Below are 72,089 nucleotides of genomic sequence, written 5' to 3'. Positions count from 1 at the left end.
CTTGCAGGTATACCCGATGATGTTTGTCGGTGTCAAAACCGGCGGATCTCGGGTAGGGGATCCCGAACTGTGCGTCTAGGCGGATGGTAACAGTTGACAAGGGACACGATGTTTTTACCCAGGTTCGGGCCCTCTCGATGGAGGTAAAACCCTACTCCTGCTTGATTGATATTGATGATATGGGTAGTACAATAGTAGATCTACCACAAGATCAAGGAGGCTAAACCCTAGAAGCTAGCCTATGGTATGATTGTTCTTCGTCCTACGGACTAAAACCCTCCGGTTTATATAGACACCGGAGAGGGCTAGGGTTACACAGAGTCGGTTACAATGGTAGGAGATCTACATATCCGTATTGCCAAGCTTGCCTTCCACGCCAAGGAAAGTCCCATCCGGACATGGGACGAAGTCTTCAATCTTGTATCTTCATAGTCTTGGAGTCTGGCCAATGATGATAGTCCGGCTATCCGGACACCCCCTAGTCCAGGACTCCCTCAGTAGCCCCTGAACCAGGCTTCAATGACGACGAGTCCAGCGCGCATATTGTCTTTGGCATTGCAAGGCGGGTTCCTCCTCCGAATAATTCGTAGAAGATTGTGAACACCAGGATAGTGTCCGGCTCTGCAAAATAAATTCCACATACCACCGTAGAGAGAATAATATTTACACAAGTTCAATCTGCTGACGTATTTCGTGGCGTGACGTCACACCACGGCCAAGCCTTTACTCGAATCGTTTTTGTCATACCACCTCAGCGCGTTTAGCGAAGTGGTTTCCTTGGCACGTCTTGTCGAAGCAAAGATCGTGTCCCCTTATTCCGGGATTCTCATCAATACGGATGTGGGTAACCCAACCGCGCCATTGATTGTAGCGCTTGGGAGATAAGCGAGTTTTACCAGGCTGGTGGGGACGCATAGTTTCGTCCGCCCATATATAAGGGGATAAGGATCCACCTTTTTACCTACGCCTTCTTCCTCCTTTGCTTATCCATCTCCGCGCACTCGAGCTCCAGCGCCCAAGTCCGCAAATCTCACCTCAACCTCCTCTAGCCATGTCCGGAGCGGGAGGCAAGTGGATGGCCTCCTCTGTTACGGAGGGGCACATCAAGAAGCTGCGCAATGCCGGATATTTGTCCAGCGATATCGCGCACCGGCTCCCCGATGAGGGGCAGCTCATCCCCACCCCCGGGCCCCATGAGAGGTTGGTATTCCTTCCCCATTTTCTCCACGGACTGGGCTTCCCACTCCACCCCTTTGTCCGGGGGCTCATGTTCTACCACGGCCTGGATTTCCATGATCTGGCCCCGAATTTCATCCTCAACATCTCGGAGTTTATTGTCGTGTGCGAGGCCTTCCTCTGCATCCAGCCCCACTTCGGCTTATGGCTAAAGACCTTTAATGTCAAGCCGAAGGTTGTGAAGGGCAGCCAAGTGGAGTGCGGAGGCGCCATGGTGGGTAAGATGCCCAACGTCACTTGGCTCGAGGGCGCCTTCGTGGAAACCATCAAAGGGTGGCAATCGGGGTGGTTCTATATCACTGAGCCGCATGACCCTGAATGGGCAGTGACCCCCGAATTCAAATCCGGCATCCCCATGCGGCTCACTTCCTGGAAAGAGAAGGGTGTGCTGTGGAGTGATTCGGAAGAGCTGACCGGACTCCAATCCTGTCTCCAAACCCTGGTGAACAAGAAGCTCAAGCTTGTCAATGTAATCCAGGTCATGCTCATCCGCCGGATTCTCCCCTGCCAACAGCGGGACTTCAACTTGTGGGAGTTCGATCCGGCACAACACCAGACCTTGAGCGGGCTCTTCGACACTACATACGAAGAGGCCTGGAGGGTGCTGTTCAAGGGCGCCGAGGCTCCCGCATTCGCTACCGAAGATCGCGGATTCAGATCGCAGTGTCCGGCTGGCGAGGTAAGCTATGTTGTCCTTTATGGGACACTTGCTTTTCATAGTTTGACTCTATGCGGGATCGAAACTCCCAATACCTTTAACAGGCCAGGCAGAAGACGTCCGGACAGGTTAACTGTCCGGCTCCCCTTCCAGAAGATCCAGCGAATGCCCGTTTGATAGGGCTGCTGGTCCCGGCGCCTTACGTGGTGCCGGAGAAGAAGGCCAAGAAGAAGGCCACGGGAACCCGGAGGAGTTCCCGGCGTCAGGTGTTATCGGATTCATCGTCCGATGACTCCGAGGCGGACTCCTCCCATGAGGACGAGGAGAAAGAGGCCTCTCCCCCAGCGGGAGGAGAGAAGAAGAGGAAGGCCTCCCCAACGGGGGAGGCCGAAGGGTCCAAGAAGGGAAGGACCCTTCCCCCGGACTGTTCCACCAACGCCGATGACGGCGACGAGGAGTGGCCCTCAAGGGCCAAGCCCCTGGCGAGATCGTAAGTATCCGGACTCCTGAATAACTCATAATTTTTATTTTTGTCGCATGGTGTCTTTCTAACGCCGCATACAACCGTGTAGTCCGCCCAAGGACGATCTTCCCGCTTCGTCGAGCGGGTCCTTGGGTACGTCGTATGTGAATAGCACTTCACTTCCGACCGCCTCCTCCCCCTGTGACGCCGACGACGCCAAGGTGGGATCCCAGAAAGGGACCCACCAGGAGGAGGAGGCCTCGGAGGTGCCGTAGGGCAACCTCCCGGACTTTGGACCGGACTCCACACCGGAACCTTCAGTGGTTCCAGAGTCCGGCGGGCGGCCCCTTCGTAAGAAGGGCAAGACTGTGACGCCGGCAGCCTCTGTCCAACCGGAGGCGCCGGATAACTTGTTGGAGGCGCTCAACGGCGCTTCCATCGATGAGGAACACCGCACCGTCATGAGTGCGGTGATTCAGAAGGTTCAGCTCGCCAAAAGCGGGCTGACCGAAGCCTGCAGCAGCCTTCTAGCAGGCTTTGAGGGAAGAATTTTAAGATATGTAATATAGTACCACATAGACAGTAGCCCCTGATGCTCGGTTCGGTGTTCGGAAAGAAAAGCCGGACTGAGGATCTAAAAAGATATACACAGGAGTCTTAACAAAAATATGTCAATATGGGAATGCAGGCTGTGCTACTGACCTCTGCTGCATTGACTGCGGAGGTCAATGCCTTGAAGCAGAGCCTCGAGCGGTCCGAGAGCGAGCTCGGCCGTGCCAAGAAGCAGCTCGAGGACAAGGAAGGTGAGTAACACCTTATTAAAGTTGTACCTTACAGAAAAGGATTTGGTTGCAAGAGGAATGACAAGGATAACATGGGTACTCCAGGGACGACGAGCGAGGTGGCGACCCTGAAGGAGGCGGTGTCCACGGCCGAATGCAATGCGGCCACGGAACGCGCCGAGCGAGAGAAGCAGGAGGCGCGGGTGGCGGAGGTACGGTAAGAGCGCCAGGCTCTCGTGAAATAACACGAGAGTTTGGAGCGTGACTCGAAGACTCGAGAGTCCGAGCTTCCGTCGGCTCTTGAGAGTGCCAAAGCCGCTAAGGCCGAAGCCCACAAGGCCCTCCAGGAAATCGAGGCATTAAAGAAGATAGCGGCGGGTAAGGCATTCTTCATGCAAAGCAAGCATGTAAAAGTGAATTACCTGTTACTTACCCAAATTCGGAGCTCTCCAGGAGCGTTCACAGATCTGCCCCATAGCGTGTCCGATGCTGCCGCTTTCTACAGAGCCGAGGAGGGGAGCTCAATGGAGAAGGTGTTCTGGTCTCAGTATGCTGAGGCCGGACATCCGGTGCCCCTTAGCGACCAGCTGAAGCAGCTGGTCGAGCTCCACAAGGTGGCCGAACAGGCCATGAAGGGCCTTATAGTTCGGCTATGGCCCAAAGAGGCCATGCCTGGGAGCTACTTTGACCTGGTGCGGCGGCTGGTGGATGCTTGTCCATGGGTTGAAGTTATCAAGCACTCTGCCTGCATTGAAGGTGCCCGTCGGGCCCTTGCCCGTGCTAAAGTGCACTGGGGCAGGATGGACGCTGAGAAGCTTGTGACGGACGCGCCACCACCGGGCAAGGAGTATCGCACGCCCGAGATGTATTATAAGGGTGTCCTGAAGGGTGCCCGCATTATTGCGGGTGAGTGCTCCAAAGATGTAACTTTTGAGTAGACTCGCATTTTGTTATCCTGTGCGCTGAAAACTTCGTTCATATGCGCTAAGCAACACTTTTCAATTTAAAATATTACCTTCTGTGCGGCCGTTTATCAAATCTGAGAGATGGCAAGTCGTTGGCTTCGGCCCCCATGCCACGAGTGCTGGGGTGTTCAGGATAAACTTGAGCGCTCTTGTTCCCATTTTTGGTTCCATCTAGGGAGGCGCTCAACACAACGAACGAGGCAACCGGACTTATAATGCTTGAACACTCTCACTTAGCCATAGAATTCTATAATTTTAAATTTCGGCGAAGCCCCTAGTATTCGGAAGGCCGAATTCGGGGCGCTATCCACACCTGGGCCGGACAAAGCCGGTTCCTCGCTCTAAGCGGCATAAGTCTTTAGGGACTCGAAAAAACCTCTCGAACAGCGACCGGCTCTCGCCCCATCTTGACGGTCAGTTTTAGCTTTCTCCACTGAGGTGCTCGCCCAGCTCAACTGGGGCACAATCGCAGTGGTTCTCCCAGTGCTACCTTAGCCGATATAACGGAACATAAGGTACCAAAACATGGGAGCCGGGCAAACCCAACTATTGACCCAAGACATGATTCGGAGCCGATGCATATAATGCTATAAGTTCGGGGTGCCGCACTTATGAAAGTGTTCGAACTTATCACACCATAGTATGGGGGACTTTAAGCCCCTGGTGTATTTAGCCGTACCAAAGTGTACGGATGCAACATGTCATAAGTGAACATATGTGTAAGAAAGGAATGCAATTATAGGCAAAAAGCGATGCATTGTTTATTCAAAAAAAAAATACTGCCATGAATGCAGAGCGATACAAATAGTGCGATAAGCAAGGGGTGGGACTATTTAACATGTCCCCCTCCAGGGGTAGGCTGCGAAATGGTGTATAAAATAGGTATAATGCTCGTAATGGAGACCACCTGGATGTTCGTCGTGGCCTTTCTTCTTCCCTGGCTGCTGTATCGTGAGTCCGGCGGGTCTACTACCGGACAAGGCCTCTGGTAAACGGAGTCCTGAGGAAAACGAAAAAAAAGGAAAGATGATGACCTATTTGGGAGCCCCTGGTGTGGTTGAGCCGCACTCTGGGCCTGCCGTGGTCGTGCCCCTCCCCCTTTGCCCATGGTATTCCCAGAGCGTAGTGATGTACGCAGAGTACTGGTTTTGGAATTTTGCAAGGGCTGGGGTTGGGGCCGCATTGCTACGCATGCTCGGAACGTGCCAGGTGGTCTTGTTGTAGGTTACTCCGGGCGCGCTTGACGGTGTCCGGTCGCTTAGCAGCCGGACTCGAGAATTGCCTTAAGAGGCTACTCTGAACCTCCGCCGCGAGGGCTGCTGTGTGCTCCTCTGTTCGGAGAGAGCGTTCGGTGTTTCCGTTGACCGTGATGACTCCTCGAGGGCCTGGCATCTTGAGCTTGAGGTATGCATAGTGCGGCACCGCATTGAATTTTGCAAACGCGGATCGTCCGAGTAGTGCATGATAGCCGCCGCGGAACGGAACTATGTCGAAGATTAACTCCTCGCTTCAGAAGTTACCCGGGGATATGAAGACCACTTCCAGTGTAACTGAGCCTGTACAATTGGCCTCTACACCTGGTATGATGCCTTTGAAGGTCGTCTTTGTGGGTTTAATCCTTGAGGGGTCTATGCCCATTTTGCACACTGTATCCTGATAAAGCAGGTTCAGGCTGCTGCCGCCGTCCATCAGGGCTCTAGTTAGGTGAAACCGGTCGACGATTAGGTCTAGAACTAATGCGGCGAATCCGCCATGGCAGATGCTGGTGGGGTGGTCCCTTCGATCAAACGTGATCGGGCAGGAGGACCATGGATTGAACTTTGGGGCGACTGGCTCCATCGCGTATACGTCCCTGAGTGCACGCTTCCGCTCCCTTTTGGGTATGTGGGTTGCGTATATCATATTCATCGTCCGCACTTGTGGGGGGAACCCTTCTGTCCTCTATTCTTTGGCGGTCGGGTCTCCTCCTCGTCATCGCTATGCAGCCCCTTGTTATTGTTTTCGGCAATTAACTTGCCTGCCTGCTTGAATACCCAACAATCCCTGTTGGTGTGATTAGCTGGCTTTTCGGGGGTGCTGTGTATCTGGCACGAGCGGTCGAGTATTCGGTCCAAATTGGACGGACCCGGAGTAGTTCTTTTGAATGGCTTTTTCCGCTGACCGGGTTTGGAGCCTCTGAATCCGGCGTTGACTGCTGTATCCTCAGTATTATCACTGTTAATGCGGCGTTTGTGCTTGTTGCGACGCGACTTGCCATTGTAGTCCTTGGTATCCGGACTGCCAGGATTTTTGTTGAGGTTGTTACTGTGGGCTAGCTAGCTGTCCTCTCCCGCGTAGAAGCGGGTCACGAGTGATGTGAGGGCTGCCATGGATTTCGGCTTTTCCTGTCCTAGGTGCCGGGCGAGCCACTCGTCGCGGATGTTATGTTTGAAGGCTGCAAGGGCCTCTGCATCCGGATAGTCGACGATTTGATTTTTTTTGGTTAAGAACCATGTCCAGAATTGTCTGGCCGATTCGTCTGGCTGCTTAATTATGTGGCTTAGGTCATCAGCGTCTGGTGGTCGCACATATGTGCCCTGGAAGTTATCAAGGAATGCGGCTTCCAGGTCCTCCCAACACCCAATTGATTTTGCTGGCAAGCTGTTAAGCCAATGCCGAGCTGGTCCTTTAAGCTTGAGTGGGAGGTATTTGATGGCGTGAAGATCATCACCGCGGGCCATGCGGATATGAAGGAGATAGTCCTCGATCCAAACTGCGGGGTCTGTTGTGCCATCGTAGGATTCAATGTTCACGGGTTTGAACCCTTCGAGGATTTGATGATCCATTACTTCATCTGTGAAGCATAGTGGGTGTGCGGCGCCTCTATATTGGGCTATATCACGACGTAGCTCAAGCGAGCTTTGTCTACTGTGTTCGGCCCGGCCGGGATTGCTGTATCCGGCATGACGGTTGTCGTCGCGTATCGTGGGGCGCCCACGCAATCCGTAGATCGATCTTGATTGTCTTGCCTTATCCTCCAATATGTCTCGCAAGTCCGGCGCATTCTCCCGTGGCTATGTACTTTTCGAGCGATGCCGGGGTAGGACTTTAGTGGAGGGCCTAGAGGCCTATCTGTCGCGGCCACGAGGTGGCCGGTCGGCCGTATTGTGCGCTGGTGATGTAGGTTTATATGCTTCCTCCTCTAATCGGGGCAGCAACTTGCGTTTGGGGTAGCTTTTGGAGGGGCGTTCGAGTTCGTACTCTTCGGCCGCAAGGACTTCGGTCCATCTGTCGGCTAGCAAATCTTGGTCAGCTCTAAGCTGTTGCTGCTTTTTCTTGAGCCTGCTTGCCGTGGCCATAAGCCTGCGTTTAAAATTCTCTTGTTCGAGGGGATCCTTAGGCACGACGAATTCGTCGTCGTCGAGGCTTGCCTCGTCTCCGGAGGGAGGCATGTAATTGTCATCCTCTACCTCTTTGTCTGCCGCTCTCTCATGAGGGCTGGCTTCTTCATCCTCCTGTGCTGAATCTTGCTGGAGGGGGTTGTCTTCGGCACTGTCCGGGGTGTTATTGTCTCCGGTGCCGGAATCTCCATTCTTGTTGTGGCGGGATTTAGAGCGGCGCCGCTGACGCCGGCACTTAGGCTGTTTCTTGGAGGGGTCTTCCTCCACTGTTCCATCGCCATTCCCATCCTTTGGGATGTCCACCATGTATATGTCGTATGACGAGGTGGCTTTCCAGTGCCCCGTAGGCGCTGGTTCTTGGTCGTCTCCGGCATCGTCGTCCATACCGTCGATGTCTTCGGAGTCGAAGTCTAGCATGTCGGTTAGGTCGTCGACAGTGGCTACAAAGTGGGTGGTGGGTGGGCTTTGAATTTCTTCGTCGTCCGCATCCCAACCGTCCTGACCGTGGTCCGGCCAGGGCTCTCCTGATAACGAGAGATACTTTAGAGAATTTAGGATGTCGCCAAAAGGCGAGTGCTGAAAGATGTCCGCAGCGGTGAACTCCATGATCGGCGCCCAATCAGATTCAATTGGTAGGGGCGCGGGAGGTTCGGAGTCCGGTGAGGAATCCGGCGCCTCAGAGTCACGAGCTTTACAAGGGACAGGGTCGGTATTCGGCTCCATCGCCGTAGAGGTAGCAGCCCCCGAGGTGGTGTCTAGCCACCCATCCTCCATCGGCGCAGTTGGCTCCGAGTTAAGGGTCGGAGCGGACTCTTGTGCGGCCTCTAGGGCACTGTCTGGCAGCAGAGCTAGATCATGCCCATCGTGACAGTGCGGTGCGCTCGGCTGTGGCTCGAATCCGTCGAAGACCAAGTCTCCACGGATGTCGGCCGTATAGTTCAAACTTCCAAATTTGACCTGATGGCCAGGGGCATAGCTTTTGATCTGCTCCAGATGGCCAAGCGAATTGGCCCGTAGTGCAAAGCCGCCGAATACAAAGATCTGTCCGGGGAGAAAAGTCTCACCCTGGACCGCGTTGTTGTTGATGATCGAAGGAGCCATCGGGCCTATGGGCGACGAAACAGAGGAACTCTCAATGAAAGCACCAATGTCGGTGTCAAAACCGGCGGATCTTGGGTAGGGGGTCCCGAACTATGCGTCTAGGCGGATGGTAACAAGAGACAAGGGACACGATGTTTTTACCCAGGTTCGGGCCCTCTCGATGGAGGTAAAACCCTACTCCTGCTTGATTGATATTGATGATATGGGTAGTACAAGAGTAGATCTACCACGAGATCAAGGAGGCTAAACCCTAGAAGCTAGCCTATGGTATGATTGTTGTTCGTCCTACGGACTAAAACCCTCCAGTTTATATAGACACCAGAGAGGGCTAGGGTTACACAGAGTCGTTTACAATGGTAGGAGATCTACATATCCGTATTGCCAAGCTTGGCTTCCACGCCAAGGAAAGTCCCATCCGGACACGGGACGAAGTCTTCAATCTTGTATCTTCATAGTCTTGGAGGCTAGCCAATGATGATAGTCCGGCTATCCGGACACCCCCTAGTCCAGGACTCCCTCAATGTTGTTAAGAAGAAGGTCTTCCCTTTATCTTTGATGGGAGATGCATTGACATGGTATAGGCTATGTGATGATACGAGATCATGGAACTACAAAAGATTGAAATTGGAATTTCATCAAAAATATTATCCTATGCATCTTGTTCATCATGATCGCAACTATATATATAATTTTTGGCCTCGCGAAGGAGAAAGCATCGCTCAAGCTTGGGGGAGGCTTAAATCAATGTTATATTCATGCCCCAATCATGAGCTCTCGAGAGAAATAATTATTCAAAGTTTTTATGCTCGGCTTTCTCATAATAATCAAACCATGCTCGATACTTCATGTGCTGGCTCTTTTATGATGAAGACTATTGAATTCAGATGGAATTTAGTGGATAGAATTAAACGCAACTCTGAAGATTGGGACCTCAACGAAGGTAAGGAGTCAGGTATGACACCTAAGTTTGATTGTGTTAAATCTTTTATGGATACCGATATTTTCCGTAAGTTTAGCACTAAATATGGACTTGACTCTGAGATAGTAGCTTCTTTCTGTGAATCTTTTGCTACTTATGTTGATCTCCCCAAGGAGAAGTGGTTTAAATATCATCCTCCCATAGAAGTAAAAGTAGCTGCACCTATTAAAGTTGAAGAAAAGGCTGTCACTTATAATGATCCTATTGTTCCCACCTCTTATGTTGAGAAACTACCTTTCCCTATTAGAATAAAGGATCATGCTAAAGCTTCAACTGTGGTTCGTAAAAGCAATATTAGAACTTATACACCTCCTGAGCAAGTCAAAGTAGAACCTAATATTGCTATGGTTAAAGATCTCTTGTATGATAATATTGATGGGCATGTTATTCAGTTCTGCGGTGAAACCACTAGAATTGCTAAACCTTGTGCTAAAGATAAACATAAACCTGTGGTAGGCGTGCCTATTATTTCTGTTAAAATAGGAGATCATTGTTATCATGGCTTATGTGACATGGATGCTAGTGCTAGTGCAATACCCATTGATTTATACAAAGAAATTATGCATGATATTGCACCTATTGAGTTAGAAGAAATTGATGTGACAATTAAGCTTGCCAATAGAGATACTATTTCACCAATTGGGATTGTTAGAGATGTTGAAGTCTTGTGCGAGAAAACTAAATATCCTGCTGATTTTCTTGTTCTTGGTTCCCCACAAGATAGCTTTTGTCCCAATTTGGTAGACCCTTCTTGAACACTGTTAATGCTAGGATATACTATGAAAAGAATGTTGTTACTATTGGCTTCGATGATATGATTCATGAGTTTAACTTCTCTAAATTTAGTAGACAACACCGTGAAGAAGAATTGCCTAGTAAGGATGAAATTATTGGTCTTGCTTCTATTGCCATACCTCCTAGTGATCCTCTAGAACATTATTTGCTAGACCATGAAAATGTTATGTTTATGAATGAAAGAAGGGAAATAGATGAAGTATTATTTAAACAGGAACCTATTCTGAAACATAATTTGCCTGTTGAAATCCTAGGGGATCCTCCATCCCGTGTTTGAGCTTAAACCGTTACCTGATAATCTTAAATATGCTTATCTTGATGAAAAGAAAATATATCCTGTTATTATTAGTGCTAACCTTTCAGAGCATGAAGAAGAGAGATTATTGAAAACTCTGAAGAAGCATCGTGCTGCTATTGGATATACTCTTCATGATCTTAAGGGCATTAGTCCCACTCTATGTCAACATAAAATAAATTTGGAAGAAGATGCCAAACCGGTTCGTGATCATCAACGAAGGCTTAATCCTAAGATGAAAGAAGTAGTAAGAAAAGAAATACTAAAGCTTCTGGAGGCAGGTATAATTTATCCCGTTGCTGACAGTCAGTGGGTAAGTCCTATTCATTGTGTCCCTAAGAAGGGAGGTGTTACTGTTGTTCCTAATGATAAAGATGAATTGATCCCGCAAAGAATTATTACAGGTTATAGGATGGTAATTCCACAAATTAAATAAAGCTACTAAGAAAGATCATTACCCCTTACCTTTTATTGATCAAATGCTAGAATGATTATGCAAACATACACATTATTGCTTCCTGGATGGTTATTCTGGTTTCTCTCAAATACCTGTGTCGGCTAAAGATCAATCAAAGACTACTTTTACATGCCCTTTTGGTACTTTTGCTTATAGACGTATGCCTTTTGGTTTATGTAATGCACCTGCTACCTTTCAAAGATGCATGATGGCTATATTCTCTAACTTTTGTTAAAAGATTTGTGAGGTTTTCATGGACGACTTTTCCGTCTATGGATCCTCTTTTGATGATTGCTTGAGCAATCTTGATCGAGTTTTGCAGAGATGTGAAGAAACTAATCTTGTCTTGAATTGGGAGAAGTGCCACTTTATGGTTAATGAAGGTATTGTCTTGGGGCATAAAGTTTCTGAAAGAGGTATTGAAGTTGATAAAGCCAAGGTTGATGCTATTGAAAAGATGCCATGTCCCAAGGACATCAAAGGTATAAGAAGTTTCCTTGGTCACGCCGGATTTTATAGGAGGTTCATTAAGGACTTCTCAAAAATTTCTCGGCCTCTGACTAATTTATTACAAAAAGATATACCATTTGTCTTTGATGATGATTGTGTAGAAGCATTTGAAATACTTAAGAAAGCATTGATCTCTGCACCTATTGTTCAGCCACCTGATTGGAGTTTACCCTTTGAAATTATGTGTGATGCTAGTGATTATGCTGTAGGTGCTGTTCTTGGACAAAGAGTTGAAATTAAATGTTATCCATTATGCTAGTAAAACTTTAGACAATGCTCAAAGAAACTATGCTACTACTGAAAAGGAATTCTTAGCAGTTGTATTTGCATGTGATAAGTTCAGACCTTATATCGTTGATTCTAAAGTAACTATTCACACCGATCATGCTGCTATTAAATATTTTATGGAAAAGAAAGATGCTAAACCTAGACTTATTAGATGGGTTCTCTTGCTACAAGAATTTGATTTGCATATTGTTGATAAAAAGGGAGCTGAGAACCCCATTGCAGACAACTTGTCTAGGTTAGAAAATGTTCTTGATGACCCACTACCTATTGATGATAGCTTTCCTAATGAGAAATTAAATGTCATAAATACTTCTCGTAGTACTCCATGCTAGGCTGATTATGCTAATTACATTGTGGCTAAATTTATACCACCTAGTTTCACATACCAGCAAAAGAAAAAGTTTTTCTATGATTTGAGACATTACTTTTGGGATGACCCACATCTTTATAAAGAAGGAGTAGATGGTGTTATTAGACGTTGTGTACCTGAGCATGAACAGGAACAGATCCTACGCAAGTGTCACTCCGAAGCTTATGGAGGACACCACGCTAGAGATAGAACTGCACATAAGGTATTGCAATCCAGTTTTTATTGGCCTACTCTCTTCAAGGATGCCCGTAAGTTTGTCTTGTCTTGTGATGAATGTCAAAGAATTGGTAATATTAGTAGACGTCAAGAAATGCCTATGAATTATTCACTTGTTATTGAACCATTTGATGTTTGGGGCTTTGATTATATGGGACCTTTTCCTGCCTCTAATGGATATACACATATTTTAGTTGTTGTTGATTATGTTACTAAGTGGGTAGAAGCTATTCCAACTAGTAGTGCTGATCATAACACCTCTATTAAAATGCTTAAGGAAGTTATTTTTCCGAGGTTTGGAGTTCCTAGATATTTAATGACCGATGGTGGTTCACATTTTATTCATGGTGCTTTCCGTAAAATGCTTGCTAAATATGATGTTAATCATAGAATTGCATCTCCATATCACCCACAGTCTAGTGGTCAGGTAGAGTTGAGTAATAGAGAACTCAAATTAATTTTGCAAAATACTGTCAATAGGTCTAGAAAGAATTGGTCTAAGAAACTTGATGATGCATTATGGGCCTATAGAACTGCATATAAAAATCCTATGGGTATGTCTCCGTATAAAATGGTTTATGGGAAAGCATGTCACTTACCTCTCGAACTAGAGCACATGGCTTATTGGGCCATTAAAGAGCTCAACTATGATTTCAAACTTGCCGGTGAGAAGAGGTTATTTGATATTAGCTCACTTGATGAATGGAGAACCCAAGCTTATGAAAATGCCAAGTTGTTTAAAGAAAAAGTTAAAAGATGGCATGAAAAAAGGATACAAAAGCGTGAGTTTAATGTAGGTGATTATGTATTGCTATACAACTCTCGTTTAAGATTTTTTGCAGGAAAACTTCTCTCTAAATGGGAAGGCCCTTACGTTATCAAGGAGGTCTATCATTCCGGTGCCATAAAAATCAACAACTTTGAAGGCACAAATCCGAAGGTGGTAAACGGTCAAAAATCAAACATGATATCTCAGGCAATCCCATAAATGTTGAAACCAATGTTATCGAAACTGTAACCCTGGAGGAATACATAGGGGACACTTTCCAGAACATTTCAGACCCCGAAAAGGAATAGGTATGTGGTATGGTAAGTAAACCGACTCCAAAATAGTTTTTAAGGCAATATTTCTCTGTTTCGGAATATTTAGAAAAATAGAAAAATAAGTAGCAGTCCGGGAAGGACACGAGGGCCCCACGAGGGTGGAGGGCGCGCCCTACCCCCTGGGTGCGCCCCCTACCTCGTGGGCACCTCGTGTGCCTTCCGGACTCCGTTTTCTTGCACGATACGTATTTTGGTTGGTAAAAAATCATTATATAACCTCGTGAGAGTTTTGACTCCCGTATCACGCAAATATCCTCTGTTCTTGTTTCGAGCTGTTTTTCTGACAGATCTAGATTATCATGACGTCCCCAAGTGCTTCCAAGGACAAGTTCTTCGAGAAGGTCATCAACCCTTACCTCGCGGAGGTGCTGCGACACCCTCAAACCATTGAGTTGCGTGATGGGTTGCTGCACATTCGCGATGAAGAGGGACCAAAAGGAACCGAAAACGTGGAGACGAGGCTCGAAGCAGTGGAGCAACAAGTTTTCAAGTGTCAAGGGATGGTGGAACGTGGACTCAACTCCAACCACATGATGATCGCGGAGTTCACTAGCAACCACAATTTGGATGCTGACAATATCGGGGAGGCCATCTTCAAGCTTCATGAGAAGATCGAGCACCTTCAAGCCCAAATCTATGATCTGCAAAATCAAAACTGTGAGTATGAATATAGATTCAAAAGGATGAGTTTGGCTGGAGATTTGAGGATTCCGGAGACTCGATCATCCTTCTATGATGGTGAGCCCATGCCTTGGAAAATGGACGACAAGCCCGCATCATCAACAACACCTCCACCTTCTTCACCAGCAAAGGAGACATAATCACCATGGGTATGGGCACTCCCCTTGGCAACTGCCAAGCTTGGGGGAGGTTCCCCGGTATCGTATCACAATCACAACTCCTATCTTTACCGTTTCTTAGTTCGATCCTATTAGTAGTATCTTGATCTAGTAGATTAAAGTTTATGGCATGATTTAGTTTTGAGTTTTGCTTTATGATCCCTCTATGTAATCGAGTCCATGAGCTATATAATAAAGATTTGTGTTGAGTCAAGGGCTTGATTGTTTTGCCATGATCTTGGGTGAATAAAAGAATAGAGAAAAAGAATAAAAAGAAACAAAGAGTTCATATTGATCTTATTGAGAGTAATGACTTCACATAGAAAGAGTGTGATGATTGAAAGTTGTTGGGAGTTGGCAAACATAGTTTTGGTCATCATTGCAATTAATAGGAAGTAATAAGGAAAGAGAGGTTTCACATATAGATATATTGTCATTGACATCTTTTATGATTGGGAGCACTGTTTAAAATATGACATGCTAAAGAGTTGATGTTGGACAAGGAAGACAACATAATGAGTTATGTTTTCTTATATCCGAGATAAAGTATGTTGTCATGGATCTTCCAACATGTTGAGCTTGCTTTCCCCCCTCATGCTAGCCAAATTCTCAGCACCAAATAGAGATACTACTTGTGCTTCCAAAAACCCTTAAACCAGTTTTGCCATGAGAGTCCACCATATCTACCCATGGATTGAGTAAGATCCTTCAAGTAAGTTGTCATCGGTGCAAAGCAATAAAAATTGCTCTCTAAATATGTATGATTGATTGGTGTGGGAGAAATAAGCTTTATACGATCTTGTGATATGGGAGAAATAAAAGTGACGGACTGCATAATAAAGGTTCATATCACAAGGGGCAATATAAAGTGACGTTCTTTCGCATTAAGATTTTGTGCATCCAACCATAAAAGCGCATGGCAACCTCTGCTTCCCTCTGCGAAGGGCCTATCTTTATCATTATCCTCTACCTTATGCAAGAGTCATGGTGATGTTCACCTTTCCTTTTTACATTTTATCCTTTGGCAAGCACAGTGTGTTGGAAAGATCCTGATTGATATATCTAATTAGATGTAGGGGGCCATGAGTTATTATTGTTGACATTACCCTTGAGGTAAAAGGTTGGGAGGCGAAACTATAAGCCCCTATCTTTCTCTATGTCCGATCAAAACTCCGTAAACACAAGTATCGCGTGAGTGTTAGCAATTATGAAGGACTAAATGATAGTTGAGTATGTGGACTTACTATTAAGCTCTGACATAGACTCTTTCCGATGTTATGATAAATTGCAATTGCTTCAATGACTGAGATTATAGTTTGTTGGTTCTCAATAAAGTTTATGATTCGTACTCTGCATTGTGAATGGATTATTACTTGAACATAAGAAATCATATAACAATACCTATATATGTTGCCGTTATGAGAATAATCATGATGCCTTCATGTCCGTATTTTATTTTTATCGACACCTCTACCTCTAAACATGGGGACATATTTATCGTTATCGGCTTTTCGCTTGAGGACAAGCGAGGTCTAAGCTTGGGGGAGTTGATACGTCTATTTTGCATCATGCTTTTATATCGATATTTATTGCATTATGGGATGTTATTACACGTTATGTCACATACTTATGCCTATTCTCTCTTATTTTACAAGGTTTACATAAGGAGGGAGAATGTCGACAGCTGGAATTCTGGGCTGGAAAAGGAAGCAAATATTAGAGACCTATTATGCACAACTCCAAAAGTCCTGAAACTCCACGGAATATCTTACAATAAATAATAAAAAATCCTCGCCAAAGATGAAGGCCAGGGGGCCCACACCCTATCCATGAGGGTGGGGGGCGCGCCCCCTACCTCGTGGGCCCCCTGGTGGCCCTCCGATGCCCTTCTTCTGCTATATGAGGTCTTTCGTCGAGGAAAAAAATTAGAAGCAACCTTTCGGGATGAAACTCCGCCGCCACGAGGCGGAACCTTGGCGGAACCAATCTAGGGCTCCGGCAGAACTGTTCTGCCGGGGACACTTCCCTCTAGGAGGGGGAAATCATCGCCATCGTCATCACCAACGCTCCTCTCATCGGGAGAGGGCAATCTCCATCAACATCTTCACCAGCACCATCTCCTCTCAAAACCCTAGTTCATCTCTTGTATCCAATTCTTGTCTCTAAGTTCGGGATTGGTACTAGTAGGTTGCTAGTAGTGTTGATTACTCCTTGTAGTTGATGCTAGTTGGTTTATTTGGTGGAAGATCATATGTTCAGATCCTATATGCATATTAATACCCCTCTGATTATGAACATGAATATGCTTTGCGAGTAGTTACGTTTGTTCCTGAGGACATGGGAGAAGTCTTGCTATTAGTAGTCATGTGAATTTGGTATTCGTTCGATATTTTGATGAGATGTATGTTGTCTATCCTCTAGTGGTGTTATGTGAACGTCGACTACATAACACTTAACCATTATTTGGGCCTAGAGGAAGGCATTGGGAAGTAATATGTAGATGATGGGTTGCTAGAGTGACAGAAGCTTAAACCCTAGTTTATGCATTGCTTCGTAAGGGGCTGATTTGGATCCATATGTTTCATGCTATGTTAGGTTTACCTTAATACTTTTGTTGTAGTTGCGGATGCTTCCAATAGAGGTTAATCATAAGTGGGATGTTTGTTCAAGTAAGAACAACACCCAAGCACCGGTCCACCCACATATCAAATTATCGAAGTACCGAACGCGAATCATATGAACGTGATGAAAACTAGCTTGACAATATTCCCATGTGTGCTCGGGAGTGCTTTTCCTTATATAAGAGTTCGTCCAGGCTTGTCCTTTGCTACAAAAAGGATTGGGCCACCTTGCTGCACTTTATTTACTTTTGTTACTTGTTGCTCGTTACAAATTATCCTATTACAAAACTATCTGTTACCACTTATTTCAGTACTAGTAGAGAATACCTTACTGAAAACCGCTTATCATTTCCTTCTGCTCCTCGTTGGGTTCGACACTCTTACTTATCGAAAGGACTATGATAGATCCCCTATACTTGTGGGTAATCATGCCTATATAAATGATCATGCCTAGATATTCTCATAATTATGCTCTTTTCTATCAATTGCTCGACAGTAATTTGTTCACCCACCGTAACACTTATGCTATCTTGAGAGAAGCCACTAGTGAAACCTATGGCCCCCGGTCTATTCTCCATGATATTAATCTCCTGACAACTAGCTAATTCTGGCGTCGTTTATTTTGCAACCTTTACTTTCAGTCTTTATCATAAAAATACCAAAAATATTATCTTATCATCTCTATCAGATTTCACTTTTGCAAGTGGCCGTGAAGGGATTGACAACCCCTTTATCGTGTTGGTTGCAAGGTTCTTATTTGTTTGTGTAGGTACGAGAGACTTGCACGTGGCCTCCTACTAGATTGATACCTTGGTTTTCAAAAACTGAGGGAAATACTTACGCTACTTTGCTGCATCACCCTTTCCTCTTCACGGAAAAAATTAACGCATGCTCAAGAGGTAGCACCAGGTAGGGGTGCATTGAACTTTCACCTCCTCGTCTGCTGTACCTCACCCTCGTTGCCCGGTTCCCATGGCAGGCATGGCTCCACTGGCCGGGCTGTCGGGCACGTCCAGGAGCACCATGGGTCACCGAGCTTTCTCCCCCACCCTGCGACAGGTGCGATGGCCGCCAAAGTTCAGGCCGGAGCTGCCACCTCAATACAATGATATGGCGGACCGGTGGGGTATCTCCAGGCGTATGCAGAGGCTGTCTGGGCACCAGCGGCAACGACAAGGTCATGGAAAATTGGCTCCCCATGACCCTTATGAGAGAACCGTGTGCCTGGCTTATGGGCTTGTGATAGTCTTTGGTGGCCTCCTGGGAAGAGCGGTGCGGCCTCTTCATCACGTGCTTCGCGGCGCCGGCGCCCCATGCCATCACGGCCATCCTCGGTGGGTCGCAAGCGCCGGCCTCGGAGCACCATATCAAGCAGTTATTCCGCTAGGTGGGCGCCGCCCACGCAGCGGGGAGCCCCTCCTGGCTGGGTGGTGCCTAAGGCCGACCTCACCTTCGATTCAAGGGACCATGCCGCGACCACGGTCGGCGCTGGCGTGCTCCCAATGCTCTGCACCCCCACCATCTACAACATAGCAGTCGCCAGGACCCTCATCGACGGTGGAGCTGGCCTCAACATCCTCTCTGTGGAGACGTTCGACCTGCTTCATGTGCCCTATAGACGGCTCCTCCCCAACAAGCCTTTCTCTGGGTCGTTGATGGCTCCACCCGCCCTCTAGGGCAGATCCGCCTCCCCGTCACCTTTAGCATGCGTGAAAACTACCGCACCGAGCTCATCGACTTTGACATCGCACGCATCGGCCTCCTGTACAACGCCATTCTCGGGTACCCGGCCCTGGCCAAGTTCGTGGTGGCAACCCATCCTAGCTACAACCTCATGAAGATGCCGGAAAACAGAGGTGTCCTCACCGTGGCGGGGGATACCAAGGATGCGCTCTCGGCCCTCAAGCTCGCCTTCAGGGCCGCGGCGGCCGCCAGCAAAGAAGAAGCAATTGTTCTCTCAATATAGGGTCGAGACGAAGCAGGTGCCGGTCAACGAAGTCGCAGGATCGAGCTCTACCTTCACCATAGGCGGCAACCTTCCTCCGGACCATGAATAGGTGCTGGTCAGCTTCCTCCGCGTGAACAAGGACGTGTTTGCATGGGAGGCGGCGGACCTGGTCGGGGTTCCGCGTGGGGTAATCGAGCATCACCTGATGGTGTGCCCCAACGCACGCCCAGTAAAGCAAAAGGCATGGCGGCAAGCCCCGGAGAAGCAGTCGTTCATCATCCAGGAGACCCGAAAGTTGTAGGAGGTTGGCGTCATTTGGGAAGTACAACATCTAGATTTATTGGCGAACCCGGTTATCGTCCCCAAGAAGGGCGGGAAGGAGCGCATGTGCGTCGATTTCACCAACCTCAACAAGGCTTGTCCTCAAGACCTGTTCCCTCTCCCATGCATTGATCAGATCGTTGAATCCACCACAGAGTGCAATTTACTATGCTTCCTAGATGCCTTCTCGGGCTATCACCTAATCAAGATGGCAGTGCAGGATGTTGAGAAGAAGGTTTTCCTAACCCCGTGCGGGGTGTACTGCTACACTAGCATGCCGTTCGGGCTGCGCAATGCCGGAGCAACCTTCCAGCAGCTGATGCACATTGCCCTGGGCAAGCAGCTTGGGAGGAACGCCGAGGAATACATCGATGACATAGTGGTGAAACCGCGGGAGGCAAGAACCCTTATCGAAGATCTGGAGGAAACATTTGCCAGTCTGTGCAAAGTGAACCTGCGACTCAACCTAGAAAAATGTGTGTTTGGCGTCCCGTCCGGCTGTCGGATTTCGGGTTCCGGCATACCCTTGAGGTTTGAACACTCGGGCGCGCGCGGAGATTTCGCCCTCTACCTACCTGCTCCTCGCCGAATTGCTAGGATCTAAACTACGAAAAAAACACAAGAGACACAGGGTTTATACTGGTTGAGGCCACCATTGTGGTGTAATACCCTACTCCAGTGTGTGGTGTGGTGGATTGCCTCTTGGGCTGATGATGAACAATACAAGGAAGAACAGCCTCGCGAGGGCCTGTTCTTGGCTGGTGCGATGAACTGCTAGGAGGAGTTCAGCCGCTCTCTCTTTCTCTCTCGATTCTAGATGTATGCCAGCTACTAGATGCCTCTACCCTTGGGGTGGCTAGTCCTATTTATAGGCAAAGGCCCTGGGCCTATTCCCAAATATTGAGCGGGAAGGGCGCCAACAATTGGCCATTTTGAAGGGGAACAACGGGTACACTTATCCTGACTAAAGTTGGTCCTCGCATGTCAAAGGCTCTGGTGGTGACGCCTGCTTGGGCTCCACAATGACTTCCTCCCTGCCGTTGGGTTGGTCTTGGTCTCGTTGCACAGAAATGGATGCCTTTGCTTGATGCTCTCGCCTGCGCTTGCTCTCTTTGCACCAAAGAGGAAAGGAGGACACTGCGCGGGCTGGCGCCCGACTGGCACCATTGGTCATCATGTCTTGCGTCATGGGCACCTCGCGAGGTACCCCACCTTGAACTCTCCGCCTCCTTGCGAGCCAGCCTGATGAGGCCGCGCTTGAGGAAGCTCCTTGTCATCCGCCCCGTGAGGCTTGGCCCTCGCGAGGGTCTTGAGCTTGTGTTGATGAAGATGGGCCGCGCTGGGCCCCCTTTGAGCCACGCCGCAGGCCGCAGGCAGGCAAGTCTGGGGACCCCCGTTCCCAGAATGCCGACAGTAGCCCCCGGGCCCAAGGCGTGCCCGGACTTGGCCGAGCAGAGAGGCGAAAGGGAAAGTGCGAAGCATCATGGGCCCCAACAGCCTGTGGCCTTGGGCGCCGCGTGGCGGTTGATTGGACGTGGGCGTCTCCGCTTCCCCACGATGCCTCGGCAACTACACGGATTCGACAAGTTCCTGCATGCAAAGCGGGTCATGATTACCTGCGATCGTGGAGGTCGACGGTTGGCCTTCGCCGGCTATAAGTACGGAACGGTGCACGCCCTTCTAGTCTATCTCTCCTCGCTTCTCCTTCTTCCTGGTCCTTGCTCCGTCTTGCTGCAATGGCTCCGATCCGCCGGGTCTCCGCGGTAGAGAAGGGAAAGGCTCCCCAAGAGGATCCTGACCCGCTTCCACCGAAGAAACGTCTTGCCTTCTGCCATCGGGGTGAGGGCGCCCGCCAGGAAGTGCCGAGGCCTTGGTGTGAGCGGCCACCACCAGGGTTCCCACTTCCCTTGTACGCCCATATCGAGGGCTCTGGAGGAGTCGACGCCGAACGCCACGGGCGGCGCTGCCGTCGGCGCCGGCGAGTCACGAAGGTGTGCGTCTTTCCCCCTAGAGTCCACGCTGAAGGCTCCTCCCGAGAGCTCGTGCTTCACACCGCCACGCCTCCTAAGTCTTGGATTCGCCTTCCCCCTTTCTTCGCCTCCGTCATCCCGCAGGGGGAACCCCTGGGGCTTTGGCTGCAGCACGCCGGTTGCAGCACCCTCGCGACCGGGGCAGAGGTCATGGTCGTTGCGCTGGGCGAGGTCTTCATGACTCGAGGCTGGGCGAGATCGCCCGGGTCTGCAGGACAAGGGGCGCCCTCGCGATCCATCTGGAGTACGATGGTGCTTCGGTGATGTCCTTCAAGGTCTTCGATGCGGAGGGTCACCGGCTGGAGTGCTTCCCCGGGAGAGGCGGTCTGGACCCTACTGCGGCGAGACAGAGGCCGGCCAACTGCTCCCTTGGCAGCTCCTCAGGCGATGGAGGCGCTGGAGGATCCAGCGACTCCGTCGAGCTCTTCGCGACTCCGGAGACGAGCGATGACAGCTACGAGCCCCCGAGCCTGCGCCGCTCCTGGAGCAGGGCGAGCTCATCAGGCCATCGCCGCCCCTGATCTGGATGGGGTTGGCGCCAGTGTTGGGCGGCCCACTGTTGATGATGGCGTCTGCCGCGATGGTCACTGTAGTTAGGACTCCTTAGGATTCGTGTCTTTTTTTCCTGCGAGGAACCAAGAATATACCCCGTGGGGGCTTGTAAGATGTTTGTAGCTCCGTTTGTCAATATGATCCTCATTGTGAAGCAGTGCGAGATGCTTATTCCGTCTTAGCTTAGTTTCTTCCTTTCAGACCTCGTGAGGGCTTGATGCTCTGCGCCGACAGGTCCAAGTCCCAAGGCGGCTTCAGCCGTCGCTGGTATGCCAGGTCGCGATGTCGTGGACAAGGCCAGGAGGTGAGCGGCCTGAGGTCCAGTAAGAGCCCCTGAGTCGCGATGCTCAGGAGGTCCCCCTTAGCGCTCAAGCAGCCATCATTCGGTGAGAAAGGAGAGCGATGTTGCTAACACGGGATTGCATTAGGTGCAGGGATGGTGCTGCGATAGCTAGTGTTCCTGGAGAGTGACTTATCCCGAGGGTCAGGAAACGCTTCCTGGTGCAGCGCTAGGTCCGTGCCTTGGCCGGCGAGGGGTTGCTTGGCAAGGTCCTCGCGTGCTTCTCCCCTCTCGCCTTCGCTCCCCTTTCTGCTCTACGTCCTCGGGTCCTGGCCCTCGAGCGAGTCTCAGCCGTCGCTGGTATGCCAGGTCGCGATGCTGTGGACAAGGCTAGAGGATGAGGGCTAGACAGACAGTAGGAGCCCTGAGTCGCGATGCTCAGGTACCCCCCTTTAACGTGCAAGCAGTTTGCACGGACGAGAGTGAAGAAGACACCGCGAAGGCCTCGCCTAACGATGCTCCTTGGAGGGACCCTGCAGGTTCATCACAGGAGGAACGAGAGTTTGCCGTGACAATCAACAGTTAGCCGTTAGTTGCTTTGGAGAGGCGACGAGGCACGAAAGGCCTGGCGAGGTGTATTGGGGCACCCGTGAGCCAGCGCGGGACTTACGGGGCCCTACCCCAAGGCGGGTTGCGCCTGGCACTGGGCCTTATCTCGGAGTGTGTTCCTGCAAATTTGGTTAGATGCCGGTGCTCTACGTCCTCGGGTCCCGGCCCTCGAGCTGGTCTCAGCCATCGCTGGTAAGGCCTGGCGAGGTGTATCGGGGCACCCGTGAGCCAGCGCGGGACTTACGGGGCCCTACCCCAAGGCGGGTTGCGCCTGGCACTGGGCCTTATCTTGGAGTGTGTTCTTGCAAATTTGGTTAGATGCCGGTGCTCTACGTCCTCGGGTCCCGGCCCTTGAGCTGGTCTCAGCCATCGCTGGTATGCCAGGTCGTGATGCCATGGACAAGACCAGAGGGTGAGGGCTGGAGAGCCAGTAGGAGCCCTGAGTCGCGATGCTCAGGTACTCCCCCTTTAACGCGCAAGCTTCCAACATCCAGGAAAAAGGTGCCACGGACAGGCACCAAATAACAAGCATGATGGGTCGAAAGCATGGCCCTAAGATAAACGCAAGAGGGGTACACGCCGCTAGGTCTGACCCGAGTGACTTGGGGATGATGCAGCCCGAGGGGCGCCCCCAATAAAGTAAGCTAAGAACATGAAATAAAAGGGATACACGCCACAAGGACGGACCCACGCGGCCTGGGAATAATGTGGCCCTGAGGGCGCTCCCAGCTGGAAATGAAACTTGAAAGATGTCACCTGATGATGTTGGGGACGAAGGGGTGTTGGTGTAGCAGACTCGGTGGGCTGTGGGAGCCGATCCTCACGAGCCCCCAGGCCCAGGGGCCTCGGGAGGCTCCGGAGGCGCTGGTGGCTCCTCGCGGACCATCTCCATCTCCACCAGGGCTGCGGCACGCCTGACCTCTTGAGCCTCCAGGATGGCCCTCATGAGGCGCTGGTACGTGGCAGCCGCGTTCGGCAAGCCATAAGGCATGCGAACGTAGCTGTGGGGCGGACCCTCGCAGCATCCCACTTGCGAGGGCCAGAGGCGCTCCAGAGACGCGGCTCGGTTGAGCCCTGGTATGTCGATGCAGACGCGCAGCCCACCATCCTCGCCTGGATGGGGGGCAACAGCGGGTAAGCGGCGGCTGCCTCTCATGACTCTCGACTCCTGTAGCTCCTGAATGGCCTTGCTGACGAATTCCCGAGGGTTTGGCCCTCCTTGCCTTGCTCCTTCTTGAGGGAAACATGCTTCGAAACACGCCTCCACGCGGTGCCCAAGCGCCTCGTCGGCGGCCCTCCAGGGGAGAGCCCCCGAGCCCTGCCTGAGGAGGGCGCCGGGCGCGCTTCCCTATGCGATGGAAGAAGGTTCCCCCTGAGCAGGCGCGGGCCCTGAGGGGCCTGCTTCCGGAGGGGCCGGGCCGGATGATGTCTTCTTCTTCTTGGGGGCAGCCTCGGGAAGCTTCCTGCTTCCGCGATCCAGGTCTTCCAGTGATGCGGCCTGAAAGGCTCGCTCCAGGGAGCACACTGCGTCTCTCTCTTCGCAGGGCACCATGATGACTCCGCCACTGCCTGGCATCTTGAGGACGTTGTAGCCGTGGTGGGTTACGGCCATGAACTTGGCCAGCGCTGGGTACCCGTGGATGGCGTTGTACGGCAGGCGAATGTGGGCGACGTCGAAGTCGATGAGCTCGGCGCGGTAGTTGGCGCGTGCCCCGAAGGTGACAGGGAGGCGGACCTGCCCAATCGGGACTGTGGAGCCGTCGGTGACTTCGGAGAAGGGCTTGGTTGGCTGAAGCTGATTGTAGGGCACTTGGAGATTGCTGAACGTTTCCACGGACAGGACGTTGAGCCCTGCCCCGCCATCGATGAGGGTCCTGGTGACTAGCACGTTGCTGATGATTGGGGAACAAAGCATCGGGAGGACTCCGGCTGTGGCCGCGCACTTGAGCTGATCCACTGAGCTGAATGTGATGGCGCATGCCGACCACCTGAGAGGGCGTGTGGCCTCGAGCTTGGGGAGGACTGCATTCACTTCGCGGGCGAACTGCTTGAAGATGCGCTGAGAGGCTGGGGCTTGAGCTCCGCCCAGGATGCAGGCGATCGCACGTGGTTCCTGGAAGCCCCCCAGCCCCCTCGTCCGGATGATGGTCCTCATTTCTCCTTGGTTGCGGTGGCAGCGGAGGGAGGCCTGCGTTACCTTGCGGGCGATCCTCGCGAGGCTGATCCCTCCAGCCTCCCTCGCAAGGTGGATCCTGCCAGCGATCCTCGTGAGGTTGGTCGCGCCACCCTTGGCGTGGACCCGGTCTTCCCAGCGTCCTGCGTTCCTTCCTCCTCCTCGGCCGTAGCCCCGGTCGCTGCGGTCTGGACGTCGGCCGACCCTTCCTTCATGCACGGCCCGGAGCTCTTGGCATTCATTGGTGTTGTGGGTGTGGAGGTCGGGGTACACGCAGTACCGACTTCCCTTGGAGGGTTCGGGCTGATCTCTGCCCCGCTTGGTGTCTGGCTCTGCTGCGAGCACGGCAGCCCCCTTGCGCTTCATGTCCTTGGCCTTGGGCTTCTTCTCTTCTGGGTCTACGGCAGGCAGCTCGAGGAGGGAGAGGCGCCCCTCCTCAGCCCTGGCGCACTTGGTCGCCAAGTTGAACAGCTCCAAGGAGGTGCACAGGTCTTCATGCATTGCCAGCTCCTCCTTCATCTTGACGTCGCGCACGCCGTCGGAGAAGGCTGAGATGATGGCCTCCTCGGTCACCTTGGGCATCTTGAGACGCGCGTTGTTGAAGCACTGGATGTACTTCTGCAGGGTTTCCCCTAGTTGCTGCTTGATACGGCGCATGTCGCTCACGATGGGTGGCCGGTCATGAGTACCCTGGAAGTTGGCGATGAAGCGGGTGCGCATCTGGTCCTAGGAGGAGATCGTGCCTGGAGCCAGATTCAGGAGCCAGGTGCGGGCCCCGTCCTTGAGCGCCATGGGAAACCAGTTCGCCATGACCTTCTCGTCTCTGTTGGCAGCCTCGATGCCCAGCTCGTAGAGCTGGAGGAACTCTGCAGGGTCAGCCGTGCCGTCGTAGCGAGGAGGCAGGTCTGGCTTGAACTTGCCGAGCCACGCGACGCTGCGCAGCTCGGTGGTGAAGGCGTGGCAGCCCGCTGTGGCCACGGGAGGCCTTGGGCGACGAAGAGCCTGGTCCTGCGGGTCCCCATGCGCTGCGGCTGGGAGCAGCGTGGGGTCTTGACGTGCTGGAGTAGGGAGCGCTCGGGCAGCTTCTCGAGGGCGAGGGACTTCTTGGCAGCTCTGCTCTTGCTGCGCTGGCGCCTGACGGAGCGGGTTCCGCCCAGGGGCCGCGCGCCTTGGGGCCAGGGCGCCTTCTTGAGGGGGAGGCGGCTGAGGCGCCCCAGGAGCTTCATTGCCCGCGCAAGGCAGGGCGCGGTGCAGCGAGAAGGATGGCGCGGGAGAGCCCCCAGCGGCGCGGACGAGCTCGGCGACTCGGTCGAGCCACTCTTCGAGACGTCCTTGATTGGGCGGTAGCACAAGAGCTCATTTGCCGCGATGAGTGCAGCTCGAGCCTCCATGGCCGCGCGGGGTGCGCGGGATGAAGAACCAGCGGGGGTGAGCGAGGGTGTAGCAGTGCGGCCGTCTCGCCTCATGGATGGATGCTGGGACGATGCTTGCTGATCGTTCCCCGCCGGGCCGGTAGCGGCGTTGACGGCAGGTGATGGGGAACGACGAGGGCGCCCACCGACGGGAGCCGTCTGGGTGACGCGGGAAGCGAGGGCGGCTCGGCGCTCAGCGCGAGCCCGACGAGCGTCAGACATGGATGCGATGGTCGGAGAAGAACAGGGCGAGGGAAGGCGAATTCCGGCGCACCTCTACCTGGCGCGCCAAATGTCGGATTTCGGGTTCCGGCAGACCCTTGATGTTCGAACACTGGGGTGCGCGCGGAGATTTCGCCCTCTACCTACCTGCTCCTCGCCGAATCGCTAGGATCTAAACTACGAAAAAAGAACAACACAAGAGACACATGGTTTATACTGGTTCAGGCCACCATTGTGGTGTAATACCCTACTCCAGTGTGTGGTGTGGTGGATTGCCTCTTGGGATGATGATGAACAATACAAGGAAGAACGGCCTCGCGAGGGCCTGTTCTTGGCTGGTGCGATGAACTGCTAGGAGGAGTTCAGCCGCTCTCTCTTTCTCTCTCGATTCTAGATGTATGCCAGCTACTAGATGCCTCTACCCTGGGGGTGGCTAGTCCTATTTATAGGCAAAGGCCCTGGGCCTATTCCCAAATATTGAGCGGGAAGGGCGCCAACAATTGGCCATTTTGAAGGGGAACAACGGGTACACTTATCCTAACTAAAGTTGGTCCTCGCCTGTCAAAGGCTCTGGTGGTGACGCCTGCTTGGGCTCCACAATGACTTCCTCCCTGCTGTTGGGCTGGTCTTGGTCTCGTTGCACCGAAATGGATGCCTTTGCTTGATGCTCTCGCCTGCGCTTTCTCCCTTTGCACCAAAGAGGAAAGGAGGACACTGCGCGGGCTGGCGCCCGACTGGTGCCCGACTGGCACCCTTGGTCGTCATGGCTTGCATCATGGGCACCTTGCGAGGTACCCCGCCTTGAACTATTCGCCTCCTCGTGAGCCAGCCTGATGAGGCCGCGCCTGAGGAAGGTCCTTGTCGTCCGCCCCTCGAGGCTTGGCCCCTCGCGAGGGTCTTGAGCTTGTGTTGATGAAGATGGGCCGCGCTGGGCCCCCTTTGAGCCACGCCGCAGGCCGCAGGCAGTCAAGTCTGGGGACCCCCGTTACCAGAACGCCGACACCGGCAAGCTGCTGGCATTCCTGGTGTTGCACAGATCGAGGCCAACCCGGAGAAGGTCAAGGCAATAGGAAGGATGAGTCTGCCGCAAACCCTCAAGGAGATGCAGAAGCTGGCAGGTTGTGGAACCTCGCTTGGGCGTTTCATCTCCAAGTTAGGTGAGCGCGCCCTCCCTTTCTTCAAGCTGATGAAGAAGAAGGGCCTGTTCGAGTGGACTCCAGAGGCTGAAGCGTCCTTCCAAGAGCTCAAGAGGTACCTCCCCATCCCACAGGTGAGGTAGCACCGCACCCCCTTGAACCCTTGGTGCTCTACCTGGCTGCCTCGCCTCACTCTGCTAGCGTGGCACTCGTGGCGATCTGGGAGGAGACTCTAGTCAAGGGCTCATGGAGCAGCACCTCGTACCCAGCCGAGACACCACAGCCTCAGGACGGTGCTCCTGAGGCCTCGACCACCCCTCCAGTCAGCGGGACTCCTGAGGATGGCGCTCCTGAGGCCACGACTGCCTCGACAGATGACAAAGCTCCTGAGGTCCCCCAGTCTCAGGAGGTACAGGACCCCGCCAATGCCTCCACCCTCGTCGAACACCTAGTGTACTTTGTCAGCATGGTGCTGGGTAATGCGCGGGTGCGCTACCCCATGGCGCAAAAGCTTTTACTCGCACTCCTCGTCGCCTCCCGGAAACTGCGTCACTACTTCCAAGGCCACCCCATTAAGGTTGTCTCGGCTTACCCCTTGGAGAGGGTACTCTGAATCCCTAACCAGCAGGAAGGGTCGCCGAATGGAACATTGAACTACAGGAGTTCTAGTTGGAATTCAGCACCACCAGGATCATCAAAGGTGCATCCCTCTCTAACTTTGTGGCAGAATGGACTGATGCCCCCGAGCGAGAAGTGGGCGAGGACCATTCCCTCATGCCTGGAAGCGAAGCACCGGATGGTTGGGCCATGTACTTCGACGGAGCATTCATGCGTCAGGGCGCGGGGGCTGGAGCCGTGCTCATCACGCCCACCTAGGACAAGCTCTACTACGCCGTGCAGCTCTGTTTCCAGTGCGGTGAGAAGGTCTCCAACAACATTGCAGAGTACAAGGGCCTAATCGCCGGCCTCAAGGCTGCGACGGCTCTGGGGGTGAAGCGCCTCACCATCAGGGGCGACTCCTAGCTCCATGTCAACTTCTCCAACAAGGCGTACAAGCCAAAGGACGAGCACATGGAGGCATACCTTGAGGAGGTACACAAAATTGAGAAATGGTTCTTAGGCTTGGAGTTGTAGCACGTGCCGCGCGACACGAACAAGGAGGAGGACCATATTGCCAAGAGGGCGTCCCGATTCCAACCTCAGGAGCCTGGCGTCTTTGAGGAGCGGCTCTTCAAGCCGTCGGCAGCTCCCCCCGCTGCAGGACCTGCATCGCCTCAGGAGGAGCTCCCCCCGGCGTCCCTCTCAAGTGCACCAGCCTGTGGCCCAACCTTGGGAGCCCGCCTGCTCCTTGCGCTAGAGCCTCAGGAGGGGTGCTGGTCCGAGGAGTTCAAGGCGTACCTGCTCTAAGGCATCTTGCCGGAAAAGGAGGAGGATGCGGAGCGTGTGGCCCGCCAGGCCACTGCGTACTGCATCCAGGATGACGAGCTCTACCAAAAGTGCCCAAACGATGTTTCTCTACAATGCATCTCCAGGGAGCAGGGATGCAAGCTATTGGCCGACATACATGGCGGGGACTGCGGGCATCACTCCTCATCGCGCACCCTCGTGGGCAAGGCGTTCCACAGCGGATTCTACTAGCCCACGATGCGCAGTGATGCTACTGAGTTGGTAAGGTCATGCGAGGCCTATCAGTTCCATGCTAAGCAGATGCACCGGCCCGCTCAGGGCCTCCAGACCACCCCGCTCTCGTGGTCGTTCGCGGTCTGGGGGTTGGACATCTTGGGCCCGTCCCCTCGAGCGCCCGGGAGCTACCTCTACCTCTACATCCCCATCCACAAGTACACCAAGTGGGCGGAGGTGGAGGCCGTCCGCACCATTCCGGCCGGCTTGGCCATCAGGTTCATCAAGGGCCTCGTGAGCCGCTTCGGGGTTCCTTAGCGCATCATCACCGACGATGGTTCATAGTTATCCAGCAACCTTTTTAAAACATATTGTGCTAACCTTGGAATGCAGATATGCTACGCTTTGGTGGCGCACCCACAAAGCAATGGCCAGGCTGAGCGCGCCACCGCAGAGGTCCTGAGAGGCCTCAAGGCGAGATCCTTAATACGTCTCCAACACATCTATAATTTTTGATTGTTCCATGCTATTATATTATCTGTTTTGGATGTCTAACGGGCTTTATTATGCACTTTTATTTTACTGGAGGCCCAGTGCAAATTGCTGTTGTTTTGTCTATTTTAGTGTTTCGCAGAAAAGGAATATCAAACGGAGTCCAAATGGAATGAAACCTTCACGAGGATCGTTTTTGGAACAAACGCAATCCAGGAGACTTGGAGTGGACGTCTAGGAAGCAACAAGGCGGCCACGAGGTAGGAGGGCGTGCCTCCCACCCTCATGGGCCCCTCGTGGCTCCACCGACCTACTTCCTTCGCCTATATATACTCTTATACCCTGAAAATATCCAGGAGCACCACGAAACCCTTTTTCCATCGCCGCAACCTTCTGTACCCGTGAGATCCCATCTTGGGGCCTTTTCCGGCGCTCCACCGGAGGGGAAATCGATCACGGAGGGCTTCTACATCAACACCATGGCCTCTCTGATGATGTGTGAGTAGTTTACTACAGACCTTTGGGTCCATAGTTATTAGCTAGATGGCTTCTTTTCTCTCTTTGGATCCCAATACAAAGTTCTCCTCGATTCTCTTGGAGATCTATTTGATGTAATACTTTTTGCAGTGTGTTTGTCGAGATCCGATGAATTGTGGGTTTATGATTAAGATTATCTATGAACAATATTTGGTTCTTCTCTGAATTCTTATATGTATGATTTGATATCTTTGCAAGTCTCTTCGAATTATCAGTTTGGTTTGGACTCCTAGATTGATCTTTCTTGCTGAGGGAGTCCCGGATTAGGGGGTGTCTGGATGACCGGACTATGACCTTTGGCCGGACTCCTGGACTATGAAGATACAAGATTGAAGACTTCGTCCCCTGTCCGGATGGGACTTTCCTTGGCGTGGAAGGCAAGCTTGGCGATACGGATATGTGGATCTCCTCCCATTGTAACCGACTCTGTGTAACCCTAGCCCTCTCCGGTGTCTATATAAACTGGAGGGTTTTAGTCCATAGGAAGAACAACAATCATACCATAGGCTAGCTTCTAGGGTTTAGCCTCTCTGATCTCGTGGTAGATCTACTCTTGTACTACCCATATCATCAATATTAATCAAGCAGGAGTAGGGTTTTACCTCCATCGAGAGGGCCCGAACCTGGGTAAAAACATCGTGTCCCTTGTCTCCTATTACCATCCGCCTAGACGCACAGTTCGGGACCCCCTACCCGAGATCCGCCGGTTTTGACACCGACATTGGTGCTTTCATTGAGAGTTCCTCTGTGTCGTCATCTTTAGGCCCGATGGCTCCTCCGATCATCAACAACGATGCGGTCCAGGGTGTGCATTTTCTCCCCAGACATATCTTCATATTCGGTGGCTTTGCACTACGGGCCAATTCGCTTGGCCATCTGGAGCAGATCGAAGGCTACGCCCCTGGCCATCAGGTCAGGTTCGGAAGTTTGAACTACACGGCTGACATCCGCGGAGACTTGATCTTCGACGGGTTCGAGCCACAGCCGAGCACGCCGCACTGTCACGATGGGCACGATTTAGCTCTGCTACCGGACAGTGCCTAGGAGGCTGCCCCAGTGTCCGCTTCGACCCTTAGCTTGGAGCCGACTGCACCAATCAAGGACTGATGGCTGGATGCCGCCTCGAAGGCTGCAATTTCTACGGTGATCGAGCCGAACACCAGTCTTGTCCTTTGCGAAGCTTGTGACTCCAAGGTGCCGGACTCCTTTCCAGACTCCGAGCCTTCCGCGCCCGTGCCGATCAAACCCGATTGGGCGCCGATCATGGAGTTCGCCGCCGCGGACATCTTTCAGCACTCGCCCTTCGACGACATTCTGAATTCACTAAAGTCTCTCTCTCTATCAGGAGAGCCCTGGCCGGACTATGGTCAGCAAGGTTGGGATGCGGACGACAAAGAAATTCAAAGCCCACCCACCACCCACTTCGTAGCCACTATCGATGATTTAACCGACATGCTCGACTTCGACTCCGAAGACATCGACGGTATGGACGCCGATGAAGGAGATGACCAAGAACCAACGCCTATAGGGCACTGGAAAGCCACCTTGTCATATGACATATACATGGTGGACACCCCAAAAGAAGGGAATGGCGATGGAACAACGGAGGATGACCCCTCCAAGAAGCAGCCTAAGCGCCGGCGTCAGCGGCGCCACTCTAAATCCTGCCAAAGCAAAAACGGCGATTCCGGCACGGGAGATAATAACACCCCAGACAGTGCTGAAGACAACCCCCTCTAGCAGGATTCACCACAGGAGGATGGAGAAGCCAGCCCTCATGAGAGAGTGGCAGACAGGGAGGTCGAGGACGATAATTACACGCCTCCCTCCGAACACGAGGCAAGCCTCGACGACGATGAATTTGTCGTGCATGAGGATCCCGTCGAACAAGAGCGTTTCAAACGCAGGCTTATGGCCACGGCAAGCAGCCTCAAGAAAAAACAGCAGCAGCTTAGAGCTGACCAAGACTTGCTAGCCGACCGATGGACTGAAGTCCTTGCGGATGAAGAGTATGAACTCGAACGCCCCTCCAAGAGCTACCCAAAGCACAGGCTGCTACCCCGATTAGAGGAGGAAGCAACTAAACCTACATCACCAGCATATGACGCGGCCGACCGGCCACCTCGTGGCCGCGACAGAGAGGCCTCTCGGCCATCAATTCAAGCCACACCTCGGCGCCGCTCAAAAAGTACCAAGGCACAGGGAAATGCACTAGACCTGCGAGAAATATTGGAGGACAAGGCAAAGCAAACAAGATCGATCTACGGATCGCGTGGGCACTCCACTGTCGGATTTTGGGTTCCGGCAGACCCTTGAGGTTCGAACTCTGGGGTGCGCACGGAGATTCAACCCTCTACCGTCTCGCACCTCGCCGAATCGCTGGGACCTAAACTACCAAACTGAACAGCACAAGAGACACAAGATTTATACTGGTTTAGGCCACCATTGTGGTGTAATACCCTACTCCAGTGTGTGGTGTGGTGGATTGCCTCTTGGGCTGATGAGGAACAATACAAAGGGAGAACAGCCTCACGAGGGACTGTTCTTGGCTGGCGCGGTGAACTGCTAAGGGGAGTTCAGTCGCCTCTCTCTCTCTCTTTGTCTTCCTATCCTTGTTCTCTCGATCCGGTCTAGCTGCCTCTACCCCAGGGGTGGCTAGTCCTATTTATAGGCAAAGGCCCTGGGCCTCTTCCCAAATATTGAGCGGGAAGGGCGCCAACAATTGGCCATTTTGAAGGGGAACAACGGGTACACTTATCCTGACTAAAGTTGGTCCTGGCCTGTCAAAGGCTCCGGTGATGACGCCGGCTTGGGCTCCACAATGACTTCCTTCCGGCTGTTGGGCTGGTCTTGGTCTTGTTGCACCGAAATGGACGCCTTTGCTTGATGCTCTCACCTGCGCTTGCTCCCTTTGCACCAAAGAGGAAAGGAGGACACTGCACGGCCTGGCGCCCGACTGGCGCCCTTGGTCATCATGGCTTGCATCTTGGGCATCTCGCGAGGTACCCTGCCTTGAACTCTCCGCCTCCTCCTGAGCCAGCCTGACGAGGCCGTGCCTGAGGAAGCTCCTTGTCGTCCGCCCCGCGAGGTTTGGCCCCTTGCGAGGGTCTTGAGCTTGCGCTGATGAAGATGGGCTGTGCTGGGCCTCCTTTGAGCCACGCCGCAGGCCGCAGGCAGGCAAGTCTGGGGACCCCCGTTCCCAGAACGCCGACAGTAGCCCCCGGGCGCACGGCGCGCCCGAGCTTGGCTGAGCAGAGAGGCGAAAGGGCAAGTGCGAAGCATCGCGGGCCCTAACAGCCTGCAGCCTTGGGCGCCGCATGGCGGTTGATTGGTCGGGGGCGACTCCGCTTCCCCATGACGCCTTGGTAACCGCATGGATTCGACAAGTCCCTGCATGCCAAGCGGGTCATGATTACCTGTGATCATGGAGGTCGACGGTTGGCCTTCGCCGGCTATAAGTATGGAACATCGCGCGCCCTTCCAGCCTATCCCCCCTTTGCTTCTCCTTCTTCTCCATGGCTCCACCAAGGAAGTTTTCGGCCGCAGAGAAAGGGAAGGCCCGCCAGGTCGAGTCTTCCTCTCCCCCGCCCAAGCGCGGTCGAGGTCGCCCTCGCAAGAATCCTGCGGCCTCCATGGTGGTCCCCCGTGGTCGCAGAGGTGGCTCTCAGCGCGGGGACGAGCGGCTGGCCATGGTCGGCGGGCGTGCCCCGGCCGTGCGACTCCCGAGGCAGCGCCTCCATGTTGCGGAGGTGCTGCCGGAGTTCATGGTGTGGGCGGTAGAGCCGTCCGGCGCCCGGCTTCAGCTCCCTCGCTTCCTCCTGGGTGAGCTCTTGGCTGGCGCTCTGGGTGGCCTCTGGCTCCAGGCGGACGACTACTGCAGCCGGGCTTCGTGGGCTTCTCTGGAGGTCTCTGCTACAGGAAACCTGTTCCTGACCCGCAGCTGGCAGATGTTTGCTCGCGCGCGTGGTCTCTACCGCCGGTGCTCCCTGCACTTCAAGTATGACGGTGATGCCACCCTCTACGTGAGGGTGTTTGGGGAAGATGGTCACTGCATGGGGTGCTGCCCTGAAGACGACGACCGCAGCCGGGGACTCAGCCCCGGCGTGGACGGAGAGGGCAGCGCGTGGGCGGCTGGCGACGCCCGTGACTCCTCAAGCTTCACCAGCTCTTCTTTGGGTGGTGACTCTTCTAGCAGCGGCCGCGGCCAGCCCCCACGCCGCCGCGCCTGCTTGGAGGGTGGCAGCGGATCTGCTCGCCGCCGCGCCCCGGTGAAGCGCGAGAGGGAGTCCGCCTAAGCTCCGGAGGCGGCTCGAGTCTTCCAAGAGGGCCGGCACGGGATGAGCCTCACCTGCTTTTGTTCTTTTCCTTTCTTTTCTCATGCGCAAAAAAAAAGACATCAATGTGTGGCCCCGTGGGGGCGCGTTTGGGTTAACGCCGTTAATCATTGTACTGCTTTTGTTATCCCGATACTGTTCTTTCCGTTGTACGCCCATTCGCAAGTAATCCCTGGCCTCGGCCGTGGGGGCGACCGACCCAGGCCCCCTGTTCGCGTCGTGGTGCCCGTGAGGCATGGTCCGGAGGGGTGCTCCGGCTGTGGACCCGGGTCGTGAAAACTTGAGCGATAGGGGTAGGAACGCTCGCGAGGGCTCCCGGGGCTTCTGCCTTGCGAGCCCCCATGCAAGAGAAATCGACGCAGGAAAGCGAAAAAGGTCGAAGAACCACGGACCAAAAGATGGCGATAGTTTCGATAAAAACTCCAAATGGGAACAACTAGTCAACTGCAGAAAGCAAATGAAAAAGCCGCGTCCGACACCTAGTCTAGTCTTCGACGTCTTCTCACCAGCAAGGAGCTAAGTGCTGCCACTGGGCGTGGGAGGGAGCCCCAGGGCTGAGGCCGGCATCCCTGAGACTCCGGGACGTGTACATCCCCAACTCATTATTACGTGAGAGTGTCACGAGCGGCGAGCTTCACAGGCGTTGGCCTTCTTCACAGGCTCCAGGCCTTTCTTCGGGGGAGCAAGCTTCACGGGCGTTGGCCCTCTTCACGGGCTCCGGGCCCTTTCCCAAGAGGTAAGCTTCACAGGCATTCGCCTTCTTCATAGGCTCTGGGCCTTTCTCAAAAAGATAGGCTTCACAGGCATTCGCCTTCTTCACAGGCTCTGGGCCTTTTCCCAAAAGACAAGCTTCACAGGCATTCGCCTTCTTCACAGGCTTCGGGCCTTTTCCCAAAAGATAAGCTTCACAGGCATTCGCCTTCTTCACAGGCTCTGGGCCTTTTCCCAAAAGATAAGCTTCACAGGCATTCGCCTTCTTCACAGGCTCTGGGCCTTTTCCCAAAAGATAAGCTTCACAAGCATTCGCCTTCTTCACAGGCTCCGGGCCTTTTCAGGGGTAAAACCTCCGGAGGTGCTGGATGTTCCACGCATTCTGTATAGGTACTACCTCCTGAGTCTCCAAGTGCACGGAGCCGGGCCTGGAAACATGAACAACCTTGAATGGGCCCTCCCACATGGGAGAGAGCTTATGCAGTCCCTCCCTGGAGAGGACCCGCCGGAGCACGAGGTCCCCTACCTCGAGAGTTCTGGGGCGAATGTTGCGGCAGTGGTATCACCGGAGTGCCTGCTGGTACCTTGCCACTCGCAGCACAGCTTCTCGACGATGCTCCTCCCCCAACACGAGGTCCGTCCCCCGCATGGTGTCCTGCAGCGTCTCATCGAACGCCAGGACCCGCGCGGATTGACGCTTGACCTCGTGAGGGAGGACCGCTTCGGCTCCGTAGACCAGGAAGAAGGGGGCCTCTCCAGTTGGCTTGGTCGCGGTTGTGCGGATGGACCACAGCACGGACTGAAGCTCGTCATACCAGCCCCTACTGCAGGCCTCCAGTTTCTTCTTGAACGTCCTGGTCTTGAGGCCCCTCAGGACCTCTGCGTTGGCCCGCTCGGCCTGGCCGTTGCTTCGGGGGTGCGCCAGCGAAGCGTAGCATATCTGCGTCCCAAGGTTAGCGCAATATGTTTTGAAAAGTTTACTGGTGAACTGCAGACCGTTGTCAGTGATGATGCGGTTCGGCACTCCGAACCGGCTCACGATGCCCTTGATGAACTTGACCGCAGAACCAGTAGGGATGGTGCGGACGGCCTCGACTTCGGCCCACTTGGTGAACTTGTCCACGGTGACGTAGAGGTAGCGATAGCCCCCTGGTGCCCGAGGAAAAGGGCCCAGGATATCCAGCCCCCAGACCGTGAATGGCCACGTGAGGGGTATGGTTTGCAGACCTCCTGCCGGCTGATGGATCTGCTTGGCATGGAATTGGCAGGCCTCGCAAGCCTTCACAAGCTCAACAATGTCATTGAGCGCAGTGGGCCAATAGAAACCACTACGGAACGCCTTGCCGACGAGGGTCCGTGACGACGAATGATGCCCACAGTCTCCACCGTGTATGTCTGCCAGCAGTTCCTTCCCTTGTTCCCTGGTGATGCAGCGCAGGGACACATCGTTTGGTCGTTTCCGGTAGAGCTCTCCATCCATGATGCAGTACGCTGTGGCTTGCCGCGCCACACGCTCTGCCTCCTCCTTCTCCGGCAAGGTTCCTTGCGTTAAGTAGCTCCTAAGCTCTGTGATCCAGCGCCCCTCCTTAGGTTCCATCGTCAGGAGCAGGCGTGCTCCTGAGGCCGGGCCACAGGCTGGGGCTCCCGAGGCAGGTGGCTGAGGAAGCTCCACCCGAGGCTGTGCTGTGCTCGACAATGGTGGCAGGGTTGAAGGCTTGAAGAGCCGTTCCTCAAAGACGCCCGGTGTCGGTGTCAAAACCGGCGGATCTCGGGTAGGGGGTCCCGAACTATGCGTCTAGGAGGATGGTAACAGGAGACAAAGGACACGTTGTTTTACCCAGGTTCGGGCCCTCTCGATGGAGGTAAAACCCTACGTCCATGCTTGATTGATATTGACGATGTGGGTATTACAAGAGTAGATCTACCACGATATCAAGGAGGCTAAACCCTAGAAGCTAGCCTATGGTATGATTGTTGTGATTGTTGTTGTATATCTATCGACTAGCCTGGCCCCGGTTTATATAATGCACCAGAGGCCTAGGATAACAAGAGTCCTAGCCGAATACGCCGGTGGGGAGGAGTCCTTGTCTTGATCGCCAAGTCTTGTGGATTCTTCCTTGTATGCGGCAGCTGTCCGGACTGGCCCATGAGTATACGACCATGGGGGGTCCTCGGCCCAATCCAACAGATCGGGAGATGACGCGTAAAGTACCCCCTAGTCCAGGACACCGTTAGTAGCCCCCTGAACCGGTCTTCAAGTTAGATACGCTCCTCGATTCTTCCGAACTGTTCTTCATCTTCAGTCGTCGGTCTTGAAAACTGGTTCAACAAATCTTCTCATCTTCAATCTTGAGGATCGCCGAAATGCATTCGACGACTTTATACGTCGGGTATCCGAGGAGCCCCTTTAAGTTTCCGGCCTTTATCAATGCCTTGTTATTTTTATGCCACACCTCGGGATTGAAGTTGTTCCCGGGCAGCAACGTCCTCTTGCGTCCGAGCTCCAATGCCGGACTGCATTCGAGGTATCCTTTGCAGCCGAGCACCAATGCCGGACTGCTTCCCAGCTCTAACGCCGGACTATGTATCCGAGCTCCAACGCCGGACTGTATCCAAGGTGTCGTAGATCACCTTGGTTCAAAGAAGTTTGAAGGAGTTTAGCCGAGCTTAATGCCGGAAATGCCCTCTATGGAGCCAGCCACTAGCGCCCGAGTTTTATGCCGGACTACTTCCGAGGTGGTTAAGCACCTCGGTCACGGGTTGATTTTTGGTCAATGTTTTTTATTGATGCAATTTATTCTCTGACGAGATATATAGCCAGTAGCCCTCAAGGTGGGTATCGGTCTAAAACCTGAGATGCACATGAAGGATGACATAAGACCGCTGATCCCCGTAGCCGCTGAGACTCAGGTTGATTTGCAAAATCGGTCTGAGGATCAAGTCCTAGCTCGGCAGAATACTTTGGGACACAAAAAGCGGCATGCTCAGTCCTCGAGACTCGGGTTGGGTGCGGCCGACCAACCTAAGGATCAAAATCTCCTCGGAAACTGTATTGCACTTAAAATTTTCTGCATAGAACAGGCAATGCAATAGCCCCCGAGACACTGGTCGGGTGGCAACACCAGATCAGGGGATTGATGTGCCCCTTTAATATTTGTAAATAATAAGCCCGAAGCCCAGTAGCCCCCGAGCCTTAATGCGGGCACGGGAGGCCGAATTAAGGATCGATATCCATAGTAAAATCACAAATTATGTGTAATGACTCTATGTATCCAAGTACTTTACGTCATTAATGCTCGGATTCACATTGTACAAAACTTTGTTGACCGACCATCGGCTTCCACCTCCTCGGTCAATAGCCGAGGAGTGTTTGTCCTACTTTATAAAGCCTTTATGATGACCTAGATTTACAACAAACAAGGCAATCTGGCCATACGGTTTTATAAACAAAGGTACGCGGAGAGACATGTTATATTACTGTTTAACAGAAGAAATGTCTTCCAAAGAAAATAGTCCCGCTATCGGTTCCTTTCTTTGGGTTGTCATGCTAAGCATGATCATGAAACCTCAGCTCCAATGAAAGAGCAAAATATCGAGGATTTAGTTTGGGAGGCCAGTTAATAGCCCCCGGTAGTGTTCGGCGACAGTCGAGGTCAAGCCGTAAACACTTCGGCCATTGTTATGAATGGCCCGTTGCTTAACACCGTCATCGGATCGCCGACCAGTTTACGCTTATTGTGATAGTCAATTTTCGGCTTTCTCTACTGAGGTGCTTAACCATGTGAGCTGGAAGCACAATCGCAGTGGTTCTCCCTTTGCACACCTAGCCGAACAAAGCGGAACATAGGAGGCAAGCGCAGGAGCCGGGCAACCCAACTATTGACCGAAGACACAATTCGAAACCGATGCATATATAGCAATATCCGAGAATGTTTTTGCCGAATCTCTAAAGGTGTCTGTCATTGCACTGCGAGACTTGTGCTAAAAACACACAAATAGTTTAAAAGTGCCATGGGCTCGAAAAGCCAAAAAACTTATTCAAAAGGTTAATGTCCGAACTAGATCAAGTGTTCGGTGCCAATCCAAAAATTGGACTTTAGAAAAAAAGGTGCTTCTGCCGTGCTTTAACATGACACATCCTATCTCAAAACTTCAAGCGGGTCAGCCTACGGCTTCTTTGAGAGAGAAATAGGCTCCCCGGCTAGTGACCGCACACTTGTGTCGAAAAAAGGAGTGATAAATAATAATAAAAACTTTGCAATGACTAAGAAGAAAAACACTTATCATAAAATGGCTCATATAAATTTAAGAGCCCCCAAGTGACTTGGGTAAAAGAATGATTGCATGTACCGAAGTACTTATATCATATCTATGTTCAACCGAACTTTAAACACGTCTTAACCGACCGTCGGCTTCTCCCTCTTCGGTCAAGGACCGAAAAGTGTTATGTACTCCATCTGTCGAGAATATCGATGGCGTTTCCAATAACCAGGCAATCAGGCCATAAGGCTGTAACAGACAAAGCGCGCTCAGGGAACTTATGCTACATTACTGCGAAGTGTAAGAATCATCTTCGAAGAAAATAGTACCCCCATCGATACCTTTCTTCGGTGCTCATTGTTATTATGAGACTTGTGCAACAGATTTTTTGTACTCATGAGTTCCATTGTGTGCCGACCATGATTGAAAACAATAAGAGCGCTAGCTTTCGGCTTCACCCAGTCTGAGGTCCGGCTCGGTTGACCTGATCGTGACAATCGCAGAGGTGCTCCCTTTACTCTCTAGCCAAACAATCGGGAACGTAGGGGTAAGCACCTGAGCCAGGCAACCCAACTTGCAAATCGCTTAAGTCAATATGGTGCATATTATGGCGTAATACACAAACAAGGAACGAAGCCGTACAAGTATAATCATATGCAAGAGGAAAAAGCTTCATGAAGGAAGCCCCCAAGTAAACGGGGTATTTGAATTTGCGCGTCATAAACAAAGTTTGGACAAGGAAATTTTTACAAGCAACTTTTTTCCAAAAAAGTATAATGCTTGGCTGAGCTGAACACAAGTTAAAAACTTAAAACTTTGAGCATGAAGACAACTTAGCTGGTTAATGTGTTCGGTATCGATGACGCGGTCCGAGCTTGACGCGGGACAAGGTTCCATCCCCGAGCCGGTCCCGAGGTGGCGGAGCAAAGAGCTCGGCACTCCGAAATGGTGACATAGCACGGTCAATGCAAGATGGCAGGGTGATGCCAAAGTCCCCGGCATGGGGTAATGATGTTTTGACGAAGCCCCCCGTCCAGCCGAGGTGATGCCAAAGGATATAGCCCAGCTGGATCATTTCCTGTGCACAAAAAATAGTGCAAACCAGAGATAATAGTAATAATAATAAAAATAAAAAAAATAAAAATTCGTTCCATAACAAATAATTTATGCAAAGTGAGTAATAAAAGAAATATGGCCTGGCGCCGAAGTCAATGTCGATGCAGGGCGGCGACGTGATGTGGTAAAGGCATGGCAAGGCCTGAATTCACAGGTCGGTTCGAGTTCCGGATGCGGCGTTCGCCGGACTATGTACGGAAACTGACCGAACCACCATGCGACCGTCGTTAATGCGGCCACCATTCGATAGACCTACGTACATATGACGGACAAACCAGAGTAATAATTCATTGGGAAAAATGAACCCTAACAAGCAAAACATACTAGGATTAATAGCACCTGGCTTATTTGTTGTAGCAATCCGAAGAAAGGTGATTCCCAAAATTGGGACTCGATCCACCCCTTTGTCCGGGGTCGAAGAGCCTAGACCAGGAGTGCTGAAAGATGTCCGCAGCGGTGAACTCCATGATCGGCGCCCAATCGGATTCGATTGGAGGGGGCGTAGGAGGTTCGAAGTCCGGCAAGGAGTCCGGCACCTCGGAGTCACGAGCTTCACAAGGGACAAGGTCAGTATTCGGCTCTATCGCCGTAGAGGTTGTAGCCCCCGAGGCGGTGTCTAACCACTCATCCTCGATCTGCACAGCCGGCTCCGAATTGAGGGTCGGAGCGGACTCGTGTGCGGCCTCCAGGGCACTGTCCGGCATCAGAGCTAAATCATGCCCATCGTGACAGTGCGGCGCGCTTGGCTATGGCTCAAATCCATCGAAGATCAAGTCTCCGCGGATGTCAGCCATGAAGTTCAGACTTCCAAATCTGACCTGACGGCCAGGGGCGTAGCTTTCAATCTGCTCCAGATGGCCAAACGAATTGGCCCGCAGTGCAAAGCCGCCGAATATGAAGATCTGTCCGGAGAGAAAAGTCTCACCCTGGACCGCGTCGTTGTTGATGATTGAAGGAGCCATCGAGCCTATCGGTGACGCAGAGGAACTCTCAATGAAAGCACCAATGTCGGTGTCAAAACCGGCGGATCTCGGGTAGGGGGTCCTGAACTATGCGTCTAAGCGGATGGTAACAGGAGACAAGGGACACGATGTTTTACCCAGGTTCGGGCCGTCTCGATGGAGGTAAAACCCTACGTCCTGCTTGATTGATATTGATGATGTGGGTATTACAAGAGTAGATCTACCACGAGATCAAGGAGGCTAAACCCTAGAAGCTAGCCTATGGTATGATTGTTGTGATTGTTGTTGTATATCTATCGACTAGCCTGGCCCCGGTTTATATAATGCACCAGAGGCCTAGGATAACAAGAGTCCTAGCCGAATACGCCGGTGGGGAGGAGTCCTTGTCTTGATCGCCAAGTCTTGTGGATTCTTCCTTGTATGCGGCAGCTGTCCGGACTGGCCCATGAGTATACGGCCATGGGGGGTCCTCGGCCCAATCCAACAGATCGGGAGATGACGCGTCGAGTACCCCCTAGTCCAGGACACCGTCACCCGGCTCCTGGGGCAACCTCCTGGAGGCTCGTTTGGGGATGTCGTCGGCCTCTTGATTAGTGCCGCGGGGCACATGCTGTAGCTCCAGCCCCCAGAACTGCTTCTCCATCCTGCGGACCTCCGCAAGGTAGGCCTCCATGTGCTCATCCCTCGGTTCATATACCTTGTTGGAGAAGTTGACAAGGAGCTGCGAGTCACCCTTGATAGTAAGACGCTTCACTCCCAGGGCAGCGGCCACCTTCAGGCCCGCTATCAGTCCCTCGTACTCTGCTATATTGTTGGAGACCCTCTCGCCTTCTGCTTCACGGGACGCACATTGGGGCACACGTTGAGGTGGTGCTCGATTACGCCCCGCGGGATCCCTGCCAGCTGATCGGGCTCCCAGGCGAACACCTTCTTGTTTGCACGCAGGAACTTGACCAGGGCTTCCTCTTGCTCTGGCTCAAGGTTGGCGCCTATGGTGAAAGTGGCGTTAGTGGACCCGTCCTCGTCGACAGGTACCTGCTTGGTTTCCGCCTTGTCTTGGGTGAACAGCTGCTTCTTCTTGGTCGGCGCAGCCCCCTTGGGCTTGGAGGTTTCCTTGTCGACGGGCCGCGCCACCGCCGCCGTCTTGAGGGCGAGCTTGAGCACTCGTAGCGCACCTTCGGTGTTCCCAGGCACGGTGAGGACGCCGCTGCTCCCGGGCATCTTCATGAGGTTGTACCCCGGGTGAGTCGCGGCCATGAATTTGGCCAATGCTGGATAGCCGAGAATGGCATTGTAGGGGAGGCCGATGGGGGCGATGTCGAAATCGACCAGCTCCGTGCGGAAATTGTCGTAGGTGCCGAAAGTCACCGGAAGTCGGATCTGCCCCAAGGAGCTGGCCGACCCGCCTCCGACGCCCGAGAAAGGCCGGCTGGGTCGCAGCCGCTCCCGGGGTATGCAGAGGAGGTTGAAGGCCTCAACTGAGAGCACATTGAGGCCCGCGCCACCATCGATGAGGGTCCTGGTGACGGCCACCTGGCAGATGGTGGGTGTGCAGAGCATGGGGAGCGCACCCGAGCAGGTCGAGTTGGTGGGGTGGTCCTCAGAGTCGAAGGTCAGCCCGGCCAACGGCTCCGTCCGGCCCGAGGGAGCCCCCTGCCGCGTGGAGGCGGCACCGACCCGACGGATGAATGTCTTGATGTGGTGGCTGGAGGGCGGCGCCTGCGAGCCGCCCAGGAGGGCCACGACGACCAAAGGAGCCGACGCGACGGGGCGGGTGGGGGAGAAGCTGCGCGGCTCCTCCCTAGAGGTCACTAGGGAATGCAGGGACGATGCTTGCTGCCCGTTCCATGCTGGGCCGGTGGCGGTGTTGACGGCGGGCGACGGGGAACGACGAGGATGCCCGCCGACGGGAGCCGTCTGGGCAACATGGGAGGCGGGGGCGGCTCGGCGCCCGGCGCGAGCCCGACGAGCGTCAGACATGGTTGCGGTGGTCGGGGAAGAACGAGACGACGGAAGGCAGATTCTAGCGCACCCCTACCTGGCGCGCCAAATGTCGGATTTCGGGTTCCGGCAGACCCTTGAGGTTCGAACACTGGGGTGCGCGCGGAGATTCAACCCTCTACCGTCTCGCACCTCGCCGAATCGCTGGGACCTAAACTACCAAACTGAACAGCACAAGAGACACAAGATTTATACTGGTTCAGGCCACCATTGTGGTGTAATACCGTACTCCAGTGTGTGGTGTGGTGGATTGCCTCTTGGGCCGATGAGGAACAATACAAAGGGAGAACAGCCTCGCGAGGGACTGTTCTTGGCTAGCACGGTGAACTGCTAAGGGGAGTTCAGTCGCCTCTCTCTCTCTCTCTCTCTCTCTCTCTCTGTGTGTGTCTTCCTATCCTTGTTCTCTCGATCCGGTCTAGCTGCCTCTACCCCGGGGGTGGCTAGTCCTATTTATAGGCAAAGGCCCTAGGCCTCTTCCCAAATATTGAGCGGGAAGGGCGCCAACAATTGGCCATTTTGAAGGGGAATAGCGGGTACACTTATCCTGACTAAAGTTGGTCCTCGCCTGTCAAAGGCTCCGGTGATGACGCCGGCTTGGGCTCCACAATGACTTCCTTCCGGCCGTTGGGCTGGTCTTGGTCTTGTTGCACCGAAATGGATGCCTTTGCTTGATGCTCTCGCCTGCGCTTGCTCCCTTTGCACCAAAGAGGAAAGGAGGACACTGCGTGGGCTGGCGCCCGACTGGCGCCCTTGGTCGTCATGGGTTGCATCATGGGCATCTCGCGAGGTACCCTGCCTTGAACTCTCCACCTCCTCCTGAGCCAGCCTGACGAGGCCGTGCCTGAGGAAGCTCCTTGTCGTCCGCCCCGCGAGGCTTGGCCCCTCGCGAGGGTCTTGAGCTTGCACTGATGAAGATGGGCTGTGCTGGGCCTCCTTTGAGCCACGGCGCAGGCCGCAAGCAGGCATGTCTGGGGACCCCCGTTCTTAGAACACCGACACCCACGAAACGTGACGATAACCGTCACGCCAGATATGGCAAATACGGCCAGGCCGAACACATCAGACAAAGCTCATCTGGGCCACGTCGTGATATAGCCCAGTACAGAGGCGCCGCACACCCACTATGCTTCATAGATGAAGTAATGGATCATCAAATCGCCGAGGGTTTTAAACCCGTAAACATCGAATCATACGATGGCACAACAGATCCCGCGGTATGGATCAAGGATTATCTCCTTCATATCCACATGGCCCGCGGTGATGATCTACACGCTATAAAATACCTCCCACTCAAGCTTAAAGGACCAGCTCGTCATTGGCTTAATAGCTTGCCAGCAGAGTCAATTGGTTGCTGGGAGGACCTGGAAGCCGCATTCGTTGACAATTTCCAGGGCACTTATGTGCGACCACCAGACGCCGATGACCTAAGCCACATAATTCAGCAGCCAAAGGAATCGGCCAGACAATTCTGGACACGGTTCCTAACCAAGAAAAATCAAATAGTCGACTGTCCAGACGCAGAGGCCCTCGCACCCTTCAAGCATAACATCCGAGACGAATGGCTTGCCCGGCACCTAGGACAGGAAAAGCCGAAATCCATGGCAGCCCTCACAACACTCATGACCCGCTTTTGCGCGGGAGAAGACAGCTGGCTAGCTCGTAGTAATAACATGACCAAGAGCCCTGGTAATTTGGATAACAAGGACAACAATGGCCGATCGCGTCGCAACAAATACAAGCGCCACATTAACAGCAACAATGCTGAGGATACGGCAGTTAATGCCGGATTCTGAGGCTCCAAACCCGGTCAGCGGAAAAAGCCATTCAAAAGAAGTACTCTGGGCCCGTCCAATTTGGACCGAATACTCGATCGCTTGTGCCAAATACACGGCATCCCTGAAAAACCAGCCAATCACACCAACAGGGATTGTTGGGTGTTCAAGCAGGCAGGCAAGTTAAGCGCCGAAAACAGAGACAAGGGGCTGCATAGCGATGACGAGGAGGAGCCCCGGCCGCCGAACAACAGGGGACAAAAAGGCTTTCCCCCACAAGTGCGGATGGTGAACATGATATACGCAACCCACATCCCCAAAAGGGAGGGGAAGCATGCACTCAGGGACGTATACGCGTTGGAGCCAGTCGCCCCAAAGTTCAACCCGTGGTCCTCCTGCCCGATCACTTTTGATCAAAGGGACCACCCCACTAGCATCCTCCATGGCGGATTCGCCGCGTTGGTTCTAGACCCAATCATTGACGGATTTCACCTCACTAGAGTCCTCATGGATGGCGGCAGTAGCCTGAACCTGCTTTATCAGGATACAGTGCGAAAAATGGGCATAGATCCCTCAAGGATTAAACCCACAAAGACGACCTTTAAAGGCGTCATACCAGGTGTAGAGGCCAACTGTACAGGCTCAGTTACACTCGAAGTGGTCTTCGGATCCCCGGATAATTTCCGAAGCGAGAAGTTTATCTTCGACATAGTCCCGTTCTGCAGTGGCTATCACGCCCTGCTCGGACGAACCGCATTTGCAAAGTTCAATGCGGTGCCGCACTACGCATACCTCAAGCTCAAGATGCCAGGCCCTCAAGGAGTCATTACGGTCAACGGAAACACCGAGCGCTCTCTCCAAATGGAGGAGCATACGGCGGCCCTAGCGGCGGAAGTACAAAGTAGCCTCTCAAGGCAATTCTCCAGTCCGGCTATTAAACGTCCGGACACCATCAAGCGCGCCCGGAGTAACATACAAAAAGACCGTCTAGCACGTTCCGAGCAAGCGTAGCAGTGCGGCCCCAACCCCAGCCCTCGCGAAATCGCGAAACCAGTACTACGAGTACATAATTACGCCCTGGATATACCATGGGCATAAGGGAGGGGCATAACCACGTCACGCCCAACAGGCGGCTCAACCGCACTAGGGGCTCCAAATTTTGTCATTTCTTTTTTCTTACTTTCAGGACTCCATTCTTCGGAAGGCCTGTCCGGCAGTACAATCGCCAAACACATGATGCAACAGCCAGGGAGGCATCAAGCTACGTTGAATGTCTAGGTGGTCTTTTTAACAAGCTAAATACCTGTCTTACATAAAGTCCCGCAGCTTGCCCCTGGAGGGGGACATGTCAAATAATCCTATCTCTTGCTTATCGTACTATTTGTATCTTTCTGCTTTCACAGCAGCCTTTTAATAAACAATACATAGCTCTCATCTATTATTGCATTCATTTTTATGTAAATATGTTCAATTATGACATTATGCAACCGTACACTTAGGTACGGCCAATACACCAGGGGCTTAAGTACCCCAGAATATGGTGCGAGAAGACCGAACACTCTCACGAGTGCGGCACCCTGAACTTATAACATTATATGCATCGGCTCCGAATCATGTCTTGGGTCAATAGTTGGGTTTGCCCGGCTCCCATGTTTTGGTACCTTACGTTCCGTTATATCGGCTAAGGTAGCACTGGGAGAACTACTGCGATTGTGCCCCAGTTGAGCTGGGTTGAGCACCTCAGTAGAGAAATCTAAAACTGACCGTCATGATAGGGCGAGAGCCGGTCGCTGTTCGAGAGGTTTTCGAGTCCCTAAAGACTTATGCCGCTTAGAGCGAGGAGCTGGCTTTGTCCGGCCTAGGTGTGGATAGCGCCCCGAACTCGGTCTTCCGAATAATAGGGGCTTCGCCGAAATTTAAAATTATAGAATTCTATGGCTAAGTGATAGTGATAAAGCATTATAGTCCGATTGCCTTGTTCGTTGTGCTGAGCGCCTCCCTCGAAGGACCCAAGAATGGGAACAAGAGCGCTCAGGTTTATCCCGAACACCCCAGCAGTCGTGGCATGGGGGTAGAAGCCGAACGACTTGCATCTCTTAGATTCAATAAACGGCCGCACAGAAGGTAATATTTTAAATTCAACAAGCGTTGCTTAGTGCATATGAACAAGTTTTCAGCGCACAGGATAAACACGAGCGAGTTTACTCAAAAATTACATCCCTGGTACTTCATTCGCCACAAGGCGGGCACCCTTCAGGACGCCCTCATAATACATTTCGGGCCTGCGATGCTCCTTCCCCTCCGGTGGCCCATCTGTCACCAGCTTCTCAGCATCCAGCTTGCCCCAGTGTACTTTCGCACGGGCAAGGGCCCTACGGGCGCCTTTGATGCATACGGAGCGCTTGATGACTTCAAGCCGTGGACAGGCATCCACCAGCCGCCTCGCCAGCCCAAAGTAGCTCCCAGGCAGGACCTCCACAGGCCACAACCGGCCTATAAGGCCCTTCATGGCCTGTTCGGCTACCTTATGGAGCTCGACCAGCTGCTTCAGCTGGTCGCTCAAGGGCACCGGGTGTCCGGCCTCAGCATACTGGGACCAGAACACTTTCTCTGTCGAGCTCCCTTCTTCGGCTCGGTAGAATGCGACGGCGTCGGACACACTGCAGGGCAGATCTACGAATGCTCCTGGAGAGCTCCAGACTCGGGTAAGTAATAAGTAATTCACTGTCATGTGCTTGCTTTGCATAAAGAATGCCTTACCCGCCGCTATCTTCTTCATCGCCTCAATTTCCTGGAGGGCTTTTTGGGCTTCGGCCTTGGCGGATTTGGCGCTCTCAAGGGCCGAGGCAAGCTCGGACTCTCGAGTCTTTGAGTCAAGCTCCAATCTCTCGTGTTTCTTCACAAGAGCATGGAGCTCTTGCCACACCTCCTCCGCCCGCGCCTCCTTCTTTTCTCGCTCGATGCGCTCCACGGCCGCATTGTCTTCAGCCTTGGACAACGCTTCCTTCAGGGTCGCCACCTCGGTCGTGGCCCCTGTAACATTCACGTTGGTCCTGTCACTATTTGCAACCAGGTATTTTTGTATATACTTACATAAGGTACTACTTACCTTCTTTGTCCTCGAGCTGCTTCTTGGCAAGGCCGGGCTCGTTCTCGGACCGCCCGAGGCTCTGCTTTAATGCATCGACCTCCGTAGTTAGTGTGGCAGAGGTCAGCAGCGCAGCCTGCATTCTCATATTGACATATTTATGTTAGACTCCTGCGTATATATTTTTAGATCCTTAGTCCGGCTTTTCTTTCCGAACACCGAACTGAGCATCAGGGGCTACTGTCTATGCGGTTATATTCTTACATGTCTTACATACATACCTCAAAGCCTGTTAGAAGGCTGGCACAGGCTTCTGTCAGCCCGCTCTTGGTGGACTGAACCTTCTGGATCACTGCACTCATAATAGTGCGGTGCTCCTCGTCGATGGAGGCGCCGTTGAGCACCTCCAGCAAATTATCCGGTGCCTCCGGTTGGATGGAGGTCACCGGCGTCGTAGGCTTGCCCTTCTTACAAAGGGGCCGCCTGCCGGACTCCGAAACCACTGAAGGTTCCGGTGCGGCGTCCGGCCCAGGGCCAGACTTAGAGCCCCTTGGGGTTTTATCCCCTTTGCGCCTGGAATCCGGAAGGTTGCCTTGTGGCGCCTCCGGGGCTACCTCCTCCTGGCTTGGCCCCTTTTGAGACTCCACCTCGGCATCGTCCGTGGGGCGAGGGGAGGTAGCAGTCGAGAGTGAAAGACTATTCACATCCGACGAATCCAGGGATCCGCTCGATGAAGCGTCGAGTTGGGCCTTGGGCGGACTGCATGATTATGTTCGGCATTAGAAGATACTGTGCAATAAAGGAATACCATGAGTTATTCTGGTATCCAGATACTTACGATTTCGCCAGGGGCTTGGCCCTGGATGGCCACTCCTCTCCGCTGTCGTCCGCGCTGGTGTAGTCCGGAAGATGGGTCTTTCCCTTCTTGGACCCTCCGGCCTTCCCGGTTGGGGCAGCCTTCCTTTTCTTTCCTCCCCCCGATGGAGGGGGAGAGGTTTCTTCCTCCTCCTCCTCGTCTTCGGGGGCGGAGTGCGCTCCGGGGTCATGGGCGATGAATCCGACACCACCAGGCGCCGGGAGCTCTTTCGAGTTCCCGTGGCCTTCTTCTTGGCCTTCTTCTCCGGCACCACGTGAGGTGCCGGGACCAGCAGCTTCGCCAAGCGAGCATCTGCTGGGCCTTCGAGCAAAGGAGCCGGACAGTCGATCTGTCCGGACGTCTTCTTCCAGTCCTGTCAAAGGAGCGGGAGCTTAGATCCCGCGTAGAGTCAAACTATGAAAAACGAGTATCCTGTAAAAAGTAAAACAAGCTTACCGCCCTGGCTTGGCGCTTCGCGCTGAATCCACGATCCTCGGTAATGGGAGGGTGAACCTCGGAGCCCTTGAATAGCACCTTCCAGGTGTCCTTGTGCGTTGTGTCAAAGGGCCTGGACAGAGTTTGGTGCTGGGCCGGGTCGAACTCCCACAGGTTAAAAGCCCGTCATTCACACGGGAGGATCCGGCAGAAGAGCATGACCTGGACTACGTTGGCGAGTTTAACCTTCTTGTCCATCAGGTTTTGGACGTAGGTTTGGAGTCCGGTCACCTCTTCTGAATTACCCCACGACAGGCCCGTCTCTTTCCAAGAGGTGAGCCGTGTGGGAATGCCAGATCAGAATTCGGGGGCCGCTGCCCATTCAGGGTCACGCGGCTCGGTGATGTAGAACCACCCCGAATGCCACCCCTTGATGGTTTCCACAAAAGAGCCCTCGAGCCATATGATGTTGGGCATCTTGCCCACCATGGCGCCTCCGCACTCTGCTTGCCGGCCGCCCACTACCTTCGGCTTGACATTGAAGGTCTTTAGCCATAAGCCGAAGTGGGGCTTGATGCGGAGGAAGACCTCGCACACGACGATAAACGCCGAGATGTTGAGAATGAAGTTCGGGGCCAGATCGTGGAAATCCAGGCCGTAGTAGAACATGAGCCCCCGGACAAATGGGTGGAGTGGGAAGCCTAGTCCGTAGAGGAAATGGGGGAGAAACACCACCCTCTCATGGGGCCTGGGGGTGGGGATGAGCTGCCCCTCATCTGGGAGCCGGTGCGCGATGTCATTGGACAAGTATCCGACTTTCCTCAACTTTTTGATGTGCCCCTCCGTGACGGAGGAGTCCATCCACCTGCCTCCCGCTCCGGACATGGTTGGAGAAGGTTGAGGTGGGAAGTGCGGACTTGGGCGCTGGAGCTCGAGTGCGCAGAAATGGATAAGCAAAGGAGGAAGAAGGCGTAGATGGAAAGGGTGGATCCTTATCCCCTTATATGGGCGGACGAAACTATGTATCCCCACCAGCCTGGTAAAACTCGCTTATCTCCCAAGCGTCGTGATTAATGGCGCGATTGGGTTACCCACGCCCGTATTGATGAGAATCCCGAAATAAGGGGACACGATCTCTGCTTTGACAAGACGTGCCAAGGAAACCACCTCGCTAAATGCACCGAGGTGGGACAGTAAAACGATTCGAATAAAGGCTTGGCCGTGGCATGATGACCCGCTGCGGAATACGTCAGCAGATTAGATTAGTAAAAATATTATTCTCTCTACGGTGGTATGTGGAACTTATTTTGCAGAGCCGGACACTATCCTTGTGTTCAACATCTTCTATGAAGTATTCGGAGGAGGAACCCTCCTTGCAATGCCAAAGACAATTTGTGTGCCGGACTCGTCGTCATTGAAGCCTGGTTCAGGGGCTACTGAGGGAGTCCCGGATTAGGGGGTGTCCGGATGACCGGACTATGACCTTTGGCCAGACTCCTGGACTATGAAGATACAAGATTGAAGACTTCGTCCCGTGTCCGGATGGGACTTTCCTTGGCATGGAAGGCAAGCTTGGCGATACGGATATGTGGATCTCCTCCCATTGTAACCGACTCTGTGTAACCCTAGCCCTGTCCGGTTTCTATATAAACCAGAGGGTTTTAGTCCGTAGGAAGAACAACAATCATACCATAGGCTAGCTTCTAGGGTTTAGCCTCTCTGATCTCGTGGTAGATCTACTCTTGTACTACCCATATCATCAATATTAATCAAGCAGGAGTAGGGTTTTACCTCCATCGAGAGGGCCCAAACATGGATAAAAACATCGTGTCCCTTGTCTCCTGTTACCATCCGCCTAGACGCACAGTTCGGGACCCCCTACCCGAGATCCGCCGGTTTTGACACCGACACTTGCAATGGCAGAAGTGCTTAGCTTTGGGTTCAATCTTGTAGTGTCCTTTCCCAGTGATAGCAGGGGCAGTAAGGCACATATTTTATTGTTGCCATCGAGGATAAAAAGATGGGGTTTATATCATATTGCTTGAGTTTATCCCTCTACATCATGTCATCTTGCCTAATGCGTTACTCTGTTCTTATGAACTTCATACTCTAGATGCATGCTGGATAGCGGTCGATGTGTGGAGTAATAGTAGTAGATGCAGAATCGTTTCAGTCTACTTGTCGCGGACGTGATGCCTATATACATAATCATGCCTAGATATTCTCATAACTATGCACTTTTCTATCAGTTGCTCGACAGTAATTTGTTCACGCGTGGATCGTTTTTGGAACAAACGCAATCCAGGAGACTTGGAGTGGACGTCAAGGAAGCAACGAGGTGGCCACGAGGTAGGAGGGTGCACCCAGGGGGGTAGGCACGCCCCCACCCTCGTGTGCCCCTCGTTGCTCCACCAACCTACTTCCTTCACCTATATATACTCTTATACCCTGAAAACATACAAGAGCACCACGAAACCCTTTTTCCACCGCCGCAACCTTCTGTACCCGTGAGATCCCATCTTGGGGCCTTTTCCGGCGCTCCGCCGGAGGGGGAATCGATCATGGAGGGCTTCTACATCAACACCATAGCCTCTCCGATGATGTGTGAGTAGTTTACTACAGACCTTCGCGTCCATAGTTATTAGCTAGATGGATTCTTCTCTCTCTTTGGATCTCAATACAAAGCTCTCCTCGATTCTCTTAGAGATCTATTTGATGTAATACTTTTTGCGGTGTGTTTGTCGAGATCCGATGAATTGTTGGTTTATGATCAAGATTATCTATGAACAATATTTGGTTCTTCTCTGAATTCTTATATGTATGATTTGATATCTTTGCAAGTCTCTTTGAATTATCAGTTTGGTTTGGCCTACTAGATTGATCTTTCTTGCAATGGGAGAAGTGCTTAGCTTTGGGTTCAATCTTGCGGTGTCCTTTCCCAGTGACAGCAGGGGCAGCATGGCACATATTTTATTGTTGCCATCGAGGATAAAAAGATGGGGTTTATATCATATTGCTTGAGTTTATCCCTCTACATCATGTCATCTTGCCTAATGCGTTACTCTGTTCTTATGAACTTAATACTCTAGATGCATGCTGGATAGCGGTTGATGTGTGGAGTAATAGTAGTAGATGCAAAATCGTTTTGGTCTACTTGCTGCGGACGTGATTCCTATATACATAATCATGCCTAGATATTCTCATAACTATGCACTTTTCTATCAATTGCTCGACAGTAATTTGTTCACCCACCGTAGACTATGCTATGTTGAGAGAAGACACTAGTGAAACCTATGGCCCCCGGGTCTATCTTCCATCATATTAATCTCCCGCCAACTAGCTATTTCTGTCGCCGTTTATTTTGCGATCTTTACTTTCCAATGTATAGCATAAAAATACCAAAAATATTTATCTTATTATCTCTATCAGATCTCACTTTTGAAGTGGTTGTGAAGGGATTGACAACCCCTTTATCGCGTTGGTTGCAAGGTTCTTATTTGTTTGTGCAGGTACGAGGGATTTGTGTGTAGTCTCCTACTGGATTGATACCTTGCTTTTCAAAAACTGAGGGAAATACTTACGCTACTTTGTTGGATCACCCTTTCGTCTTCAAGGGAACACCAATGCATGCTAAGAGGTAGCAGGCCTATGGCAGGGGCTGGCTCGATGAGCTCCAGTTCGTGCTGTGGTCTAACCGCACCATCGCGACCAACATGACGGGCGAGACTCCATTCTTCCTCGTCTATGGAGCCAAAGCGGTCCTCCCCCACGAGGTTAGGCATCACTCCGCACGGGTCTTGGTGTTTGACGAGGCACGCCAGGACGCCTCATTGGGGATGGAGCTCGTGCTGGGGGAGGAACACCTCCACCAAGCCTCGCTCCATGCAGCGAGGTACCAGCAGGCACTGCTGCGGAATCACCGCCGCAACGTCCGCTCTAGGACTCTCGAGGTGGGTGACCTCGTCCTGAGGTGGGTTCCCTCAAGGGAAGGGTTTCATAAGCTCTCGCCCATGTGGGAGGGCCTGTTCAGGATCGCCCGTGTCTCCAGTCCTGGCGCTGCGTGTCTGGAGACACAGGACGGGGTTCCCATCCAAAACGCTTGGAACATCTAGCACCTCCGAAAGTTCTACCCATGACCTAGGCCCCGTGCCTGTGAAGATCTCCGCTCGTGACACTCTCACGTAATAATGAGTTGGGACTCTACATGCCCCAGAGTCTCCTGAGTGCCGCCCTTGGGCCTCACGAGGGCTCCACCCACGTCCTAGTGGAGGCCCCATGTTCCGCGCTCGTGGGAAGACAAGAAGACTAGTCTAGGTGCCAGTTGCGGCTATTCTTTTGCTTGCTTTTTGCAGCTGCTTTTTGACTTCTTGAATGAAATTTGGAGCTTCCATGTCTTTCGTTTGCAATGGTTGGAAAATTTCTCTCTTTTTTTCCCCGCAGTGTTCGCCCTTTCTAGTCTTGTCTTAGGAAGAGTGGCAGTTGCTCGTCGCTCTTCCTCGCGTGACCAGTGCGTGGGGGCTTGGTACGGTGTGTGTGCCTGGGTTCGCTCGCGACCACACCTCGCCAAAACCTCGCTGCCCCAGCTTTGGCACCTTAATCCTCGCAAGACGCTCTCAAACGAGCTCACGGGCATGCGCGCCCTCTCAAGTCCGTGCCTCCAGGTATTGCGACGTGGCGTACTGGCTACAACCAACCCAAGCTTGGGGGCTTGCGCGAGGTATGGCGCCTCATGAGGATTTCTAACCCTGCAGCCACAGGACCCTTCCGGAGGCGCAACGTTCCTCGAGTTCTCAAGAAGGAAGCCCTTAGAAGATGCTCCTGAAAGGGCATGCCATCGCAGCATGGAGGTCTACCGCGAGCACATCGAGCTAAGTCACCCTAACCACACCCAGTAGCAGCGCGGACATCACGACATAGTATAAAAATAACGAGCATAGCATAATGGCGCAAGTGCCATGGTTAATTACACGCCCCAACAGGGCCCTCTACTTTTTTTGATGCAGGAGAAAGGAAGAAACAAAAGCAATCCGCACGACTACAGCGGTCCCTGAGGCCCGGCTCCAGCGGCACTCGAGCTCAGTCGGAGTCTTCCTCCTGTTTCATCGGGGCGCGCTGGCGATGCAGCTCGTCGCCCTCCCCGGTCCGAGCTCGGCGGTGTGGCAGCTCATCATAGTCGCCATCGCTCGTGCTCTGCCTAGAAGAGGAGCCCCCGCTGCTAGAGGTGGCGCCGCCATCGCCAAGGGCAAGCTCACCACCAGCGATGGTGCCATCGTCGTCGTCCTCGTCTTTGCTGTCGCTCTCCGGGCAGCACCCCACGCGCCGGCCACCTTCCTCGAAGACCCTGACATAGAGGGCCGTGATGCCGTCGTACCAGAAGTGGAGGGTGCACCTCCCATGCAGGCCGCATGCGCGGGCAAACGTCTACCACCCGCGGTTCAGGAACACATTGCCAGTGGCGGTGACCTCAACATCCACCCATGAGGCCTTGCTATAGCAGCCGTCGGCCTGTAGCCAGAGGCTACAAGGCCCTCCGGCCGGCAGCACGCTCGTGAAGGAACACGAAAGCTGGAACCATATGCCTGCTGGACTCTCCGACCACACAATGAATTCCGAAGGCGCGTCGGCTGAGTGGGAGCGCGGTTGTGGCGGCCAGACAATCTTCGCGCGCCTCCCCCCATCGCCGAGGTCGCTCCGTCCGTGGCATCCCCTGCCGCGGGAAGGATCTCCACCACGGCTGCCGGAGGCAGTGCCTGCCATCGAAGGAGCGCACTCGCGCCCCGGAGAGGCCGCCGTCGGAGTCGCCACGTGCTTTCGGGGCCACCTGCGACCTCTCTTGGGCAACAGCAAGCCCGAGCCCTCCTTGGGGGCCTTCCCCTTATCCGCTGCGGAAAACCTCCTCATTGGCGCCATGGATGCTTCGACGAGATGGCGAGACATGAAGGAATAAGAAGGACCAAGCAGCGGGAAGACGGAGATGAGTAGGGGGCTCCGCCCCCTCCATTTATAGCCACAGGGAGGCCAACCGCCGGCCACCACGATCCCCAGTAATGATGAGCTTTTTTTGCTTGTAGCAGGCTGTTGTCAAGTCGAACGGTTGCCGAGGCAGCATGGGGAAGCGGAGACGCCCACGCCCATCAAGCGCCACACGTCGACCGGGTCCGCAGGCGGTTGGGGCCCGCGGCATGATACGTCTCCAATGTATCTATAATTTTTTATTGTTCCATGCTATTATATTATCTGTTTTGGATGTTTAATGGGCTTTATTATACTCTTTTATATTATTTTTGGGACTAACCTATTAACCGAAGGCCTAGTGCAAATTGCTATTTTTTTTTGCCTATTTCAGTGTTTCACAGAAAAGGAATATCAAACGGAACGAAACCTTCGCGAGGATCATTTTTGGAACAAACACAATCCAGGAGACTTAGAGTGGAAGTTAAGGAAACAAAGAGGCAGCCACGAGGTAGGAGGGTGCGCCAAGGGGGGTAGGCGTGCCCCCCACCCTCATGGACGCCTCGTAGCTCCACCGACCTACTTATTTCCCCTATATATACTCTTATACCCTGGAAACATCCAGGGGAGCCACGGAACCACTTTTCCACCGCCGCAACCTTTTGTACCCATGAGATCCCATCTTGGGGCCTTTTCCGGCGATCTGCCGGAGGGGGATTCGATCACAGAGGGCTTCTACATCAACACCATAGCCTCTCCGATGATGTGTGAGCAGTTTACCACAGACCTTTGGGTCCATAGCTATTAGCTAGATGGCTTCTTCTCTCTCTTTGGATCTCAATACAAAGTTCTCCTCGATGATCTTGGAGATCTATTTGATGTAATACTCTTTTGCGGTGTGTTTGCCGAGATCCAATGAATTGTGGGTTTATGGACTTGATTATCTATGAATATTATTTGGTTCTTCTCTGAATTCTTATCTGCATGATTTGATATCTTTGCAAGTCTCTTCGAATTATCGGTTTAGTTTGGCTTACTAGATTGATCTTTCTTGCAATGGGAGAAGTGCTTAGCTTTGGGTTCAATCTTGCGGTGCTCGATCCCAGTGACACAAAGGGAAACGACACATATTGTATTGTTGCCATCGAGGATAAAAAGATGGGCTTTATATCATATTGCTTGAGTTTATCCCTCTACATCATGTCATCTTGCCTAATGCGTTACTCTGTTCTTATAAACTTAATACTCTAGATGCATGCTGGATAGCGGTCGATGTGTGGAGTAATAGTAATAGATGCAGAATCGTTTCGGTCTACTTGACACGGACGTGATGCCTATATTCATGATCATTGCCTTAGATATCATCATAACTACACGCTTTTCTATCAATTGCTCGGCAGTAATTTGTTCACCCACCGTAATACATGCTATCATGAGACAAGCCAGTAGTGAAACCTATGGCCCTCGGGTCTTGTCGGGTGGTAGGTGCGACATAGGCCAACGGATGGCTTATCACTGTGGGAGCCAGTAAGACATCGTCGGTGCCTGGAAACGGGATAAGGCAAAGACATGCACGCCGAAGGATCTTACCTTGGTTGGGGGCTCTCCGTGGAGATAATACCCCTACTCCTACTTTGTGGGGTCTCCGCATGATCACTAGATCGATAAGAAGCTACAAGAGGCTCCTTGAGCTGTTCGGTGGGAGGAGGAAGAAGGGCAAGGCTAACTCTCTTCTCTCTCTATGGTGGTGTCTAAGACTCTATGAGATCAACCCTTTGCATGGGTGTCCCGGGGGGTTTATATAGGCCTACCCCGGGGGTACAATGGTAATCCGGCTGGTCGCGGGTCCAGGCCATTAGCGTCTACGTCCGCCGGCTTCTCCGCCGGCTACTGGGGTGTCACGACCGGTTTTTCCGGGTATCAATTTCCAGAAAAAGACCGTCGTGCTCATCAGCCCCAGGATTACTGTTAGCTGATGAGGTATCAACTTGATACAAAAAATCCAAGCAAGATACAGAATATGAAGTACAAGACCATTCTGGCCTGTGGGTACAACAAATGGTTTCTAGTGGTTGAGGGTGGAAGCGGTTTGTGGTTCATCAGTGTCTATGGGACTCCATTTCCCAACAGGAACAGCTGACCAGGTTAACTCCTATCTTCACGAGGCTGCTATCACCGTTGCTTAGGTTCTGGGGCTGTCATCGCGTCGCTCCTCTCCGTGCAAGAAATCTGGCCAAGACAATAGCCAGGGACAAGCCAGTGAGTACTTTGAATGTACTCGCAAACATTATGAACACGGGTATAATATAATTGATAATCATGCGCTGAAATATTCTATGATCACATCGTCAGTCTAAATAAAATCTTTTGTGCATGCAAGCAAGTTATTTATATGCAACACGAATAAGCAATAAGGGAATGGAAAATAAAATGCCACAGTCGGGCGTCTGTGCGACACCACATAAAGGGCTTGTAAGGTAAATAAATAACAAGCAATGCCACAGTCGGGCGTCTCAGCGACACCACATAAAGGGCTTATAAAGTAAATAATAACAAGCAATGCCACAGTCGGGCGTCTGTGCGACGCCACATAAAGGGCTTATAAAGTAAATAATAACAAGCAATGCCACAGTCGGGCGTCTGTGCGACGCCACATAAAGGGCTTATAAAGTAAATAATAACAAGCAATGCCACAGTCGTGCGTCTCAGCGACACCACATAAAGGGCTTATAAAGTAAATAATAACAAGCAATGCCACAGTCGGGCGTCTCAGTGACACCACATAAAGGGCTTATAAAGTAAATAATCACAATGAATATCCAGGAGGTAGAACCATCCCAGGGATACTCAATGATATAATGGGTTAGTCCATAATAATAATAATCGTAATCATCACAAGTCACAAGTCACAATCCAAGTTCTGGTTTAACAATTTCTCCTCCGAAGACCGACACTAAGACCGACACTTGACCCATCCCAGACTGTAGTCCTTAACCATGGACATGGCTATTCGAATAGATTTAATCTCTGCAGAGGGTGTACTCTTTACCCACGAGCAACGGATTCCTTTAGTCCATCAAGACTAATTCCGTCTACGGCCTTTTAGTTGAAAACACACCTAACTTGCACACACTAGCTTAACTCACCGGTGTCTGGAATCACCCACGACACCTGTCAAGCAAAACACTAAGTGGGGAGGCTACAACCTCGCGTAGCATGGGATCAAATTTATATTGTCACATCCCTGGTCCTGTTATGCACTAGGCTAGACCTTCATGTGAGCATCATGTTTTAATTCAAATGAAATTTGAATTGAGGAATTTTCAAAAGCCTCAGAAGACCTCTAAAAATAACCAACATTTAAATCTCATCAAATGAGTCCAAAGGAATGTTCCTGTTACTCTGTGAAAATATTGGTAAGAGGTAAAATTCAAACCAATATTTTGGAATCACAGAATTATTTATTTTTGGGCCTTTGACTTAAAACAATGACATATTTGAGTTGAATTTATTTCTATTATATAAGAAATAAAGTTCAAATATTTTTGTAAGTTGCCTGTGACCTTGGACTAGTTCCTAAGCTCACATACAATTTACAGAAAGTTTTAAAAAAATGATTTGATATTTTAAATCAAATCAAAACCAATTGCAGAAAATAGAAAACAGAAACAAATAAAAGAAAGAGAGACACTCACCTGGCAACCTACTGTGCGGCCCACCACTGTAGCCTGTGCTGGCCCAGCCCACCTCCACCTCCCCTGTCGTCTTCCTCCCGAGGCCAGTAGGCAGAGCGCGTGCTCGCCGCGCATGCACACGCGCCCGAGCCACCTCCTGCCTGGCTGCCTGCGTCCCCAACGCCCTGGACGCCTCCATGCATCGCCACGCATCACCCTGGTCCCTCTCGCTCACTCCCTCGAGCTCATCCCCCTCCTCTGTTCTCTCTCTCGCATGCATCCGAAAGCGACCGCTGCCGCCGAGTCCAGAGCCACCCCCTCACCCTGCCGCCATGTCCAGAGGCTCCGCAGCGTCTTCATCTTCGTCTCCGACGAGCCAAGCGACGCCGGACACCCCCGCAGCACCACCTCCGTCGCCTTCTTCAACCTTGGACGACCGAGATCGCCGACTCTGATTCGCCGGCGTCAGCGCCTCCCCGAGCCCACTGGCCTGCTCTGTGAGTTCACCGTGAGCACCGACATCTTTCCCCTCTCTTCTACCTTCCGTCTAAGCGCCCTAACTAACTTCACCGCTGAGCCCGCGAGCACATCGCCGCCGGCCATGGTGCCGCCGCGGCCACAGCCGCTGCCGCTCGCGTCCGAGCCCATCAGCGCGCTCAGCACACTCCCGGAAGCCAAGCACACCCACCAGATCCTCCTCCCGCATGCAGTAGCGCTGAACCCGACTGCTCCCGTGCTTCGGCCGCCGCCAAACCTCGACGCCGGTATAGTTCCCGGCCACACCGGCTCCAACCAGTGGCACCACTAGATGCGGCGCACTCCCAGGAGTCGAGCAAGCCTAGCCGCGCGTCGAACCATCGCCGGAGGGCGATTTCCGAAGATCTCCGCCGCGGTTTGTGTCACCGGCGGCTAAACGCCGGTGGGTTGACGTGGCTACGTCATTAGGTGCTAATGACCCCTCTAATCAACCCCTTAAGCCACTGCCAGGTGGGCCCATGCGCCTGTTTAGTTTAGATTAATTTTCCTGTTTAGTTTAGATTAACCCAGTGGGACCCACGCGTCAGCCTTGACCGTGCTGACATGGCTGTTGACTGGCCCCACATGTCATGTTGACTTCGCTGACGTGGGCGTTGACCGGACCCACCTGTCAGTGTCTCTAACCAGCACTAGTCACTGACCAGTGGACCCCACTGGTCAAGTTTGCCCTGGGCTGGCGCCTTTGACCTGCTGACGTCACCCTGACGCAATGCTAACGCAATAAGTATTTTCTGGATTTATCTTTTTCAGGAAATTCCAGAAAATAGTATAAACTTCTAAAAATCATAGAAATTCAACCGTAACTCCAAATGAAATAAATTATATTTGAAAAATGATCAGAAAAATCCAATCTATCCATCTGCACTGGTTTCATGCATGTTTAAGCAACTTAAACCTGCTGTTTATATCAAAACATGATAATGCACTTTATTAGGTCATAGCTTCAATTTGAATTTGAACCTTGGGTTCAAACTAACTCAAACTCATCTGATTATAGTTGCATTAGCCCAACACACTCATTTTGCCATGTTATGATCATGCATCATATTGTGCATTGCATTGATTATGTTCCTTTTTGTGTTGCCGGTATTTGTTCCCTCTCGATAGACGTGATACCGACGATGTGATCATTGACACCGATGAAGAACTATACCATCTTCAGAAGTGCCAGGCAAGCAAAACCCCCTTGTTCATTCCGATACAATCCTACTCTCTCGCCCTGCTCTCTTTTACCGCATTAGGACAATAACAATTCATCTGTTACTTGCTGCGGTAGCTGAACCCCTTTATCCTCTGCATGACCTGTCATTGCCACAGTAAATAGATGAAACCCACTAGCATGAGTAGGAGTTGTTTGAGCCCTAATGTGCCTACTCATTCATGCTTGTTTGTCATGCCTGCTATTGCTTAGAGTTGTGTCAGGTCTGATTCATCCGGGATGAATCAGAGGTGTGTGAACATGTCCTACTGTGTGTGAGCTAAGTGTGTAAACACAATTTGGTAAAGGTAGCGGTGAGAGGCCATGTAGGAGTACATGGTGGGTTGTCTCATTGCAGCAGTCCTCAGGAACTGAGTTCTGTGTTTGTGATCCATGAAATAGCTACTACCACGCATTGGGCCCAAAACCAATGGACCCTCTCGGCTTCTTAATCACCCTTGTTCTCTGTCCAGGAGTTGCAACTAGTTTCTGGTGTTTGTAGGATATGTGTTGGAGGCCGTGGGCAGCGCTGACCCGAGGGGTGGGCTGTGATGCGGTAGATACACCGTGGCCCGGTGTACCGAGCGCCCGTTTGGTGTCTCGGGAACCCTGCACACATCGTTTGGGGCTGTTAGTGAAACTCCGGCCGGATCTCCTCGCGGATGGAACCCGAATAGGCGATAAACCTGGACTAGAGACTTGAGTGTTTAGGTAGGCCGTGGCCGACACCCACGTTGGGCTTCCGCTTGAAGGTTGCCGAGTACATGTGGTGTAAACGGCGGTAAGTGGTGAGAGCGTGTGTGAAGAAGTACACCCCTGCAGGGTTAATATGATCTATTCGAATAGCCGTGTCCGTGGAAAAGGACTTCTGGGTTGCCTGTGCAGTTCATAGACAAGTGAAAGTGGATACTTTAAAATGCGCAAGATAAGCGTGAGTGCTATGGATGGCGCTCTCGTAGGGAGACGGGAGTGGATCCATAGTGGTGTATTGGTTGGTGAATTTGTGGACTCGTGTGCGCCACCTCAAAAGAGTTACTTGCAGTCGTAGTTCAGGATAGCCACCGAGTCAAAGCTGGCTTGCTGCAGTTAAACCCCACCATCCCCTTTGTTGATAATGATGCATATGTAGTTAGTTCTTATGTAAGTCTTGCTGGGTACATTTGTACTCACGTTTGCCTATTTTATGTTTTTGCAGAGAGACTTCAGTCTCACTAGTAGTTCCACTTGGACTTCGATGTTTAGCTTGTTACCTCAGCTACGATCTTGTGCCCTCGGCAGGATCTGATAGACAGTCAGGCTTCTTAGCCTTTTTCATTTGTAGATGTCTGTACTCAGACATGTTAAGCTTCCGCATGTGCTTTGCCTTGTATGCTCTGAATGTTGGGTCATGAGACCCATGATTGTAATATCTCTCTCCCCGGAGCCTATTGAATAAATACTTGAGTCATAGAGTCATGTTGTGATGCCATGTTGTATTTGCACATATCGAGCATATTGTGTGTATGTTATTGAAAGGCTTGGTATGTGTGGGATCTGACTATCTAGTTGTTTATCCTTGGTAGCCTCTCTTACCGGGAAATGTCTCCTAGTGTCTCCACTGTGCCTTGGTAGCTTGCTACTGCTCCGGAACACTTAGGCTGGCCGGCATGTGTCCTTCTTCGTTCCTGTGTCTGTCCCTTCGGGGAAATGTCACGCGATGAACGCCGGAGTCCTGCTAGCCCAGTGCTACTGCCTGGATTCACTCGCTGATGACCGACACGTTCGATGCTGGGTCATGGATGCCTGTCCCTGTAGGTTTGTGCCACTTTGGGTTTACGACTAGCCATGTCAGCCCAGGCTCCTTATCATATGGATGCTAGCGACACTATCATATACGTGTGCCAAAAGGCGCAAACGGTCCCGGGCAAAGGTAAGGCGAAACCCGTGGGAATACCGTGCGTGAGGCCGCAAAGTGATATGAGGTGTTACATGCTAGATCGATGTGGCATTGAGTCGGGGTCCTGACAGCTTTGGTATCAGAGCCTGACTGCCTGTAGGATTACCAAGCCAAACCGGTCGAAGTTGTGTCTAGAAATGCTTTAGTTATGTAAGGGAATTGATTGTGGGATGGAACGTAAGGCTCTTTTACTCCTTATACCTCATGGCCTTCTAATCTGAGTCAACCTCTTCTCTTCTACGGGGATTAAGAACTAGGCCTTCTCATCTATCTATCAGGATGACGTGTTACTAATCCATAGACTTTTAAGATTGTTGGTTTTAAGCCTCAGTTCAGTCTCTACTACTTCCATGTGTTAACTATTGATCTCAAACCTTGATATTGTGCTTGTGAGTGGTTACGCCACCATTTTTGTAGCATGTCTCAATCCTTTTGAGCATTTACAGCCGTTATGCTGTCCGAGTCATCCCAGGTTTCTAAACAGTCTGATGCATGTGCAACTCCCTTCTTCCCGTTCCAGATGTCCCTTTGGTCAGATTAATCACACAAATTAGTGAGTTGAGGTACTTTATTGCCTCGACACATATGTTGGAGTTAATATTATGACCCTAGGTGTTTTAGGGGATCATCCAGTGGTCTAGCCAGGATCGGTGTTTCCAGTGTGATGATTCTGGCCGTCATTATCGAAAGCATCCCGTGATGCCATTTAGTTAGTAGGCATTCTATTTCTGGGTTCTGAACCCGAGATTCACCCCATTTATCTCATGTTGATAGTGTTTGCTAGTTACTTTAGGAAATTAATAACCTTTGCATTAGTCCTCGAGGTCCATGGTATTTTCCTTCTTCCAAATACTATGAACCACTTATGGCAGTAGTTTGTTGGATCAAAAGATCATAACAGGAGTGCTCTCGATGGGTTCTCTATTCTATATTGCGACTCTGCCAGTTCAACTTTTCTGCATGGGTTATCCGGAAGAAATTTGTTGAACATGGTTCAACATACTAATCTAAGCATCCACAACTCAGAAAACCGTATGTTCCTTTGAGTTGTCCCGCTTTAGTTGTCTTCCGACCCTCGTCTATCAATTGATAGTCAAGAGTATGCGTGCATTCATTCATTGATGCCTGTTACTCTTGTGGTCCGTCAAGCCATTCTAGTTCAGAATGACTAGGAGAAAGAAACTCCAGTACCTCATCCATTTCTAGGATTGGGTCAAAGCAGTTGTCTTCCGCAGATCAAATGCAATCCAGCTTTTGAATTCTATTCTACCCTAGAGTATCACCCCCTTTATGTCAGGATTTTCATGAGAATTGCTCCAGCTCTTGTGAATTCTTGACATAGTGATACTTCTCGCCATCATTACTCATTCCTTGGTTCCGTGTTGTCACAACCGGAATACCGACAAGTGAATCGTGATGTGTGAAATCTATACGCCTAGCAACCCCGTTGCTTGGTAGTTAAATGGACAACAACCTCATTCTTAGCGTGCTGATTATTGAATCATCATTCTAAGATAGATTATGCTACCTAGTCCTTATTTCCGGTGCACTCTTTGATCAATGAGTTAGGATTGTGCCAATCCCTTTCTCTTTTGTTCATACCGTCTTGCCCTGAAAAGCAAGATTGTTCTCGAGCTTAGTAACATATCGGTGGTTCGTGATTTTCCGGATATCTTCTCGAAAGTGTTACCGGGTCGTCACCTGACCGCTATGTTGAGTTCGTGATCAAGTTGGTTTTCTTGTAAACCACCCTTACTCCAAGAATCTGTGTTGGATAACCCTGAGCTAGTTGGTCAAGCTAATTAACAACTTGGAGAGTTGGAAGATAAAAGCTTGTCTAACCTAGTTCATTTCCAAAGGGATATCCCGTGTTTGTGTGTTTGTTGTAGAAAGATGATCTCTTCAACGATTGGTCCTCGTGATCAATTGTTGCATCTATTGTCTTACCCAAACCTTTGATTTGAGTATGGGCTATTGTCAAATCAAATCGGAGCCAACGATGTTCATAATGTTGTCTTATTCGCGGTTGAACCCCCCGAGCATACACCATTACATCTTTTGAGTCTGACCAATGCTATGTCCTTGTTCACATAATTATGGAATTCCATTTATATGGTCATCCAGATGACTTGTTGTTGAGCCCATCAGCAACATTTTATCTTCTCCATGATCATGTTGAACATCCATCTAGTGTTGGAAATTTTTGTAAACATTACCTCTATGTTCCATTCATGAGGTATATGTTCGGATGAAAGAAGTGACTTTCTCTAATTCACGTGCACTTGGTGTAAGTTGCCGCCGTGGATCCGAGAAAGATTGTTTTTGCTTCCTTTGGAATCATTCCAAGTCAGTCATGCACGTGCGAAGTATACCATGGCTTGAGAGATTAGCTACCTCCATTCCATCGGTATTCCCTAGCACACCAAGCCACTGATTGATTTGTTCAAGGAGAAGAAGTTCCTTCTTAAGAATCATGACTTATGTTAGGACTTCGTTATCCTCGTTGATGGTTCCCCTCCTGAACTCGGTAGTGTTTTATTATAAGACTACTACATGATCATGCTTGTTTTGGACAGCGTGTTCACAGGTTTTGTAGCAGAACCAGCTCATGTTTTGGAGCTTACTACCGTAGTCCATTTCCCGAGAATCTCGCAACGTAGTCTCGTCGATTTGTGTTGCAAACTTTCATTTTTCTTCCTAGACTCGATGAGTCTGGAATATTCTGACACCAACCAGGTCTGAATCTCAGGCAGATATGAAGATTGGAACATTTCCCAAGAACTATAATATTGGTCCCTCGATAACCGGTAAAGTGAATGTCGTGGCCAACACACCCAGCCGGAAGACCTATAATTGTAGTATCTTGATTGAAGAAGTTGGTCACCTTCCCATAAGGATTTTGCAGGATTTACTTCCGTAGTTATTCCTTATGATTTTTGTGTTCCCGAAGTCCGACCGTTACTTGATGTCCTAGATATCAACCCAGTTTAATAAATGGGTTGCGCTAGCACATCAAGGAGAACATTAGAAGCGGAGTGCTAAATGTCTCTCGGTCGATCATCCAGATTCTGTTTCCTTGGCCTCGCTAAGGTGAAATCTGAGAAGCTATTATCTTCCTATGCATCTGCATCGTCCATCAGTATCCATCATGGTAGTATGTTGTGTTGCCAGGATCCTTGACACGGATATTGGTAAAACCTTGATGAATATGGAAATGCTCAAGTTCTTGAGAGCACGCACAAGTGCTAGGTGTTATCATTGGCACTAACTGGGATTGCTCTCAGTTTCCTCGGTTATGCTATAACTTTTCAAATAGTGTACTCACTCTCTACTATTGAGCTTCTCCCCAATTACTAAAATCATTCCTTGTGTTGTTTTCAACAAGGTAATCCACATCATCCATTCTAGTCTGAGTATGTCATTCAACCGAACTCCTTCAAATGATCGATTGTGTTTTGCCTTAAGCTGGTATAAAGAGTTTCAATGATCTCTGAATCAAAGGTAATTCTTTTTGCCACTTAAGGGGATGATTCTACAAGTCACCTTCCCTAAGGTACCCCATTATGGTATCATGGCAACTCAACTCCTCGCTACATTGACAACCGTTCACCACCCTCTTAAGTGTGGAATTGTTGTCTACCAAGTGAACCCTCATCATCTGTTCCACTCCATCCCTCCAGATGTGTGCTTCATGTCTCAGCTCGAGAGGTGTTGCTATGACTCACTCTGTGAGTTGATCCTAAGTTGATTGATCTTCGAGAAGATCGATTCTTCTGGAATTATTCCTTTCCTCTTATTGTCATGTTAGATGGAGATCTCAGAGCAAGACATCGAGACAATGATGGTGATTGAATCAACGTTCTTATGAAGGGCAACCTGGATCTTGAAGATTGTGTTAGTTTGCGTCCCCCCATCATCTTACCCTATGCTTGAATCTCGAGGCGAGATTCTTGTTTAGTGGGGGTGAGTTGTCACATCCCTGGTCCTGTTATGCACTAGGCTAGACCTTCGTGTGAGCATCATGTTTTAATTCAAATGAAATTTGAATTGAGGAATTTTCAAAAGCCTCAGAAGACCTCTAAAAATAACCAACATTTAAATCTCATCAAATGAGTCCAAAGAAATGTCCCTGTTACTCTGTGAAAATATTGGTAAGAGGTAAAATTCAAACCAATATTTTGGAATCACAGAATTATTTATTTTTGGGCCTTTGACTTAAACCAATGACATATTTGAGTTGAATTTATTTCTATTATATAAGAAATAAAGTTCAAATATTTTTGTAAGTTGCCTGTGACCTTGGACTAGTTCCTGAGCTCACATACAATTTACAGAAAGTTTTAAAAAAATGATTTGATATTTTAAATCAAATCAAAACCAATTGCAGAAAATAGAAAACAAAAACAAATAAAAGAAAGAGAGACACTCACCTGGCAACCTACTGTGCGGCCCAGCACTGTAGCCTGTGCTGGCCCAGCCCACCTCCACCTCCCCTGTCGTCTTCCTCCCCAGGCCAGTAGGCAGAGCGCATGCTCGCCGCGCGTGCACACGCGCCCGAGCCACCTCCTGCCTGGCTGCCTGCGTCCCCAACACCCTGGACGCCTTCATGCATCGCCACGCATCACCCTGGTCCCTCTCGCTCACCCCCTCGAGCTCATCCTCCTCCTCAGTTCTCTCTCTCGCACGCATCCGAAAGCGACCACTGCCGCCGAGTCCAGAGCCACCCCCTCACCCTGCCGCCATGTCTAGAGGCTCCGCAGCGTCTTCATCTTCGTCTCCGACGAGCCAAGCGACGCCGGACACCCCCGCAGCACCACCTCCGTCGCCTTCTTCAACCTCGGACGACCGAGATCGCCGACTCCGATTCGCCGGCGTCAGTGCCTCCCCGAGCCCACTGGCCTGCTCTGCGAGTTCACCGTGAGCACCGGCATCTTTCCCCTCTCTTCTACCTTTCGTTTGAGCGCCCTAACTAACTTCACCGCTGAGCCCGCGAGCACATCGCCGCCGGCCATGGCGCCGCCGCGGCCACAGCCGCTGCCGCTCGCGTCCGAGCCCATTAGCGCGCTCAGCACACTCCCAGAAGCCGAGCACACCCACCAGATCCTCCTCCCGCACACAGGAGCGCCGAACCCGACTGCTCCCGTGCTTCGACCGCCGCCAAACCTCGACGCCGACATAGTTCCCGGCCACACCGGCTCCAACCAGTGGCACCACTAGATGCGGCGCACTCCCGGGAGTCGAGCAAGCCTAGCCGCGCGTCGAACCATCGCCGGAGGGCGATTTCCGAAGATCTCCGCCGCGGTTTGTGTCACCGGCGGCTAAACGCCGGTGGGTTGACGTGGCTACGTCATTAGGTGCTAATGACCCCTCTAATCAACCCCATAAGCCACTGCCACGTGGGCCCATGCGCCTGTTTAGTTTGGATTAATTTTCCTGTTTAGTTTAGATTAACCCAGTGGGACCCACGCATCAGCCTTGACCGCGCTGACATGGCTGTTGACTGGCCCCACATGTCATGTTGACTTCGCTGACGTGGGCATTGACCGGACCCACCTGTCAGTGTCTCTAACCAGCACTAGTCACTGACCAGTGGACCCCACTGGTCAGGTTTGACCTGGGCTGGCGCCTTTGACCTGCTGACGTCACCCTGACGCAATGCTAACGCAATAAGTATTTTCTGGATTTATCTTTTTCAGGAAATTCCAGAAAATAGTATAAACTTCTAAAAATCATAGAAATTCAACTGTAACTCCAAATGAAATAAATTATATATGATAAATGATCAGAAAAATCCAATCTATCCATCTGCACTGGTTTCATGCATGTTTAAGCAACTTAAACCTGCTGTTTATATCAAAACATGATAATGCACTTTATTAGGTCATAGCTTCAATTTGAATTTGAACCTTGGGTTCAAACTAACTCAAACTCATCTGATTATAGTTGCATTAGCCCAACACACTCATTTTGCCATGTTATGATCATGCATCATATTGTGCATTGCATTGATTATGTTCCTTTCTGTGTTGCCGGTATTTGTTCCCTCTCGATAGACGTGATCCCGACGATGTGATCGTTGACACCGATGAAGAACTATACCATCTTCATAAGTGCCAGGCAAGCAAAACCCCCTTGTTCATTCCGATACAATCCTACTCTCTCGCCCTGCTCTCTTTTACTGCATTAGGACAACAACAATTCATCTGTTACTTGATGCGGTAGCTGAACCCCTTTATCCTCTGCATGACCATTCATTGCCATAGTAAATAGATGAAACCCACTAGCATGAGTAGGAGTTGTTTGAGCCCTGATGTGCCTACTCATTCATGCTTGTTTGTCATGCCTGCTATTGCTTAGAGTTGTGTCAGGTCTGATTCATCCGGGATGAATCAGAGGTGTGTGAACATGTCCTACTGTGTGTGAGCTAAGTGTGTAAACACGATTTGGTAAAGGTAGCGGTGCGAGGACATGTAGGAGTACATGGTGGGTTGTCTCATTGCAGCCGTCCTCAGGAACTGAGTTCTGTGATTGTGATCCATGAAACAGCTACTACCATGCATTGGGCCCGAAAGCAATGGACCCTCTCGGCTTCTTAATCACCCTTGTTCTCTGTCCAGGAGTTGCAACTAGTTTCTGGTGTTTGTAGGATATGTGTTGGAGGCCGTGGGCAGCACTAACCCGAGGGGTGGGCTGTGATGCGGTAGATACACCGTGGCCCGGTGTACCGAGCACCCGTTTGGTGTCTCGGGAACCCTGCAGACATCGTTTGGGGCTGTGAGCGAAACTCCGGCCGGATCTCCTCGCGGATGGAACCCGAATAGGCGATAAACCTGGACTAGAGACTTGAGTGTTTAGGTAGGCCGTGGCCGACACCCACAGTGGGCTTCCGCTTGAAGGTTGCCGAGTACATGTCGTGTAAACGACGGTAAGTGGTGAGAGCGTGTGTGAAGAAGTACACCCCTGCAGGGTTAATATGATCTATTCGAATAGCCATGTCCGCGGAAAAGGACTTCTGGGTTGCCTGTACAGTTCATAGACAAGTGAAAGTGGATACTTTAAAATGCGCAAGATAAGCGTGAGTGCTATGGATGGCGCTCTCGTAGGGAGACGGGAGTGGATCCATAGTGGTGTATTGGTTGGTGAATTTGTGGACTCGTGTGCGCCACCTCAAAAGAGTTACTTGCAGTCGTAGTTCAGGATAGCCACCGAGTCAAAGCTGGCTTGCTGCAGTTAAACCCACCATCCCCTTTGTTGATAATGATGCATATGTAGTTAGTTCTGATGTAAGTCTTGCTGGGTACATTTGTACTCACGTTTGCCTATTTTATGTTTTTGCAGAGAGACTTCAGTCTCACTAGTAGTTCCGCTTGGACTTCGATGTTTAGCTTGTTACCTTAGCTACGATCTTGTGCCCTCGGCAGGATCTGATAGATAGTCAGGCTTCTTAGCCTTTTTCATTTGTAGATGTCTGTACTCAGACATGTTAAGCTTCCGCATGTGCTTTTCCTTGTACGCTCTGAATGTTGGGTCATGAGACCCATGATTGTAATATCTCGCTCCCTGGAGCCTATTGAATAAATACTTGAGTCGTAGAGTCATGTTGTGATGCCATGTTGTATTTGCACATATCGAGCATATTGTGTGTATGTTATTGAAAGGCTTGGTATGTGTGGGATCTGACTATCTAGTTGTTTATCCTTGGTAGCCTCTCTTACCGGGAAATGTCTCCTAGTGTCTCCACTGAGCCTTGGTAGCTTGCTACTGCTCCGGAACACTTAGGCTGGCCGGCATGTGTCCTTCTTCGTTCCTGTGTCTTTCCCTTCGGGGAAATGTCACGCGATGAACGCCAGAGTCCTGCTAGCCCAGTGCTACAACCTGGATTCACTCGCTGATGACCGACACGTTTGATGCTGGGTCATGGATGCCTATCCCTGTAGGTATGTGCCACTTTGGGTTTACGACTAGCCATGTCAGCCCGGGCTCCTTATCATATGGATGCTAGCGACACTATCATATACGTGTGCCAAAAGGCGCAAACGGTCCCGGGCAAAGGTAAGGCGACACCCGTGGGAATACCGTGCGTGAGGCTGCAAAGTGATATGAGGTGTTACATGCTAGATCAATGTGGCATTGAGTCGGGGTCCTGACATATATCGCGCGCTCTAAGGGGTGGCCTCCCCTCTCGGTCCCAACCGGAAACGCCCATGCCACTGGACCAGGTGGCCTGCCTACCGGCTACAATCGATATCTTCCACCATGGCCTCTCTGTACGGTGTGTGCTAGAAAGGGGTTGACGACTTACTGAACCGTACCCTACCTGCGGTAGAGACAAGTGGTAGTACGAGACAAGTATGGGGGTTACTGGAACAAGACTCGATCTATGGTCGACTCAAGAGGTTTATGAATTTCTTGCATGACATGCATAACAAATATATTTCAACCAACAGAATCACCGCTCATTATACCTTACTATGCCATACCGGACATAACCGTCCCGACGGAGACCGGCGACAAGCTCACGCCTACCCAAGGCAAAGGCTTTCCCGAAGTCCTTCCGGCATGCATGCAAGGCACATGAGGATGATTACCATCACAAGTGTGTTCATTTCCAACAGCATGGAAATCACTAATATGCATCCATGCAAATGATCATATCACATGAAATAACAAGTCCTCCGAAATGAGGTGGTGTTATAAACGTGTCAACGAACACACCAAAAATATTATGCCGGGGTTCAGAATGCTTGCCTTCAAGTTGTGGGGTGGTGAGGTGCATCCTAAAACTTTTGAAAGTCTTTCTCCTCTCTCCAAAATCCTATTTAAAAATATTTTTGAATCAATATATAGTTTCAAGAATAGTACCAAA

The sequence above is a fragment of the Triticum dicoccoides genome, chromosome 1B (genome assembly GCF_002162155.2).
Source record: "Triticum dicoccoides isolate Atlit2015 ecotype Zavitan chromosome 1B, WEW_v2.0, whole genome shotgun sequence".
Taxonomy (NCBI): domain Eukaryota; kingdom Viridiplantae; phylum Streptophyta; class Magnoliopsida; order Poales; family Poaceae; genus Triticum; species Triticum dicoccoides.
This window is presented reverse-complemented; position numbering follows the sequence as displayed.